This window comes from Cydia fagiglandana, chromosome 16, assembly GCF_963556715.1.
Source record: "Cydia fagiglandana chromosome 16, ilCydFagi1.1, whole genome shotgun sequence".
Lineage (NCBI taxonomy): Eukaryota > Metazoa > Arthropoda > Insecta > Lepidoptera > Tortricidae > Cydia > Cydia fagiglandana.
Window position 1 is genome coordinate 172,569 of NC_085947.1, and position 71,778 is coordinate 244,346.

Here is a 71,778-nt window from a genome sequence, read left to right on the forward strand (position 1 = left end):
CTTATAAGAAGCTAACGAGGATTTTCGCCAACCGCTTGCAAGTAAATCCTTTTGCTTATCGTTCCACGTTCCTAGCAATGCGGCCCACCCTGTATCAGCCAGACTTCTAAAGCTATCCGCTTGACATCGATTGGAGGTCTCAGAGTCTGCGTGTCTACTAACCGGTTCTCCAGGTCCCGAATTTCTATTGGAGGGGCCAGGGATCGGCTCTTCAGGTCGCTGCGCCAAAACACCTTCTCCCAATTCGGCACGATCAATAGGTACATACCCTCCGCGTCGTTCAGGTGACCGAGAACTCTCGGGATTAGACACGGCGGAGGAAATATCCACGCCAGTTGATACACCCATCTCCGACTGAACGCATCGACGAAGGACGCATCCGGATCCGTCTGGTCTAGAGTCGCATATGCCGGCACCACATGGGCTCTTCTCGACGCGAAAAGGTCTATTTGCGGTGTACCCCAAACCTTGAATATCTGGTGCGTCGCTGGCGACAGCAGGTGCCACTCCGACTGACCGCGAAACCTTGAGAGTCTGTCTGCTTCCGTGTTGTATCTGCCGGGAATGAACTGGATTGTCATGTGAACGTGATAGCGGTCCAGCGCATCCAGTACCCGATAAGTCATCTCCATCATCTGCTGTGACCTCGTACCGCCTTCGTTGCGCAGATATGACACAACCGTTCGATTGTCCGACATAATCATTAGAGACGATTGCGTCAGTAAGTGGCTCTGCGATGTTATTACCTTCTGTACTGCCATCATCTCTAGGAGATTTGAATGTTGACGAGCCTCCCACTGCGACCATTGGCCAGCTAACTGCTTGTTGTTGAGCAGAGCGCCCCAGCCCTGGCCCGACGCATCCGTAGTCAAAAAGAACTGGGGCGCTGGAGGGTGAAGAGGAGATGTGGCAGTTACGTTGTGGATCCACCAATCCAGCTCGTTGTATAGGGTTACTGGAAGCTTTACCTTCGTTCTTGGGGTCATGTGCAGCAGCTGGTTGCAAAACCTCATCAACAGCCTGCTGTTGAGTCGACCCCTTGGAACAACGAAGCTGGCGAAGTTCACTAGACCCAGCAAAGATTGGACCTGCTTTAATGAAGCGCACCTGTGATTTACCATCTGTTGGCACTTTTGCACAACATTTTGAATCTTTGCTTCTGGGAGTGACTTCAGGTTGCTCCAAGGGTCCCATCGAATACCCAGGAACTCCATGGACTGCTGGGGCATTAAGACGGACTTTCCGTAATTTATAGTCCAGCCTAGGCCCTCGAGAATCTGTAGGGTGAGTCTTACTTGATTCTGAAGCAATGATCGGCTCTGGCATGCAAGAAGAAAGTCGTCCAAATATACGATGACCCTGATACCACGAGATCTCAGCACTTCCGCAATCCAGTTGGTGACTAGAGCAAATGTCCTCGGAGATGATGCGAGACCGAACGGCAAGGAGGTCACCTGCCAAAGCCGGTGCTGAAACATTACCCTCAGGAATCTCCGGTGTGAGGCCTTGACTGGAATATGAAAGTATGCGTTGTGGAGATCGAGCTTTACGAGCCAATCTCGTGGTTGAAGAAAGTCTGGGACCTTGTACATATTGATGAGGTGAAATTTGGCCACATATATGTACTGGTTTAGCTGTCTTAGGTTGAAGACTGGGCGTACGCTCCCACCTTTTTTTGGAACCAGAAACATGTTCGAAACAAAACTTGGGGTCAATGAAGCCGGCTCTAGCACACCCTGTTCTATCATGCCTTTCATTTGAGCGATCATTTCCGGACTTTCCTTCGTGAATAATTTTGATGAAAGTCTGGAGGGGTGAACTAGAGGCGGTTTTTTGACAAAGGGTATCCGGTACCCAGACAGAATTTTGACTATGTAGTCTGGAGCCCCCATGGCTTTCCATTGGTTTATATAAAGCTCCAGTTGACCCGCTTGAAAGCCGAGATAGTCAGTCGTAGCGCCTGCGAGATCGCTTACCTTGCCTGTTCCTGTAATATTTGTCGCTTCGCTGATTGGATCGAAATGGCCCAGCCTTTCGCTTTCTGTCCTGAGGAGCCTGAGCGGGAGCAGCAGAGGGCCCAGGATACACGCGGAAACCAGAATAGTCCGCAGCCTTCTTGCTCTGCTCCGGCTGTGAGACTCCTTGCGCAGGAGCTCGTTTGCTAGCAACTCCTTGCGCAGGAGTGCGTGGACAGAAAAATACCTTGTCGATTCCGCCATTCTTCGTTATACAGTCAGAAAACCGCTTGTCATCGAAGAGGTGCTCTTGTGTTGGAGGGATCTTTCGAAGAGATTCCTTCATGTAGCGGTCCTTGACGAAGTGCAGTACTCCATCTCTCCGTTGCTGGATAATGTCTGCGCGACGGCCACAGACCATCTGCAAGAGGTCCAAGTGAATGCGAGAATAGTCACCCTCCGAGAACACCTCGTTGATTTTGTCTGCTACCGCCTCCACCGTGCAATCGCCTTGCGAGCTTATCCAAGACACGAAGGTCTCAAAGCCAGCTTTCAATTTCTCATTTTGTATGATGAGAGCAAGGCCTGTTCACTTCCTAAGAAAGTTATGTCCCCAAATAATTGCGCATGTGTGCGCCTTAAGCTTCTATGTGTGCGTTGGCCTCCGGGAAAAAGCTGCGAGTAATAAAAATAAAAACATTTTTCTACAGCAACATTGCTCCCAACTCTGATTTAAATTATCACGAATTTTATACAATATTAATCATAAAACGGGACTTAAAACGCTTAAAACTTAATTACATGCGATTAAGTTTTATAATGAATATTTGCTTCCAACTGTCTTTATCAATGTTCATAAAATATATGGAGGGTAGGTACGTCTACCCACCATAATAAAAAATATATTTGTCAATGACTCTGTCCAACTGCTGTGGTTAAAGTTCATATCGAAAATTTTATTTATTAACTCTTTAAATAATACATACAACGTGTACCGCTACGTACCACTTAAGACTGTAAGTCTGTACCTACATGGATTACAGCAATGCACATAGAAAATGTGCTAAATGCGGAGCAACGGCTGTTGAAGCAGCCAGAGTGAAATTTACAACTTTAGTGGGTTCAGAAGGAACCGAGTCATAACGCATCTGGAAAGCGTATTAATTAACCGTGAAGAAATGTATGAATACAAGTTGGAAATCTGTGTAAAATGCCGTGTGTAAAGTGTAGTGTATCTGTGTGTAAAGTGTAATAGATAGGCATGCCTAATGTTATTTGTATAAAAGGTACTGAAAACTTTGTGAATCCGCTTTATTAATGTCTATTTTTTTATTAAGTTGCCAGTTGCCAGTTTTCAGTGTATATTTTTATATGTAAAACATTTTTTAATAAATAATACATATAATGTTATAAACATAAACATGCCTTTTATTTAAATCAATTGATAATACCACAAACAAGGGGTAATATTTGCATCTTGCATATATTTCGTGATATGAAGATAACAAATATGTTTATCAACAGAATTACTACCTACCAATACCCGCCAGGCTAAACCGGTTGTCAACTTTAGTTCCATTGGTACACAAAGACGGCGCCACTAGTATAAACGTATAAACGGTTGGGGACATTTTTTTGTATGGAGTTACCGTTCTTCTCCTAGTGAGTATTATATTCTTTGGATGAGAGCATGAGACACAGCAGCTAGAGTCTTTTCCGTAACGGCGAGGGCACGGTTACGATCAAAAGACTTTATCATGTCATTACTTTCCAAATCAGTAAAGCCAGGCGATGACACGTACGTATTCTGAGCATCTATGTACCGTACCTGCGACCAGTCGTTTGAATTGAAATGCTGCAACTTGTCCAAAATATCAGCATGCTCCTTTGAGGTTATCGCGCCCGCTGACTTGAGGGTAGTCTCAAGTTTGAAACTAATATCCTTTGCAGGCCCCGGGACAGGCACCGGAGGAGCCTCTGGAGTCTCCAGATCTTCAGGCGAGACAATTGATAGCACGTCCGAATCACTGGAGTATTCCCGCGGGCGAGTAGAGAAATTGTCACGTAAAGACCTTACCTCGTTGGCCAATTTGGACACTACATCCTCTAACCTGGTCATCCGCTCATGCTCAGTTAAAGCCGTTGCACCCGGATCATGTTGAACATTATTAGTATCTGAACTCGCCATAATGGAACTGAAATTATTTAGAAAATTACTTAGAAAATTTTCTAAACTAATAGGTGTTTCCTCTGCCAGAAACAAATCGCCAATGTCCAATGACCTGAGCATTGGCGCGCAGCCTGCCAGCTGGATTCGAAAAAGCATGGAAAAAACCCGTTATAAAAGCCGGTATTGCGCCTGACGTCATCGGAACTGTGGTGTTGCCAGTATGAAACGAATGTCGCCATCTCAATTTGAAGGCTTGGAACAAGGTACAGTCAACTTAATAGAAATAGTTTTCAACGTTAAGTATTATACATGTACCTACGTATGAATCATCTTCATCTCTTCATCATATCAATGCACTGTTCCTGCACTGCATATCTGTTATTTTCAGTAAAAGGAACCATGGAACAAACATTTTCGGTTGAATTCAGATTAAATAAGTGCGTTATTATATTTGTAATATAATAACGCACTGTGACTATACGTATAATTGTATATATGTATTGAAAGCCGATGTGTAAATTCAATATATTTTTTTCATTCCAGACCTACTGACTGAGTAATGACATTATCATCTATATTATAAATGAATGTATTAAATTTTATTAAGTTAATTAAGTATGTATCTGTAAATAAAACATCGTTAACAAAAGGTTAGTTTTTATTCACTTTTACATTCAAAAACAAAGTAAACAGCTGCTCAGTTTGTATACAAACGCCCCAGGACGTATAACATCCGTAGATAAATGACATTCAAAAACTGGTTCAATTGTTTACCGTAGGTAGTCTTGCATGATAACTCTGTTTCTTTAGTCAATTAGAGGCATTACAACATTTACAACTATATGGTCAAATCACAACATATTAACTTCACTTCAACCTTATGATGCATCACAAAAATGTCCTATCAATATAAATGCCTTTGATAAATAGACAGTTTATCTAAACCCGCCCGGTCCCGGTCCATGTCCGAACCCCGGTCCTCCCGGTCCCGGGCCGTGACCGAAGCCCGGGCCGCCGGGGCCGCGATGGTGCCCGAAGCCCGGGCCGTGGTGGTGCGGTGGGCCGTGGTGATGCGGCGGTGGCGGAGGGCAGCACCAGTAACAGGACCAACAGAGACCCATCCTGAAAAGAGAAGACGGTGCAATATTTCGTCGAGCGAGCGTAATGTAGGAATGACCTTGATTTGCTGCTCGTCGCTTGGGCCCAGTCTGCCACCTTATCTATACCCTAGTTCGCACTCGGCACTAATTACAGAGAACATTTTGTTATAATTAGTACCATTGAGAAGAAACAACAACTAAATTTTTCCGCGTTATTACTAGGGAATCGATATGAGAACTGAAGTGCAGTCGGCATTGAATATAACGTCTTTATTTCTCTATGGTCTTGGCAAAGTGTACGTATTTGTTATCACTTTGTGCGCTTTAATATGTACTAATATCCGATTACGACTGTACTGGATGTTTGAGGACTGTAATCCTAGCACAGGAGGAGCGCGACTGTATGTAGCCCGTGAGATAAGACTACCCGCCTTTTTCTAACTGTATGTATCTAATAGTTATTTGTTTTACAAGGGGGCAAAATTGTTGTTTAACCGCTCGTGCTAATATTGATACCCGAGCAAGCGAAATATTCCAAAATTGAACCACGAGCGTAGCGAGTGGTTCGAAAAATGGAATCTTGAGCGTTGCGAGGGTTTCAAAGCACGAGGGTTAAACAAAATTTGCCCCCGAAACACAAAATTTTTCACCACACCAACCCGAAGCAAATATTAAATGTAAAATATCAAACAAAATCAAACCAAATCAAATGAATGTTATTAAATATTTATCATCCAAAATCATCATTTAAAAATCAATTCTACCAGCAAACATCTCAAAATTTGCATTTGATTACTTTGCCTCACATGTGGATAAAATGCAACTTTGCTATTCGTTTTTGAAGTGCAAAGTAATTCTTTCCGAGCTGGTGTGGTGAAAATACAATTAATTAAACGGGCTGTGCTAGCCCGGCTAAATGCTCTAAATATTGTTAATAATTTCAAAAGAATAATTGCACTTACCTCTCAGTCTCGATTTTGCACTTTGATTTTTACTAATAGCACCTTTTTTTTTAGAATGTTAATTTCAAGCGAGCTGATGCGCGACACCCAGTAGGTAAGGTATGCACTCCTCGATATGATAAATTTGGCGCATGTTTATGTAGTTTCTCACTGATATTGATAACATATCGATATCGCTGATTAGGTAAGTAAGTAGACACCTCTGTATGACTTATTGGTCCGAAGTATGCGTAATACTTTCTTTTGTTAAGGTACATTAGTGCTTAGACTCATACGCCTATGAGTCATTGATACTAGTAACAGCCGGACATCTTTTCAAAATTAAGTCTAGGCGATATTGACATCACTTATCAAGGAAGGTAAATCCAGATGCGGCACAAAAACTAATGCGTAAGCTCGTTTAGTCTGTTCTATTCAGGCATACATACATTATAGGAAGCAACGGATGGAAGCAGGATTCCCTAACGAATGACTAGGGCCACAAGCACCATCCCACTAAACCGGGGTTAACCGTTAACCCAGCGTCAAATTGTACCAGCCTTTTTGTAACTCCAGGTATCCTCCAGCTACTCTACACGATGGGCCAACGCCGGCCACTCAAAGGGACGCATTTATGAGTTAGAGGGAGCAAGTGATATTGCTATCTCATTCTACCGCATGGCTGCGTCCCTTGGAGTGGCCGGCGTTGGCCCATCGTGTAGAGGAGCCATAACCGGTTAACCCCGGGTTAGCGAGTGGCCCATGCACGAGACTAGTTCAGGGGTCGGCAAACCGCGTAAGTGGATAAGTTTTCTCTTGAGACCATGAGTATTATATTCTTTGCTTGAGACTTCTAACGAGTATTATATTCTTTGCTTCTAATACCACTGAAAACATTTGCGGCTCTTGGCTTCTCTCTAGTGATTTCTACTGTAGTTGGCTCTTCTCAAAGTTTGCCGACCTCTAGACTAGTCAAGACCTCTAGACTAGAAAGTATCTAAAACGGAATCACGTTTGTTCACATAGTTGGAATCTTGAGCGTCGAGAGGGTTTCAATGCACAAGGCAAAAAAGTACACCAAAGTAACCACTATATTTTAAAATGCAAAACGCAGTCCTCCAATTACACCATGCCGTTATGTAAATATAATCCAAACGTATGTTACTACAGTAAAAGTAGAGCCGGCAAGACTGCGTTTTGTATTGTCAGAGAATGTACAGTGAAATAAAAGAATGTATTAAATGAAGTGATTTATTGTTTAATCCTCCTCCTCGTCGTTGGCGGCGCCGCCCGACTGGCCCTTGCGCAGGTTCTTCCTCTTGACGCGGCCCGGCCGGCCGCCGCCGAACGGAGACTTCAGCGAGAAGTCGATGTGCTTGCCAGAGTCCAGCCGCACGATGAACGACGGGATGTTCACCACCTGCTTGCGGACGCTGGGGACATTACATTATTTATTAGTGACACAGATGGGAATGGGTGTGACACCGGCCACAGATTGGAATGAGTGCATTCACAGAAATCATTCCTATCTGACCCCGCCTCATGTATGGCGGCGGTCACGTGGAGCGAAGACAAATTGGAATACACCTCAAAAGAGGTTGTTCCCGCTAAGTTGTTACCAGTGGTAAATACTGGGAATTTAACTACACAAATTGTTTCAAGTCTCGTTTAGATGACATCCATTATTTTTGGTGCCATGACAAAATTAAAACTATTCTAAAGTAGCATGTACTTTACCTGCATCATGTCTACAAGAGACAACATTTCAAGACATTGAAATCAACACAAGGTTGACCAAGTGGTCTTCATGATAACAGTGCAAGTGCGGTTCAAGCCAAGCCTTCACAGCTCGGGCTAGTCATTCACCTGTGTTATAATGCTTTTATGAGAAATTTATAACATTATGCTACAACAATATTCTACATTTGTCTATGTGTATTGAAGAATATAATATGAAAAAAAAGTTCCAACAAATGGTGAGCCTCCTCCCCTTTTGTGAAGTTGGTTAATAAAAAGTGTATTTTGCAAATTAAAATAATGTCAAGCTCTCATACTTTCTCTGAAATATGAAGTTGAACTCAAATAATTACATTAAAAGAATATTTATTGTTATTTTAGCCTGGATCAATAATTTTTGAAAAATGATGATTAATTTATGAAATTAATGATTTTTAAATTAATAATTGTAGAATTGTTGTTAATTACCGGATGTGTCTCTGTCTGATTAGGATGCGGGCATGATGGATGGACTTGGCGAGACCAGCCTTGAACACCTGGGTCTGCAGGCGGCGCTCCAAGAAGTCCTCGATCTTCAGACCGAGCACGTAATCCAGCTTCATCTGCTTCTCATCCAGCACTCCGATGCGGACCAGACGGCGGAGGAGGGCATTGCCTGCAAATTATACACTTATGTTAGTTTAAGAGCATGATGAGAGGCTACAGATTGAGATGCTGTCCAGTCAGATATTTTTAAAGTATCAACAAAGGTTTGTCTGACAAGAGGTGTCATTTTAATCATCATTATGAGTCAATTTTATTGCTCGAGTATAATATATACAAATATATAACAAAAAATATGTCTAGGTTAAAAAGCTTCTCTCAGTAGTCATGTGAAAATGCCAATTCAACAGAATTAAGACAACTTTATATCTGTGAGCTTAGGAAAGCATTACTAATAGACAGGCAAATTGAACCTTCAAACAGCCTCTTGGGGTCCTTCTCCTCGAGCGTGAGCAGCTCTCGGGCAGCCTTGCGGATGCGTGCCAGCGTGTACTTGACGCGCCACACCTCGCGCTTGTTCCTCAGACCGTACTCGCCGATGATCTTCAGCTCCTGGTCCAGCCGCGCCTTCTCGAAGGGACGCCGGGGCGTGACATAGGTCTTTGAAAAGACAGAGGGCACTCGGTTGTTCACCATGACGAGCTGGGGATGATTAAGTTGATATTGTTATACTAGGTTATAATTACATTAATGCCATCCCTAGCCTAGACCACATGGAAACAAAAATTACATTCTTAAAGAAAAACATGACCAAGAAAGCAGACAGTAATTAACTAAAACGTGCTTACACTTTACACTACACGCTTAAAACACATCCAAATATATTTAGGGGGGTTTGTAGCCACGAACCGTTGCAAACGCATATACTCCGACAACGGCGGTAGTCGAAGCTTAGTGGGTGTACGCTTGGGAATCAATGTTCGTGGCGTTGCTTTTGCCTTTATGTCCATACATGATCGTCAATAAAGAAAATAACGACATGTTCTACTCAAAGGCCCAGAAATAATTCTGAGGTTATGCCGCAGAAATCCATTTAAATCACAGAAACGATCAATAATTATAATAATTTGCGTGCACATGATGTAATACAAATAAGTTTGCAATTCTTTTCAGTACTGATTTCTAAAGTTAAATAAAAAAAAAATGTAATATTCACCTCGCTCCGTCAGCACGGCTCGTCGATCAAAACAGAAAGAATGCAATACAGCAATATGGCGGTAACGTCAATGTCAAATTTGTCAGGGTGGAAACGACGTGGGTTACAAGATTACAAAAACAATTTTCCCCAAATTAATTAGATACAGTAATTAATATTAAAATAGGATGAGTTTGTTTAGATGCTCCGGTGACTGGTCTAGTAACCAGATGAAATAATAAGAATAAATGTATAAGTGCACACACGTCTTTTTGTTCTAAACGCCTTCTTCAGGTTACATTTTTGTCTCATTTTTGTGGTTAAAAATTTGTCTTTTACCCCTATTCTTGGAATTAAAATGTTAATGGTAATACTAAATGTATAGACAAAGTTTTGTTTTAACACCCTGGAATTTAAATATTCACCGCCAATAAAGTTTTTTGTGTTCTACGTGCCGAGTACAGTACCAGACGAGCGAACCGGACTGTGATCCTGGTCCGGCCGTGAGTCGTGCACGTTCGATATTGTAGACGGCGGTTCGCCGTACATCATCATCATATCAGCCGAAAGACGTCCACTGCTGGCCACATAGAGAGAGGTATACGCGTGCCTCCGTGAGGGACAAAACATACGCAAATGCGACACTGTGATTGGTCGAATTCATTTGTTGCCCACCATTCTCCATACTAATAAAAAGGTGGGGAACAAACAAAAAGTGAGACTGTGACAAGGACAAGCAATAATACCGCTTTCTCTGCTACTCCTACTGAAAGATACATAAGACATTCGTTCGTATGGATGATTTTGTTTGATACTTTGCTATAAGATTCTGTCAATATATTTTGTTCAACTTTTTATCATAAAGGGTATGATTTTACCAGGGGGCCTTACCGCCAACATCAAAAAATGTTAACTGCCTCTCTCTCTATCGCTCTTGCCCATTCGAGTGAAAGGGAAGCAGTTATCGTTTTTTAGTTGGCGATAGGCCCTCAGGTTTTATATACGTATATGTGGGAAATATTTGCATCGTGTGTACGATAGAAACCGTACCAATAAAACAACTAGGCCGATTTTGATTAACGAGATATCCATTAATTCGTATTTGTGCTCTGGGTGGCATATACAATATAACAGCAATAAAAACAATATAACAAAAAACAGCTACTTTAACTTGTTTTAGGTAGACACAATAAATAATAAAAATTATATTATATAATAAGTATAACTATTTATTTACACAAGTAACATACATTAAAATATTTAAAAAAGGCTTTAATACTTTTTATATTTCATAAATCCTTTATATTTCTTAGGGTTCAATCCATACGCTTTCAGCCGCTCATCAGATAAATTGCTGTAAGGATTATCTGAAGCTTTGGATTGGTTTTGCTTATTCTTCTTGGATACATTGAAACCTTTCTTCTTCTGATTTTTCTCCAAATTGTTTACATTGACCGCTGATTTATTTTTCTTTTTCTTCTTTTTCTTTGGTACTGGGTTACTACTTGCAGTATCTTCTAATTTACGTTTTAAATTTTGATTTTGTTTATTATGTTCTGCATCTGGTTTGTTTTTATTTTTCTTTTTAGTTTTCCCAGAATGATTTTCACTTGCATTGCTCCTGACTATGGAACTGTCAAGTTTCTGGTTGTTTTGCTTGCATTCTGATGTGAGTGAAACACTAGCAATATTCTTTTCAGAATTATTTTGCTCTGTTCTATGCTTCTTCTTGTTTTTCTTAGAACTATTCATACTTTGTTCAGTTACAATACTAATATTAGATTCATCCTGATTAGGTTCACAGTCTTGTAAATCATTGATTAAACTGCTTTTATTTTTCTTTTTCTTAATTTTGGGAACTACATTATCATTTGCTATGTCACTAGAATTATTCTCCGTTTCCACATTTTCCTCCACATGTTTGTGTTTTTTCTTTTTGCTGCTTTCAGTGGGTAAAGTGCCAGGATCACCATTAATAAGATCATCGTGTTCTATTTCTTCTTGACTGTCATTGTTTGTATTTTTTCCTTCTTTATTTTTGTTCTTTTTCTTCTTTTTCTTAGTTGCTTCAAGAGGAACAACTATTTCTGGTTCCCTGAAATATAAAGTGTTTAATTTTATATGAGATTATACAAATTGATAAAGACTTTTTTCTATCTACTTGAAGAGCATTGTTTATGTACAACATAGAAATTCCTTTGGAAAATGTCCTCGTATTTTTATTTTTTAACATGGAAAAGTCGACTAAACCCTATTCCTTGATGCTCTTAAATTCCTACACACTGTAACCCTGTCTGTTGTCCTGTGTGATTTAGATGAAACGCGTGTAGATAGTTTCAAGGTCTGAGGAAGGACATAGGATAGTTTTAATCTATTGTCATCAATTCATCATTATCTGATTGGAGGCAGATCAGGCAGACAATGTCACGGGCAGAAACTAGTAGATAATGAAACATATATTACTCAGGCAAATCCTTGAACAAGCTTGGCAGAACTTTCTTCTTGAGGCGTTCATCAGCCGCCTTCTGCCGGTATACTTTGACCTCTCCCTTCTCCACATGCACCGGTTGATGCCTCACAATCTTCTTCAGCGGCACCCACTGCGTGAGCTCCTTGTCATCTGCTAGCAAGATCTGGAAATAAGAAAGTTTAAATATTAATAAATAGGTAATAACAATAATTATGTATTTTAATTTCTATCCCATTCATTCATTATAATATTATTTGAATTCATATTATTCATATTTGTCTTACTAAGGTTAATATGATGGTATACATTGGGAATAAACTAATTACATAATTTATTATCATTATAATTACTATAATTATGGTGGAATATACAAACCTCCTCAATAGTCAGCCCATAGTCATTGGGCACCACCTCTCTGTACTTGAACCTGGTGGGCAAGTCTCCCCCAATGACATCCTCGCAGTCCATCTTGTAGTACTCCTCCATGTATTGGGAGTAAGTCTTGTCTGCCACTGTCGGCACAAACTTTGGCTTTTCAGTTGTCAACAACTCTGCCAACTTGGATTTTTTCTTACGGTTCCTCCGTTTCTTGGTCATGTTTTGCTGTAGTTCTTCTAATAAGTTTAAACGGGCTTGCTTTGGGTTGTAATCTGCATCCATGTTAAATTCATCATCTTCACAATGGGGCTCATTTTCAGCTGTCTCCTCTTCTTCAAACTTCTCCCAATTTTCTATCTCTAACTCTTCATCCAGGTCTGGGAACACAGGCTTCTCATTGTCCACTTCACCATAGTATTCCTCATCAAAGATCTCCTTCATTCTTCTGTCATGCTCATTAGGATCAAATTCACTTTCCATATCTTCTTCTCGAAAAGCTAAATCCTGGTTCCCAGTTACCTCTTTAATTTTGGCAATTTTTTCTTGAATCTCTTTCAGCTTGAGAGCTTTCATTCTTGCAATTTCATCCATCTTCTTCTTTTTTTCTTCTTCCTTCCTCTCTCTGACTTCAGCCCTCTTTCTGGCGCGGCGGTCATCTTTGGGCCTGATGTAGTTCATGGTACGAGGAAATCTCTTCAAGTATTCTTCATCTGGTTCTTCAAAGCGGAAGTTATAAGCTCTCTCAAACTTGCCCTGTTCCTCCACAATGGCCTCATCAGCTTCCAGGTCGGCGTCGTCACGAATCTTGTCTCCTGCCTCGCCGGCATCCCCATCTTCTAAGTACTTTTTATTCAGGATGTAGTCTCTAAGGAATGCTTCCCCCTCATTCAATTTTGGGTCAGACCACAATGCCTTCAGAGGAGCTAGATCTCTTTCTACTGGATTATTGATATGCTCAGCCTTACCTGTGAGGAAATCTTTTATTTTTTCTGTCTTAATATCCGTTTTAACAGGGTTCTCAGTTGATTTGACTTCAGCCGCCTTCTCCACTTTAAATATATTTCCATCATCGTCATCATCGTCGTCGCTGTCGGCAAAACTTAAAGTTTTCACCTCTGGCTTCTTTTCTTCCTCTTTCTTTTCATTCTCGAAAAATTTGAAGTTAGGATCATAGATCCGTGGATCCTTTGTTTTCAATAACGCTAGTGTTTTCAGGAATTGTGTTTCCGTTTCTTCAGATACTTCAGGCGGTTCGTCACTATCGTCCTCGCTGTCGGAAGACAGTGAAGCGTCAGAATTCAACGCCTTGGCGCCGTACTTCTGCTCCAATTTGTGAAGTTCCTCTTTTTGACGCCACGAGTCATATTTCTTGGCGTATTCATTCTCAGTCTTAAGTGTAACTTCCTCTTCGGAGTCTTCATCAAATAATGCTTTTTTCGGCATATTTTCCAATATATTTTAATTTCGTTTACAACATTTTATAACCAATAAAATAAACTCATGCAATCCTGCATGCGAAACATTAATTAAATGTCATGTTGACGTCCACAATTTTTAAGCTGTTTCAGCTTTATTTAAAAACGCTCTATTCAGTATGATATTTGCTGTGGCAACATAATTATAACCTATCCTAATCTGTCGCTGTCGATGTCGATTGTCGAGCAGCCGGTTTGGTCTTTGGTGTTGTTTTCATTATCAATTCTACATCAATTACCACATTTTAATAAGAAAGCTAAGTTTAAAAGTGTTAAATGTGTGCTTCATACTTCATAAAGTGAATTAAGCTATTTATAATCATGACGACAAATCCGAGAAAAGGCACCGACCCGGGGCCCTTGGAAGAAAGTGATCAGCTTACAATTCGACCATTGTAAATATTATGTTTATTCACCTATTTCTCATTTCATTGTTGTTTATAGTAGTTGTTTGGCTTTAATTAAAGCGATATTTGCCTTTGTTCAAATATTTATACCGTCAAAAGTTCCTAAATCTCTAATAATCGTAGCAATTTTATTAATTTTAGGAACATTTCTTAAATGTTTCATATGATTATGAAAGAAAGAAGTTAACTTTGAGAGCAACTCTATAAAAATGTGAACGATTTCAGGGGAGCCGGCCAGGAAGTCGGAAGATCATGTATTATGCTGGAATTCAAAGGAAAGAAAATTATGGTAAGATTAAGGATACTTTTACTACTCCATGACAAGTTTTTGATATGCTTTCTTTATCTTATCAAACCGGATTATAATTACAGTTGCATTTATTTTTAAACATGGTTAAAGTCATAATTGGGTTGCTATACCCAGTTGATAAAATTTATTTATTTATCGTATGGCATTATACACTGTGTTTTTAAATATTAACATGCATATCATAGCTTAAATAAAATAAAAATATATTTAGGCTTATAGCCTGGGATTTGCTTGGCACCTATTCCCATGAATTATTAGCACTTTTAAGACAAAAATTTACTACTCGCTTACCTTTCAAACCAAATGGAAACCATATGCTTTACAACTCGACTACCAATCAAACAATACAGAGGAAGGTCAATGTGAAGAAGACTGCCTATAAGGAAAGACTGTACTTGTTTCATTTCACATTTCATTTTATTTATTTTCCATTCAATCAGTACTAACCAAACCTTACATGCTAATTGGCATTAATACTTAATGTCTAACAATCTAACATGCATTAATCACTAAAAACAAAATGTAGACATACAAATTGTAACTTCACTTATTTAAATGAGATTTCATTAATCAACTGGAATAAATGTCATACCTATACAAAGCACACATTTCATCTGTTACATAGATAGGCACTGAGTGTGCAAAAATATTATTGGGAGCCTATAATGTCCCACTGCTGGGCAAAGGCCTCCACCCGCATAAAACAAAATGAATAAATTTAATTAAATGTCAACTGTAGAATTTTTAATATTGGTGTATGTCAATTCACTCAAAATTAAATTTAAATTAATCTGTTATTCTTGTGTGTTTGTACGCATACTTATACTTATAGAAGATAGAAGATCAGTAGAGCAGAAAAAGTGAAGCTCATCAGAAGATTGTCTGAGCGACATATGTGTATAAATATGGGAGTTGTTGCCCTATGATGGTGTCCCCTGCAATACATTTTAAGTATACGCTGGTCTTTCCCATATTGACATTAATGAACCTTTTTGTATGTGTTGTTTCGTAGTTGGACTGTGGTATCCACCCGGGGCTGTCGGGCATGGACGCCCTGCCGTTTGTGGACCTGATAGAGGCAGATGAAGTTGACCTTCTTCTGATTTCACAGTAAGTTTTTAATTTTCATTAATTTAAGAGGACATCATTAAAGAAGGTTCCAACAACACAGACAAATGATTAGTATTGAACCTTCGGATGAGGGGAAGGCCTATGTCTAATGATTGTCCCCAGCTTGAAACTGATTATGATTCCAGAATTTAGTACTTAGAAACAATAATTTATTTTATGAATATTTTCAGTTTCCACCTGGACCACAGTGGAGCCCTGCCCTGGTTCCTCACTAAGACGTCGTTCAAAGGCCGAGTGTTCATGACGCACGCCACCAAGGCCATCTACCGCTGGCTGGTCTCGGACTACATCAAAGTCAGGTGGGTGTAGGGTTGCCATACGTCCGGATTTGTCCAGACATGTCAGGATTTTTGACCCTTTGTCCGGATTGCGGCCGGACTTGGCAAGTGTCCGGATTTATAGGAATGACCTTATAAAAAAAATGTTCACGTGATATACTGCGTAACGAATGCGATACGGGGTCGGGCGGAGGGAAAGGGAAAGGTAGATCCACGATACAGTACACCGCAGAGAGCAGCGCGCCGCCGGGGCGTCGTTCAAGCTACGCCAAATCTCTGTTACAAGAAATGTCCGGACTTTCAGGGTGATGTCAGAATTTTATCAGGACATTTAATTTCTTCCATATGGCAACCCTAGGTGGGTGGTGTTTATCAATTCTTGCACTAGTATGGCACAATCGTTTAATTCATATTTTTCCTTGTGTTTAAATATACTTAATATTATCAGTCACAAATTTATGGAAAAATCAAATAATATATATTTTTTATTTTCTATCTATTGAATCTTTTAAACTACTGAATTGATTTTATTAATTAGAAGTATTTTTTTTATTATGGCTAGAGTTAGATCGAGCTATATTGGCAGCGATTTTGTCAGCCCAGACTGAACAAACGTCATAATTTCGTAGAAGTTTGACGTTTAAAATAACACTTGCACAGCCTGGGCTATCAAAATTCCTGACAACTTAGCTTGGTCTAACTCTTTGCGATTTACATATTTTTTACCCTAGCCTGTGCCTATTCTAGAGACAGTAAGACTGTTAAACAGCTGCCAGACTTACATGAATTGGAATAAACATTAACGAAATGTGTAATATTGCAGCAACATATCAACAGAGCAGATGCTGTACACCGAGTCGGACCTGGAGGGCTCCATGGACCGCATCGAGACGGTGAACTTCCACGAGGAGAAGGACGTGCGGGGCGTGCGCTTCTGGGCGTACAACGCCGGCCACGTGCTGGGCGCCGCCATGTTCATGATCGAGATCGCGGGCGTCAAGGTACACTCACACAAGAGCAGGGGCTGTACACCGAGTCGGACCTGGAGGGCTCCATGGACCGCATCGAGACGGTGAACTTCCACGAGGAGAAGGACTTGCGGGGCGTGCGCTTCTGGGCGTACAACGCCGGCCACGTGCTGGGCGCCGCCATGTTCATGATCGAGATCGCGGGCGTCAAGGTACACTCACACAAGAGCAGGGGCTGTACACCGAGTCGGACCTGGAGGGCTCCATGGACCGCATCGAGACGGTGAACTTCCACGAGGAGAAGGACTTGCGGGGCGTGCGCTTCTGGGCGTACAACGCCGGCCACGTGCTGGGCGCCGCCATGTTCATGATCGAGATCGCGGGCGTCAAGGTACACTCACACAAGAGCAGGGGCTGTACATCGAGTCGGACCTGGAGGGCTCCATGGACCGCATCGAGACGGTGAACTTCCACGAGAGAGATGTGTAGGGCGTGCGCATCTAGGCCGTCCAATGTTGGCCACCTGTTGGGGGGGCCGCTATTTTTATCATTGAGTTCGCAGGCGTCAAGGTTAGAATTAGAACCCTTTATTCCCAATGTATTTCACAAGATACTATTTATATTGCCCTTCGACGCTAATGACAGCCAGAAAGATCTCTGTTCGACTGTTTTTGTTCAATCAAATTGAGTTTCAAGCGGTACCTAGGATGTCCAGACGGGTCTTCGATAACTTGAACCGTTAAGTAGGCACGTCCGTCAGAGTTTATGATCGTCATCCATATGGACTCATTACTGGCAAAAATGAGTATCTAACAAGATACGATAATTAAGTGTAAGATTACAAAAATAATATTATGAGATAATTACATCTTTTTGTTCGTATTTGTAGATAATTATTTTTTCTCTTTTTGCGCGAGTGAGGTTTGTACTCATGGATAACACAAACCGCAGTTATATTAATGATGTGTAAAGCTGTTCTGTTGATTCGTAGGTGTTGTACACGGGAGACTTCTCGCGGCAGGAGGACAGGCATCTGATGGCAGCCGAGATTCCCACCGTGCATCCAGATGTACTCATCACTGTGAGTTCAACTGTTTATTTGATAAGCAATGTGCATTTTATAGAACCTAATGATCTATTTTAATATCCCAAATAGTGCCAAATAATACTGACCAGCGAAATGCTATACATGGAAGTATTCTGTCCGCTCAATTATGACCCAACGCAAACTACCCCGCGATAGGCGGTACTTACAAACTGCTCGATTGGCAATCTCAGTACGACCGAGATGACAGTCAGTGACAAATGGCTAAATTGATTTATAAAAACAACGTTTTTTTGTAATTAAAAATATATCCATGTGTCGTGAAGTGGTGCAGAAGTTATTTTAGTTCATACCAAGGACAGTGGAATCACTTTTCACTTGTAGTAAACAGATAACTTCAGTAGAATTTGGAAAAAACATGACGATTTGTTTTCAATACTACCGTGCTAAGCTAAAACGTAACAACTGCATACGACTTTCATAACAACATACGACTTTTTAAATTGCGAGGATAATAGGGATGGTGTTATGCTAAATGAAGTAGACTATTTTATTAACTTGTGTTTGGTTTAGGTATTTTCTATATAATTATAAATGTAGTAATAAATTCCTTCTTACAGATCTTGTATTTTTCTTTTTTATTTCATGAGATCGAGCTATAAAAAAACTACCTAGTTATTTCAAATTAATAATCAAATTTGGTATTGTCATTTTACATTACTTTCCATTCAGATTCCCACAAGATGCTATTCGCAGAGAACTATGGAAAAAAGCTGTCCAATTAGAGAGACATGAAATTGAGTGGATGCCTGGCAAGATATCTAGAATATGTTCTATTCATGAGATATAACCCGTGAGATAATCATACCCGGTCTCCTATATGTAGATACATTTTTCCTATCATGCTTTCACTGAATTAATTTAACAAATACACACATTATCTGAAAATGTTGATCATTTGAAGCCAACCTCTACTGTCTCTCTGTAGAAAAGAGCGGCAAACATATTAACTCACATTATAGACGGGTCTAACGCGAATTATATTCAATTACCTTGATTTTACCGACGTAAATCAGTTTCGTTTCGTATAATGTGAGTTAATATGTGTTCAAAACGCGAAAGTTTAAAATATTATAAGAGCGGCAAATTTAGAAAATGTAAGCGCGCGAACGGCTGTGGTCCTATACAAAATTTTAATTTTGCACCTTTTTCTACTGACAAACTTGCTTGACCGGCTATATACATATAAAATATTCTGAACTGAAAGTGGGGATTTATTGTGACTCCGCCTGTTCAAATATTTTCGACCCGATTCGTGTACCCATGTAAATTTTGCAAACTGTATAGCCAGTCCGATTTCTAAGATCAAGTTCGCCATACATTTACTATGGCGTACTTGATCTTAGAAAAACGGACAGACTATACCTGAACGTGACTTCGCACTGCCATGCATATTGATAATAAAATATACAAAATACTTATTATAGCGGAATACATTTATACAACAATGATATATTTACTTATGTTGAGTTAGTCTGTCTTGTCATAACAACATTTTAACTAGTTATCTTTTAATCTGCATTAAATTATTATACGTGAATTATTTGACTGGTTCTTCACTGTATGGCATAAACCTATCCCTGTCCAAGTCATATTCTAATCAAATATGAACCACGAACTCTCAGCGGCCAGTACGTACAGCAAGAAGGTTATTAGCGGATTAATGTCGCTGATTGGTAGTTATTGACATTATATGCATTTCATCTACACTTAGCTATGTGCCATTAGTGTAATAAAGATGACTATTATTTCGTTTACCAGCTTTGATTACAGGCTCTGTAAACGCGTCGTCTTATTTGAATGTAGGCATAATTGTGTGTGTGTGCTAATTTGGCCCGAGAATTTCAACGGTAATGTTCCTAAAGGCGGTATCCTTAGTTATATATGATCGCAGATACTGACATGACAGTTTGAATGTTCAACTTAATCCAATCCAATGGCAATTTTAGTACAAAAGCACTCAGATTGGGTAGTAAATTCGGTCTGTATATGGCATTTCTTTCAGTTAATTATTTAGAAATCACTGGTAAAATGAGTGTGTTGTGTGTATAGGAGTCCACGTACGGCACCCACATCCACGAGAAGCGCGAGGAGCGCGAGAGCCGCTTCACCGGGCTCGTGCAGGACATCGTGACCCGCGGCGGCCGCTGCCTAGTGCCCGTGTTCGCACTAGGGCGGGCGCAGGAGTTACTGCTCATTCTAGGTCAGTTTTGATTAAACGATTCAATAATAAAACTTAAATCGTGAAATCGTGCCATCTAATATTCATAAGAAAATGGTGAAAAAGTGGGCACAAACTTGTGTCTAAGGTTGGTATTTCACCTGTCCAATTTCCCTCTCTCTCTCTCACTAAGCAAAATATGAGATGCACATACAAATACAGAGTGGACAAAGATATTGGACAGATGGAATACCACCATATTTCCGTAGGTTTTATTAAAACATGCCTTATTTGTTGCAGACGAGTACTGGTCCCTCCACCCCGAGCTCCAAGACGTACCGATCTACTACGCTTCATCTCTGGCCAAGAAATGTATGGCTGTCTACCAAACATACGTAAATGCCATGAACGACCGCATTCGGAGGCAGATCGCGGTCAACAACCCCTTCGTGTTCAGGCATATCTCCAACCTTAAGGTAAGTCTACAGTCTACACAAAAGCGCTGTCGATTGTAATAGATATCTACCGTTATGCCTATAATATATCTTTGAATCATTTTGTTTTATTCTCATTTGGTGGTCCGTTACGATTTGGTGCCATGACCAGGATTTAAAACAATATTAATATATAAAACTATAATTAATATACAGAATATATTATCTATATCTTAGAATATATTGCAGAATTCGTTACGCATATAATTTTACTAAAATTTATCTTCGCCAATGGCGTTCTCCTCTCCAATAGCAAACACATCCAACTCCGGCTTCACCTTATCGTACAAATGCGGAAAGGCACCTTCTGCCCCGTACTGTTTCCTCACTCTCTCATACAGCGTCAAATCGAACATCTCCTCAAACTCCTCCCGCCTCATAAATATATCCGCATACAAGAACGAAAAACCCCCAACTTCTCTAGTAAACTTCTCCATTTTCCTCATCGCATGTACAGGGTTGTATTTCTTCTTGTCTTTCACCTTCCCGGGCACCCCGTATACTCCCAAATCATTATACATCGCGTAGTTGGTACCAGGTACCATATATTTAGGGTTAGGTCTCTTTAATTGTCCAGAAGACGGCCCGTGATCTATAACTTTACATGGATACACTAGTAATGGATACTTGTCGAAAAGCTCAGTCGCTATTTCTACTTGTTTTTCCAATTCTTTAATAGGGAGTACAATATCTTGGAACACTTGCTTAGTAAAAGTATATTCACGTACTCCGGGGGTCGTGGTAAATTTCAAAAACGCTGGTTTAGGCGGTAATAGCCAACCGAATAGTGTTCTGAACAGAAAATTATTACCGAATGAAAGCATGTCTTCCACCACCCAGAATATCGCTCTATTATGCCTTAGCAAGTAATCTCTCAACGGAATCAGTTCTTCCGATTCACCTTTCTTCAAAAAGCTTTCAACGTGCTTGTAAAACCAGGGTTTATACCATTTCGAGCACTCATTGACAGGTATCTTGGGGTCGTAGTCCGCGTAGTCTCCCGTCATGATTACAGCCTCGTTTTCGCTAAAGATCGTGCCTTCGATATAGTCTGGGAATTCCTTTGGTTTTTCTTCATATGCTCCTGATAATTCCCTCATCATATTACAGTAGTTTTCTTGTCCTTTAACTGGGATGTACTTAATCTTTATATACGGTTTGATTTTGACGATTCTCAGCGTCAAAGCGACTAGAAAGCCAAGACTTCCATGCGACCACGGTAGGGTTTGATAGAGTTCTTTGTGTTCGTGTGGCGTGGCCGTTACCACGGAGCCGTCGGCGACCACAACTTCGTAGCTGGTGATGGTCTCGTGGTACAGGCCCGCTTTGTGCGAGTGCGTTGACATGCCGGTACCGAACGCCAGACCTAAGGACAGATAAAGTTAAAATTGTGAGATACGTAACGTAAGGCAGCAGTGATTGGAGGCAAAGAGCTAAAAGATCCACATCATTAATGTGCCGATGGAAGACGCCTATGTTTAGTAGTAGGCTGATGATGAATAGTTGACCACTGTTATCGACTCACCTCCAAGCGTGGCATCATCTAGTTCGATGGTGACCGCCAACGAGTACCCTCTGGGGATGAGGAACTTGGTGATGTCTCCGATGGTGACCATCGGCTCCACGCGGACCGTCATGTTGGCTTCATCCAGCTCCAAGATGTCATACAGGGGGATAGGGACCTGTTTAAGAAAAAAATTGACCATACAGTTGACTATACATAAAGTAAAAAAAAATGTATGAAAAAGTGGCAAAAGAAATGTAATAGGTATTTCATGTAGATCCGAGTAAATAAAAGAGATAGTGTGTGTGTGTGTGTGTGTGTGTGTGTGTGTGTGTGTGTGTGTGTGTGTGTGTGTGTGTGTGTGTGTGTGTGTGTGTGTGTGTGTGTGTGTGTGTGTGTGTGTGTGTGTGTGTGTGTGTGTGTGTGTGTGTGTAGTGGTGTGTGTGTGTAGTGTGTGTGTGTGTGTGTGTTATGCACTGATTGTTCACATTAAATAATAGTACTTATTCAAAAGAACTGAAAACTTTTGCCCACCTCGCTTCGCGTCGGTTATGTATGGTTATGTATGTATGTACCTATGTGGCAATTTGCTTTTACACGGGTGGTAAATCAACAAAAGTTTTCAACTGTCATTAATCTTCTTCTTCGGAGTTTGATTTAAGTAACTACTAACATAATGGTCCCTAAATTAAACGAGAAATTATATAGGTACGTGTCCAACTCATGTGTAACTCTGTGAAATCGTGAATTTTCTCCAATGTCACTCACCCGATGGTGCAGATGTTTTTGGAAGAATGTGGTGGAGAGCGACTGCCAGTTAGGCCGCGCGGTGCACAGCAGGCGGCGGTTGTCTTGCTCCAGCATATTCCATGCCTGCACCTGAAGCAGACAAAAAGGTGAGCTGGCATTAGTAGACTGTAGAATGAGAGCTTAATTACTTTGTGGTTTTGTAATTCGTCTATTGTGAGAATAATAAACAATATAGCGAATGAGTGTCTTTTACAACGATAACATAACATGGCTGCTAAAGATCTTGAATCTCTGAAAAATATTGACTAATGGTCAGTGCAAATAGCAACATTCTTAACTGTCCATCGGTGGACCTTATGCCTTTTGTAATAAGGTTTACCGATGGACAGTTAACAGTGTGGGCGATGGCACTAACCTGTCGCTGTATCTCGCGGACCCTTTCATCATGGTTGGTGGTGGTGAAGCGACGTGCAGCCGCTTGCAGTTTCAAGAACAGACTGAACAGGAAGCTGGCTGGCAGGCAGAAGACAAGGACAACCAGTTCTCGGTGCTCTTCTAGCCAGCCGATGATGCGGGCTTTCCACGATGAGGGCAGCATGGCTGCCGAGGAGATAGGGATTAGATTGGAACACAGGAATGAAGCTCAATGACCACCCCCAACTGGTTATTTCTCTGCGTGCCTAGCGCACGCACGGCGCGGAACGGTCCTCATCACTGTTAGTGCTTGAAAATCATACCTATTCTCTCAGAAACATGAAGCGAGATGACCAGCACTCTATATTTAGAATTAAGCTAAAGCGTTACATATTGTCTAAGGCGTTTTACACTTGAAAAGTTCTGTTGCTAGAAATTTGTCTTCATCTCACTGTGACAATAAGGGATCATCCATTAATTACGTCACACGAATTTCTAGGTTTTTTGACCCCTCCCCCCCTCCTTGTCACACTTGGTCACATCTTGCAACTCCCTGGTCACATTTTAATAAAAAAATATTTTTGGTAAAAGAAATATTAGTAATTTTATAACACAAAACCAATTAGGAACGAATTATTTAAATGTACAGCGAATAAAAAAATACATATAAATTAATTTTCAGTTACTGATGAATAGTGATGAAGTTAAAATGACGTCACAATGTTTGTGACTCCCCCCTCCCCCATGTCACAACATGTCACATTTTCTTGACCCCCTCCCCCCCTAAACGTGTGACGTAATTAATGGATGACCCCTAATCGACTTTCAGATATAAAGATGATGACTTAAAAAAAAAGGATTTCGTGGTTATATTGTACTCCGACTGACACTTCAAATGCGCGTTAAAATAAACTTCCTACAAATATGTATATTACTAAATTACAAACCGTAAATAAACATAACAGTGCATGATATCAACATGTCTACGAGTATAAATTGTCCCCTATATTTAGACCACTCAAATTCGCTTCATATTTGAGACTGACTAACAAACAATAAATAGAAGAGATTATTTTGATAACTTTACCAATCATGAACACCTGTGTTGTGATCCTTAATGATTATCTCAGCTGATAGCTAAGAATCCGTGTCTAGATTGGACGACATGGGACAAATATAGGTTTTTTGCCACATACGAACGGACAACAGAGTTAAAATAAAGTACCTAAATAACCAAATTCAGTTTGAGTACCTACTTATATATCTCATAATTCTGTCCTTTAGAAATATAAGTTCAAGAACACTGCACAATTTCGAGAGTGCACTGCTGCAAAATTACTATTTTTAGCAACAATGATATATCACGATTAACTTTTGATAATAACGAACAGATTTATAAAGATAACAAAAATTTATATCAATATATAATAACAAATAACGATATACTTATTCACTGAAAAGCCGGTAATAATAAAATTGGTATCGAGAAACAAGTATAGTCCGATAATTTTAACATTCTGTAGAACTGTCAGTTCTTCCAATACGGTCGCAACACTCGTAACTGTGCATCAGGGGACCTTATTACAAAAGGCATAAGGTCCACCGATGAACAGTTAACAGTGGGGGCGATGGTACCGGTTTTGTTCGTAAACACTACAAACACTCACTCAAAACGTATGTTTTTAATCAAAATATACATAAACAAATTACCAGTCCATTAAACAAATCATACTGTTTTAACGAAAAATAACATTTAAATTACTTTCCACAATTTGTCTTTTAGATAACTTTATATTTAATTTTAAAACATGTTCTGAATGATATCTTAACCTAAAATAGCGTGCGCCTACCTTATAACCTTGAGCAAGATCAATTCATTGAATAATATTCGACGGACTGGCGTATTTGCGCTCGAGTTAAGTAATTTGACTCTCTATTCACCGTTGATAAGGACTATCGCACGTCACAGAAGTTTGCGATAGTGTGTTGCCAGGCGATGCTTTAAAATATTTGGGAGATAAACACTAGTAAAAAAAGATTTTAAATGATTTGGGTAATTGTCTAAATTGTACATTTTTACATTGAATGAATCATAAGATATTGGAATGTACTAAATTGTTTTGAACATATTGTTGTTTGCAGGGTATCGACCATTTCGAGGACATCGGTCCGTGCGTGATACTGGCGTCGCCCGGCATGATGCAGTCGGGGCTGTCGCGGGAACTGTTCGAGTCCTGGTGCACCGACCCCAAGAATGGAGTCATCATTGCCGGTACCTAACTTTCTTTGAGAAATATCTAGAAATACCTATATCTCGGCCGGATTTACCAGCCTTGTGTTACTAGAGGGTCTCGCGTCGCTCGGCCGTTTTTTATACTTCACTCGGCATAGTTCCCTGATTCCGCACACTGTCTCTATTACCACGCATGTTTTAAAAGATTTGGCGCGTGTTTTATTATGTAATTTATAAGCAAATATGTATTAGTAATATTTGTCCATTCCTACAGGTTACTGCGTCGAAGGCACACTGGCCAAGACAATCCTTTCCGAGCCTGAAGAAGTAACATCCATGTCAGGCCAGAAGCTGCCACTACGGATGTCGGTCGATTACATCTCCTTTTCCGCCCACACCGACTATCAGCAGACCTCAGAATTTATCAACATACTGAAACCACCGCATGTCGTAAGTAACTCAACCAAACCACCAAACCAAATATCTAAACCATCTTCGAGCTGGAGGGAGTAATCTCCAGGGGCGGGGCATCTACTGCTGCTACTCATGTCATGGCCATCGACTACATCGATTATTTTCGCACATATTGTCTATTAGGTAGGCCGAATATTACGATGTGTCCTCACATTCTATATTTATTTTATCAGTATTATTTTTTGTTCTTTATTTTATTCGGTTGTGAGTTACAATTTGGTGCCGTGACCAGGATTGAATATGACCAATGATGGAATTTTTAATACATTCCTTTTGTTTAATAAACCATAAACGGATTTGACTTGTTCAGGTGTTAGTCCATGGCGAGCAAAACGAGATGTCCCGTCTAAAGGCTGCTCTACAGCGCGAGCACCGCGGCGCGCTCCATGTGCACACACCGCGCAACACACAACAACTATCGCTCACGTTCAGAGGGGACAAGACTGCTAAGGTGAGTGAACAGGCACCTTCTGGGCGAGCTCGCTCCATCGTAGGCCACGTCTACGCCTCGGCTAGTCTGTGATCATGAGTAAGCCCATTCATAATAAAAAAAAGGTACCAAAAATACACTACACAATTGCACCAAAAATAGCGGAGGCCTTTAAAGGAATTAAGGTGATATAGGAACAGCTTATGCGTTCATTTCGTATTACCAGTCCCAGATTACCTAAAGGTGAATTTCACACTGACATTGACACTACGATCTGCCGCGGTGATCAGAGCGGTAGATTAAACGATGTGTAATGAAATGAAATATTTATTTGTAAAGAAATAGGTATACATAAATGATATTATTCTATAGACAGTGTCTCCATTTTCAGCCTATTACAGACATACAAATTAAATAACCTTACAACTATATTTACAGAACTTATTATATCTAGTATATTTACATTATTGCTTTATTACGAAATGGCAAAGTGTTCCGAATTGTACATTTACATTGTACATTTTTTCTAAACACCATTTTGATTTAAATTGCGGTAAGTCCAATTCTTTCAATTCGTTAGGGAGATAGTTATAAATTGTTGTGCACATAAATACTATATTTTTATTAACAAGGGCAGAGGTTGTTCCCGGATAAGGTGGTGTAGTTATAATACGCAACGCCACCACTTGCCGGTGACCGTGTGATGAACAGGAGTAAAAGTAGGAAAGCGGACACCGGGCGCCGAAGCAAAAGCATCGGATGCAACCGAGGCTAAGATAAAAGAGCTCTCTCTCTCCACACTTTATAATTGGTGTCTACAGGTGATGGGGTCCCTGGCGGTGGAGCCCCCCGAAGAAGGGAAACAACTTCAAGGCATATTGGTCAAACGGAACTTCAACTACCACATATTGGCGCCGCAGGACCTCAATAGTTAGTACACCGCTGTTTTGATTTAAAAGTTCTTCTGTTGAAAACTAATGCTATAATGTAATGTTTCTCACGCACATTTCTTAGCTCTTATACCAATACCTATACGTATTTCTTTCAATTTAGCGGCCTAAGAACCCTCTTCTTTACGCAATAACTTGTATAGTGATTAAGAGATAATATGTAAACGCCAGCTGTCGCTCCATTTGATTAAATGTTTTATTGACTAAAAATTGGTAGGTTGATGAGTTAGAGGATATTGCTATTTATTTTTCTTTATTTTTAAATGTTTTTTAGATTGGCCTATTATGTTAGGCTAATAATAAATGTATTCCCAACAAATGTGTGATTATCTCGTTTTTATTTATTGATGTTCAGAATACACGGAGCTGACGCAATCCGAAGTGTCCCAACGACAATCCATCCACTACGCCGGCTCGCTGGCGCTTCTGCGGCATGTGGTCGTGCAGGTAGGCAGCTATTCATACATATTCTTCATTGCTAAACATGCTGTTACATGGCATATGGCATGTGCCCTGTCAGGGCGTAGCAAATTAAATACCTAAATTAAACAATATACAACACGTATTATTGTTGAAGGTGGCCGGCAACGTGGAGTTCGTGACGGAGACCAAGTGGCGGCTGTACCAGTGCGTCGAGCTCACGGTCGACAACGGCATGATCACACTAGAGGTATCACACTCACATCCAGCCAGCTCCTTTATTATTGTTGAAGGTGGCCGGCAACGTGGAGTTCGTGACGGAGACCAAGTGGCGGCTGTACCAGTGCGTCGAGCTCACGGTCGACAACGGCATGATCACGCTAGAGGTATCACACTCACATCCAGCCAGCTCCTTTATTATTGTTGAAGGTGGCCGGCAACGTGGAGTTCGTGACGGAGACCAAGTGGCGGCTGTACCAGTGCGTCGAGCTCACGGTCGACAACGGCATGATCACGCTAGAGGTATCACACTCACATCCAGCCAGCTCCTTTATTATTGTTGAAGGTGGCCGGCAACGTGGAGTTCGTGGCGGGTAGGACCTTGGGCCTTTGGGGGCTATACCTATCTATATTTGCCAGGTCGATGACGGGCAAGCGCGCCGACATTGACCTATCTTTATTTTGTCGAAGTATTTTTTGGTGATAACCGATTAGACCATCTGACGTTACGCAATTTTGGCTTCGAAGTTTAATCTTCAAGGTGACTTTTTCAACAGGACATTTTGACAACAACAAGAGTGGTCATAAGTTATAACATAGCAGTGTTTAGTTGGTCGGTAATAATGATCCGTGTCCGTTCTGTGTCAGTGGCAAGCGTCGCCGGTGTCGGACATGTACGCGGACGCGCTGGTGGCGGCCATCTTGTCGGCGTCCTCCCTCCCCACCCCGCGCGCCCTGCCGCTCGCGCCCAAGCTGGACCGCATGCACTTCAAGGTGAGCCTTGCGCCCCTACACGTAAGGTTCCAATTGCAGTAGCCACTGTCGGACATGTACGCGGACGCGCTGGTGGCGGCCATCTTATGGGACGCAGAAAAGACTTTCTGCCTACTTCAAGAGCTTTAGCTGAGCGCCCAAGTTGGACCGCATGCAATTTAAGGTGTCCCAAAATGTTTATATTGGCTTTATGCTCAATAGTGAATAAGTTTTTATTTTAACGATTGACGTCAACAAATTACATTTTTTTTAAGTACCTACTGCTTGATTTAAATTCTATTCTTTCTTGACAGATTACGACTAAGGATATGTTGGTCGAATTTGGATTTGCGTCTCATATTTTGCTTAAAACGTAAAATGTACATTGGACAAAGAAATTGGATAGGTGGAATACCACCCTTAGTTAATAATAGTATCGGCTGTCATAATATGAATTGCATCCTTGTATTGTTTGCAGGAGTGCGTGATCGAGATGCTGCAGGAGATGTTCGGCGAGAACTCGGTGCCCAAGATGTTCAAGGGCGACAAGCTGCACGTGGACGTGGCCGGCAAGCGCGCCGACATCGACCTGGCGCACATGGTCAGTTCACACACATTTACCATATTACGAGGGGCAAACTGAAAGTGTTTAGAGTAGAAAAAGCTGAAGTAATTAGGACGTTACTCTTTATTTTAATGCGTGTTTTATCTCTTTCTGACCACGCGTACAAATTTTCATTAGGATAGGATTACCCTGAAGCGCACACAGCTCATTCTTCCAATGCCTTTTTTGTATGGCGATTTTAGGTCCTCGGGGAGGTTTTGTATGAAATTCATGAGGTACCCATCGGGATTCAAGCTTTTTTGACACAAAATAATTTAAGCAAGATTTTTTTAACAGTGTCATATGAATACTGAGGGATATCAAAAACTACTGATATACAATTTTTTGCCAGTATTTTTTATTAACCGCACAACTGTGCGATGTACACTTTTGACGTCACTCTTGAATGACATGCTTCTCTATGATCATCCGTTGAATAACTACAAAAGCGATTAAATGTGTAATTTAAAAAATAAACAGACGTACAAGAACTAGGCTTCATTATGAAACTATAACTGAAGCCTACTGTAACTCTGTTGTTGGCTGAGCCCACAATGAAAATCGTTATAAATAGTAATACGAAAAAATTCTTAGGTCGAAATTGGAATAACGCTCGACGTACAATTTCCAAATTGCCATCAATCCTGAAACACAGATAACGACCAAATTGCATATAGCTCAAAAAAAGTATAGAGTTATATTTTCATAAATAATATGCCTCTTTTTGTTATATGATCTCTAAGTAGCCTTTTCTAAGAACTTTCAGAGTTGCCTACGTAAGGACTGTATCGTTTATTATAAATACAACTTTACTTAGCCGTTTTTTCTGGTATTATATTTTTATTAAAAAAATACACATATAGTTTAATTGGTGCTTTAATAATAAGTAACATTTCGTCCTGGGAGATCACGTAAAGCATATGGTTTGGACAATATTTACCCAATCCTCCCGAGTAACTACAACGATTTTGGACAAATACTACAAGAAAATTTACGGTTTGCGAACAAGATGAGATATTACACAAAAAAAACGTACTATGTAAACAGCAATTACATATGATTCGTAAAGCGAAACATCTGGGCATAGTCTAATCATTTCTTTTAGTTGGAAAAAAAGTTTTGGATCTGTGCTTGGTGGCCTTTTAGAGAATATGGCATGTTACTTACGACAACCGCGACTTTGGTATACAATATAACCATCATGGAGCGTTTCTATCGACCTGTTCTAGCCATGGTTCAACGCCATGAATGTCCGTTAGGCTTTGGATTTCGGGAGATTCTTTTAGCTGTTTCCCTTATTTCGCTGGCGTCAGAAATTGACGGGAATCCAAAATGTTGCATAAAAAGTCGTTTTCATGTAAAGATAAAAAATCACCACATTTATTCTGTGGATGTTCAATTGAGCAATCATGAAAAGGACACTTAGATGGCATATTTTGGCAGCATATTAACCTTTTGTTTCTTTAAATCGTACCAAGGAAACGGTGAAATAGTCTCAAATTAAGCTCGATAGGCTTGTCCAAATTACATTTGCTAGACGGTATTAAAATCAGCATAAAGTCCCTAAAATAAAATAAAATAAATGTAAAACCTTCTTATATCAGATATGGCTTAAAAATACGCCCAGATTATACCTTAAGAACATAGTAATACAAAATAATACACACGTCAACAGTTAGACCAGGTTTAATCTGTATTTATAATAAACGATACAGTCCTTACTACTACTACTTCGCCGGTTCAGCGAGCCGAAGTGGATCTTGGCCTTCGACGCTAGATTGCGTCATTCGTTCCTTTCCTGTGCGATCTGACGCCATTCAGCCGCTTGCATGCCACATAGGTCTTCGCATACATTTATGTATTTCGATTTTGAATTAAAATTTTAATAATTTAGTTTATGTTTAAAAGTAGATATCGCTTTGTATAAGCGTTAATTTTGTAAACGTCATTTGCACCATTCCAATAACTCGTGGTTAACCCATTAAACCTGGAGCTACCATGGTCACCGGTACAATTTGACACTGATTTAACGCTTTAACCGCTTAACCCCGGGTCAGGGGAATGGTGCAAGTGGCCCTCAGTCGTCTACATTCGCGCCCAAGTGCAATCGCCGGGAACTTTAGGAGCGCCCGTAATGATCCGTTTTTAAAAGTCGATAGGTCGTGAAGAGATATACAACGCGTCATATCAACTTTATCGAAACGTACTTTAATAAATGTATTTCGATAAATGTGGACGTTTTTTACCGTCGACGAGTTAAATATGACCGGACGAGGACCCACGCGAAGTGTCGAAATTTTTTGGTACATGCGGGTGTCATTCGGAAAGATGTCGATTCGAGAACATCCACTGTGAAGAATGAAGCGAATGGTCGTTTTTATAAATGTACGCTTTTTTGTGTGTGGCAGGAGGTGGTGTGTTCCGAGGACGAGAACATCGAGCGCTGCGTGCAGGCGGCCATCAGCAAGCTGTACTCCGCGCTGGCGCCCGTGCGGCCGCCGCCGCCGCCGCCGCCCGTGTAGCGGCGCGGGGGGGAGGGGGGAGGGGGGGAGGGAGGGGCGCGCTCCCCCCCCCCCCCCGCGCCGCGCGCCGGGGGAGGGGGCGCGCCGTGCAGCGGGGGAGAGGAGGAGCCCGGCCCCGCACCGGAGCTAATTGGTAGTCATTTCATTGTCTAATAAAACTACTAGCCGCGTAGCCGACGTGACGATCGCTTACGCTCCGTGACGATCGAAACGCACCCGGCTCTGTCGCGAAAAGCGACGATCGCCCTACACCCCGGAACGTTTACGATTAACGCGTCGGCTAGGCGCTCAAATGTTGACAAAAATTAATTGTCGTAAGGTAATTCGCCGGTAACCGGCCGCCCTAAACTACAAATGAATTCTATTCACCTATAAACATAATTCATTTTAATATAAAGTTTCGATAACTAGCCATCTTATACTGAAATAAATTTTATTCGTAAACAAATTGAATTCATTTTTAGTTTAGAGCAATCGGTTACTAAAACCGGTCAGCTGCTGGCCGATTGTCTCGCATAAAAAATAAGTAAGATAATTCGATAAACTGAACTAAAATAAAATTGAGTGAACGAATGATTATTGTACATATTTTGTATTGTTGGTTATAAGAATAAAAAACAAATGATAGAAATGCTTACTATTTTATTAAATTAGTAACCTTAACATAATATTTACAAAACTTACTATTTACGAACGCACAGCGTCAAAATTAAATTTCAGATTTCTCCATTTAAGTATTTAACGTATAGAAAGAAACCTTTCTTGACTTATAAAAAATTACATTACATTCAAACTTAAACTATAGAACATTCCTGTACAGTCAAGGGTATATATTTTTTAATATCTACAAGGTTACCACAATATCCACCGCCAAAGCGGTCATCGGCAACGCGTAACTGCCCACGGCTAGGCCGTGTCCCTGCGCACGAAGGTCGACGGTCAGCGGGCCGGCCGGGAGCTACTCCCGCTTGGAGTAGCGCTTCCAGTAGCGGCGCACGTCGTCGTGGCCGGCTCGCGTGACGACGACGGTGCGCGTGCAGCGGGCCGGCCGGGAGCTACTCCCGCTTGGAGTAGCGCTTCCAGTAGCGGCGCACGTCGTCGTGGCCGGCTCGCGTGACGACGACGGTGCGCGTGCAGCGGGCCGGCCGGGAGCTACTCCCGCTTGGAGTAGCGCTTCCAGTAGCGGCGCACGTCGTCGTGGCCGGCTCGCGTGACGACGACGGTGCGCGTGCAGCGGGCCGGCCGGGAGCTACTCCCGCTTGGAGTAGCGCTTCCAGTAGCGGCGCACGTCGTCGTGGCCGGCTCGCGTGACGACGACGGTGCGCGTGCAGCGGGCCGGCCGGGAGCTACTCCCGCTTGGAGTAGCGCTTCCAGTAGCGGCGCACGTCGTCGTGGCCGGCTCGCGTGACGACGACGGTGCGCGTGCAGCGGGCCGGCCGGGAGCTACTCCCGCTTGGAGTAGCGCTTCCAGTAGCGGCGCACGTCGTCGTGGCCGGCTCGCGTGACGACGACGGTGCGCGTGCAGCGGGCCGGCCGGGAGCTACTCCCGCTTGGAGTAGCGCTTCCAGTAGCGGCGCACGTCGTCGTGGCCGGCTCGCGTGACGACGACGGTGCGCGTGCAGCGGGCCGGCCGGGAGCTACTCCCGCTTGGAGTAGCGCTTCCAGTAGCGGCGCACGTCGTCGTGGCCGGCTCGCGTGACGACGACGGTGCGCGTGCAGCGGGCCGGCCGGGAGCTACTCCCGCTTGGAGTAGCGCTTCCAGTAGCGGCGCACGTCGTCGTGGCCGGCTCGCGTGACGACGACGGTGCGCGTGCAGCGGGCCGGCCGGGAGCTACTCCCGCTTGGAGTAGCGCTTCCAGTAGCGGCGCACGTCGTCGTGGCCGGCTCGCGTGACGACGACGGTGCGCGTGCAGCGGGCCGGCCGGGAGCTACTCCCGCTTGGAGTAGCGCTTCCAGTAGCGGCGCACGTCGTCGTGGCCGGCTCGCGTGACGACGACGGTGCGCGTGCAGCGGGCCGGCCGGGAGCTACTCCCGCTTGGAGTAGCGCTTCCAGTAGCGGCGCACGTCGTCGTGGCCGGCTCGCGTGACGACGACGGTGCGCGTGCAGCGGGCCGGCCGGGAGCTACTCCCGCTTGGAGTAGCGCTTCCAGTAGCGGCGCACGTCGTCGTGGCCGGCTCGCGTGACGACGACGGTGCGCGTGCAGCGGGCCGGCCGGGAGCTACTCCCGCTTGGAGTAGCGCTTCCAGTAGCGGCGCACGTCGTCGTGGCCGGCTCGCGTGACGACGACGGTGCGCGTGCAGCGGGCCGGCCGGGAGCTACTCCCGCTTGGAGTAGCGCTTCCAGTAGCGGCGCACGTCGTCGTGGCCGGCTCGCGTGACGACGACGGTGCGCGTGCAGCGGGCCGGCCGGGAGCTACTCCCGCTTGGAGTAGCGCTTCCAGTAGCGGCGCACGTCGTCGTGGCCGGCTCGCGTGACGACGACGGTGCGCGTGCAGCGGGCCGGCCGGGAGCTACTCCCGCTTGGAGTAGCGCTTCCAGTAGCGGCGCACGTCGTCGTGGCCGGCTCGCGTGACGACGACGGTGCGCGTGCAGCGGGCCGGCCGGGAGCTACTCCCGCTTGGAGTAGCGCTTCCAGTAGCGGCGCACGTCGTCGTGGCCGGCTCGCGTGACGACGACGGTGCGCGTGCAGCGGGCCGGCCGGGAGCTACTCCCGCTTGGAGTAGCGCTTCCAGTAGCGGCGCACGTCGTCGTGGCCGGCTCGCGTGACGACGACGGTGCGCGTGCAGCGGGCCGGCCGGGAGCTACTCCCGCTTGGAGTAGCGCTTCCAGTAGCGGCGCACGTCGTCGTGGCCGGCTCGCGTGACGACGACGGTGCGCGTGCAGCGGGCCGGCCGGGAGCTACTCCCGCTTGGAGTAGCGCTTCCAGTAGCGGCGCACGTCGTCGTGGCCGGCTCGCGTGACGACGACGGTGCGCGTGCAGCGGGCCGGCCGGGAGCTACTCCCGCTTGGAGTAGCGCTTCCAGTAGCGGCGCACGTCGTCGTGGCCGGCTCGCGTGACGACGACGGTGCGCGTGCAGCGGGCCGGCCGGGAGCTACTCCCGCTTGGAGTAGCGCTTCCAGTAGCGGCGCACGTCGTCGTGGCCGGCTCGCGTGACGACGACGGTGCGCGTGCAGCGGGCCGGCCGGGAGCTACTCCCGCTTGGAGTAGCGCTTCCAGTAGCGGCGCACGTCGTCGTGGCCGGCTCGCGTGACGACGACGGTGCGCGTGCAGCGGGCCGGCCGGGAGCTACTCCCGCTTGGAGTAGCGCTTCCAGTAGCGGCGCACGTCGTCGTGGCCGGCTCGCGTGACGACGACGGTGCGCGTGCAGCGGGCCGGCCGGGAGCTACTCCCGCTTGGAGTAGCGCTTCCAGTAGCGGCGCACGTCGTCGTGGCCGGCTCGCGTGACGACGACGGTGCGCGTGCAGCGGGCCGGCCGGGAGCTACTCCCGCTTGGAGTAGCGCTTCCAGTAGCGGCGCACGTCGTCGTGGCCGGCTCGCGTGACGACGACGGTGCGCGTGCAGCGGGCCGGCCGGGAGCTACTCCCGCTTGGAGTAGCGCTTCCAGTAGCGGCGCACGTCGTCGTGGCCGGCTCGCGTGACGACGACGGTGCGCGTGCAGCGGGCCGGCCGGGAGCTACTCCCGCTTGGAGTAGCGCTTCCAGTAGCGGCGCACGTCGTCGTGGCCGGCTCGCGTGACGACGACGGTGCGCGTGCAGCGGGCCGGCCGGGAGCTACTCCCGCTTGGAGTAGCGCTTCCAGTAGCGGCGCACGTCGTCGTGGCCGGCTCGCGTGACGACGACGGTGCGCGTGCAGCGGGCCGGCCGGGAGCTACTCCCGCTTGGAGTAGCGCTTCCAGTAGCGGCGCACGTCGTCGTGGCCGGCTCGCGTGACGACGACGGTGCGCGTGCAGCGGGCCGGCCGGGAGCTACTCCCGCTTGGAGTAGCGCTTCCAGTAGCGGCGCACGTCGTCGTGGCCGGCTCGCGTGACGACGACGGTGCGCGTGCAGCGGGCCGGCCGGGAGCTACTCCCGCTTGGAGTAGCGCTTCCAGTAGCGGCGCACGTCGTCGTGGCCGGCTCGCGTGACGACGACGGTGCGCGTGCAGCGGGCCGGCCGGGAGCTACTCCCGCTTGGAGTAGCGCTTCCAGTAGCGGCGCACGTCGTCGTGGCCGGCTCGCGTGACGACGACGGTGCGCGTGCAGCGGGCCGGCCGGGAGCTACTCCCGCTTGGAGTAGCGCTTCCAGTAGCGGCGCACGTCGTCGTGGCCGGCTCGCGTGACGACGACGGTGCGCGTGCAGCGGGCCGGCCGGGAGCTACTCCCGCTTGGAGTAGCGCTTCCAGTAGCGGCGCACGTCGTCGTGGCCGGCTCGCGTGACGACGACGGTGCGCGTGCAGCGGGCCGGCCGGGAGCTACTCCCGCTTGGAGTAGCGCTTCCAGTAGCGGCGCACGTCGTCGTGGCCGGCTCGCGTGACGACGACGGTGCGCGTGCAGCGGGCCGGCCGGGAGCTACTCCCGCTTGGAGTAGCGCTTCCAGTAGCGGCGCACGTCGTCGTGGCCGGCTCGCGTGACGACGACGGTGCGCGTGCAGCGGGCCGGCCGGGAGCTACTCCCGCTTGGAGTAGCGCTTCCAGTAGCGGCGCACGTCGTCGTGGCCGGCTCGCGTGACGACGACGGTGCGCGTGCAGCGGGCCGGCCGGGAGCTACTCCCGCTTGGAGTAGCGCTTCCAGTAGCGGCGCACGTCGTCGTGGCCGGCTCGCGTGACGACGACGGTGCGCGTGCAGCGGGCCGGCCGGGAGCTACTCCCGCTTGGAGTAGCGCTTCCAGTAGCGGCGCACGTCGTCGTGGCCGGCTCGCGTGACGACGACGGTGCGCGTGCAGCGGGCCGGCCGGGAGCTACTCCCGCTTGGAGTAGCGCTTCCAGTAGCGGCGCACGTCGTCGTGGCCGGCTCGCGTGACGACGACGGTGCGCGTGCAGCGGGCCGGCCGGGAGCTACTCCCGCTTGGAGTAGCGCTTCCAGTAGCGGCGCACGTCGTCGTGGCCGGCTCGCGTGACGACGACGGTGCGCGTGCAGCGGGCCGGCCGGGAGCTACTCCCGCTTGGAGTAGCGCTTCCAGTAGCGGCGCACGTCGTCGTGGCCGGCTCGCGTGACGACGACGGTGCGCGTGCAGCGGGCCGGCCGGGAGCTACTCCCGCTTGGAGTAGCGCTTCCAGTAGCGGCGCACGTCGTCGTGGCCGGCTCGCGTGACGACGACGGTGCGCGTGCAGCGGGCCGGCCGGGAGCTACTCCCGCTTGGAGTAGCGCTTCCAGTAGCGGCGCACGTCGTCGTGGCCGGCTCGCGTGACGACGACGGTGCGCGTGCAGCGGGCCGGCCGGGAGCTACTCCCGCTTGGAGTAGCGCTTCCAGTAGCGGCGCACGTCGTCGTGGCCGGCTCGCGTGACGACGACGGTGCGCGTGCAGCGGGCCGGCCGGGAGCTACTCCCGCTTGGAGTAGCGCTTCCAGTAGCGGCGCACGTCGTCGTGGCCGGCTCGCGTGACGACGACGGTGCGCGTGCAGCGGGCCGGCCGGGAGCTACTCCCGCTTGGAGTAGCGCTTCCAGTAGCGGCGCACGTCGTCGTGGCCGGCTCGCGTGACGACGACGGTGCGCGTGCGCTCGGACTGCCAGATCAGCACCGCCGCGCCGCGCGCGTAGTCGCGCAGCGCCGCGAAGTCCGCCTGCGATGTACCACGTGCTTATTAACTTTGTCTAAACTCTAGCCGCTCGCTTGATATATTCATTAAACTCTACTTTTTAAGTAACATAAATTATTGAAAAATCTATTTACCAAAAGTAAATAGGTCGTTAGCATTAAAATGGGAAAAAAAAGGATGAAAGCGATAGCGAGTTTGTTGATACTCATCAAACGGAATATGTTTTAACCTTTTGAACGCCAAACGGCGCATTCTTTTGCCGTGCCACTGACGCCACGGGGGTAAAATTCACAGTTTTATGAAAAAATAATGCCAACCTAAAAGTGGGGTGCTTTTCAGTAGATTCGACGATCCACGTCAAATTACGTCTTTGGCGTCATTGTCACGATTTTGCGTTGACATCAATTGCCGTCTGTGGCGTTCAAAAATATAAAGACATTTTAAATTGACAGTATAGTAGGAATGAAGAGTGACCTGCGACAGGAACTGGTTGTAGACGACGCCCTCGGTGTAGGTGGCGCGGTTGCGCTCGCTCTCCCACAGCTTGATCTGATCCACCACCGTCGGGGGTAGCACCGACTCCGACCGGATGCCGCCAGAGTCCGCTTTTAACATCTGAACATTCAAAATGAGAGATTCTTTCAAAAATGACGTTTTTTGTGTCGTAAAACTATGACTGAATTTTTTTTTTAACTATTTTCGTAACGTTTTTTGATTTTGTTGATGTCGAACTATTTGTTTTGTTGATACAAAAAGTGCAAGATAAAAGTTTTATGAACGTACAAACTAAATTTTGGATATTTCGTGATCATGTTGGTAATTGAGCAGTAATGCTGAGTTGCCAACATGCAGCTGCCGTCGCGGGACAAAGTTCCATTCAAGGAGGAGTGGAATCATTCAGTATAATGTATCGTATGGGATACCTGCGGGTGCGCGTGCTGCTCCAGGTACTTGATGATCTGCGCGGCCGTGATGCCGCCGCGCAGCGCCTGCCGCACCGAGTCCCGCGTCAGCACGCCCACCACCAAGTTAGGGAACCTGAACATACGTACATACATCAACATCACATTCAATGTATTCTTACATTAATTGCCGCCACCTAAGAATTGCTGATGGGCATTCTGTTCAGGAGACTTGAGATAAATGGAAACATATTTTTTTATGCACAAACAACTAACAATCTCTCATCCTAAAAAACACCCTCTAAGTCTAAATTTAAACGTAAAAGGCGACAAATACCTATAGACGAGCTCCGCGAACAGTCCCAGCAAGGCCGCTTGTATGCTAGTCCGTGTCATCTGTGTGTACGCATACACCCTGTAGTTGGTGGTCTCCACGACTATGTATTACGGTATCTCCTTGCACACTCGTTGTTTAATTAATGCCAAGTAGGTTGCGTAGAAGGGGCTGAGTTTACGCTGCTCCTGCCTAGTTAGGCTAAACTGCATACCTATAGATGAGCTCTGCAAACAGCCCGAGCAGCGCCGCCTGCAAGCTGGTCTGTGTGTACGCGTACACCCTGTAGTTGGTCTCGACGACGATGTATCCGCGAGTGTCGGCGGGTTGGGATATCTCGGCGTCCCCTCTCACACTCGCTATGTTTAACGCCAGGCGGGTCGGGTAGAAGCGGCCGGCTTTACGCTGAAAAAGAAAAATAACATTTAAAGGAGTATAAGCACTGAAAGTGACACTTTGTAGGTAAACTAAACATACAGAAAGTATCACATTTTCACATGTGTGTGGAAAAGTACTTTTCTAATTTACTCTCTCTTTTTAAGTCTAGTACTAAAATGACACCCTATCATTTTATTTTATTTATTTATTTAAGAAACAAACAGTCTTTCATAGTTATATATAACACTAGAACTTTTCTTAAAACTAGACTTACAGTTTCCTTAATAAGAATATTTGAACATCATGTTTATTAAGTAGTTTCTACACAGTAAAACAGAGCTATTTCTGCGTGCAAAAACAAAACATAAAAAAGAAAAAAGATGAAAATAAAAATAAGAGTATCATCTGGCTGTTGTACAAAATTTTATTATAGGTACATTGGAACAACAATTTGGGGCAATCGATCTGTTTGTTAGTATCGAGGATATAAAAGTCGGTCAAAAACAAGTATTAAAACAACGTGAATGTTTTGTTGTTTAAGGTTTACATTACTCATAATTTTAATTCAGAATTGGGCATACCTTCCTCTGGTAGACGAGGCCGAACTCGCGCAGATGCTGCAGAAATACCAGCATATTGTTGCTCATGCCCTCCGTACTGTAGTCCTGTAGCCAAACAGACGCTCAATATAAAAGCGGATGATCGTATGATCATATGCATATCTGGCGTATGCCAGCCAACAAGATTTTCTAATATCTGACTACTGTTCAAATACTTCAAAGCGTGTTCCTCATAATTTTCTTTTGTAGAGAGTAAAGATTTTTTCAGTAGGTGTAGGTATGTACATAATATTATATGGTATTGGGCATAAATATGTATTAAACATAAACAAGGACTAAATTGAAAGAAATGTTGGCCTTTTACTGTGTGTAAACAGGGTACGATACGTACGGCGCGCTTTAAATGTCGAGTTTCGGATTCGGATTATCCGTTTCATATCGTTTTATTACACTCTTCAAACCAATAACTGATGTAACAGGCCGAAATTACACATTAAATAGTAGAAGTTCAACAATAGTCACTTTATTGATAAATAAATGAATGAATGAATGATATTGCTGGTAGAGAATGCCTTTGGGCATTAAGTCCGCCATTTGTACATTTTTCCTGTGTTTGTGCAATAAAGTTTAAATAAATAAATAAATAATAAATAATGATATTTTCCAGGGAACTTTTTGTGTTTAGCCTACCTTTCCCAGGGTGCTGAAGCTGAGCTGGTAAAGAAACGCGAGGCATTCTGCCGCCGATAGACTCCTCTTCTCCGCCGTGTGGAGGTAGTGCTGCAGGAACAGCCACACCTGCTTGGCGGTGCTCAGCAGGAGGAACTGGAAGCCGGCGCGGGTGATCACCGCCGAACCGTCCTCGGCGTCCCTACAAATAAATAAATAAAGTTTGATTGAAACAATACCGCTGTAAAGCGCGCGGTTGTTTTATGCGATAAACGCAACAATAAGGCTGAAGATGCCTAGTTGGTTTACTCTACAAATGGTTTGCCAAATCCAATTATACCAATATTTGATTAATAGAGAAGGACAAATGAAAATGACCTCTATTACATATTATGGTATAATAAGGAATGATTATAAAAACTTTGTATACCACATGTTTCTACGCTTATTTATGCAAATGAATAGTCTGATTGATTGATTGAATGAACATAAAGAAAATTAATACCGTTTTTTTTGCATGGCATTTTAAGTTTAAAAATTGCGTCGTCTACCAGTTGTCGTGAATAAAAATACTATCGTCGTATATAAAAAATGATATTGTTGTGTATAAGAAATAATAAGGTTTTTAAGATGTCTAAATGATTAATGGAAGTGATGCCTCGGATAAGATCCGCAGTAAAACATTGGACTATTGGAGTACAAGGGTCCTCTTGTTACTCTAACCTGGTTAATGGGAACTTGATAGGATATTGAAAAGATAAAACCAAATATATGACATGCAATTTAATACAATTCGCTAACTACTACAATGCACTCCGCTTTAGGGCGGGCGCTGCTCAGAATACAATCGGTTTCTCTAAACTGTCGGCGGTTATGGGGTGACACTATAGTAAACCTTAATCCACGATCGCGAGAGGGACGAGACGCGGGGTTTTGGCCAAAACCTGGGATAAAAGTCTAGTGCACTCACGGGTACCGAACGTAGCTATCATCCACAGGCCCGCTGGCATTTAACGCAGCAGGCGGATCGCTGACGGTGGGCGACGGGCGTTCCTCAAGCTCCGGCTTTGGCAAGCCCGGGCGAGAACAACCCGCGGCGCTCAGGAGTTCCACAAGAAGAACCCGCGCGATGAGACCTTGGGGTCGTCGGACCGCGGCAAGGCTGTCCGACACACGGCTCGCGGGTCAAGGCCGTGCCCTACGGCTTGATGGTGGCGCCAACGTGATGCGCCTCGGAGCCGATAGGCCACGCAAGTGAAGGGGAGGCCTGTGTGAAGCACCTCGGGATCGCCAGGCGGCACGCAGTCCACAGGCCCTGGAAACTGCGCCCTGCGGTGAAAACCAGCGTCCCCACGACGCTCAGCACATCAGGGAGCGCGCAACGGCGCCCGGAGCAACACGACCGTCGGCCATGCTTGCGCTCGCCGGCGGCACGGAAAGCACTCGGTGGGCTACGCCCTTTTCGCGCACAACACACACACACACGGCGCACTTTACATATATCCCAATCTTCCACCGGCCAGGGCAGGCGGCGGAAGGGGGCGAGGCGGTTTATTTCGATATTCAATTAGGAACTGTATAAATGCTAGCGTGCCCCAGTACCAACTCTCCATCCATTGTCGATTCTAGAAAAAAATCCACAGCCCTCCGTTTCGATCCATATCGACGCATCAAACGTCAAACCAACTTAAACCTTTTCCAAATCATATGACTCTCGAAAAAATATTAATGCTCATTAATACTTGTAATATTTTAAGTGGTTAATAATAATTACTAATAATTATATTTCTATCGTACGTTTCCTACCTTGTTTCATTCAGAATACCTTCTTTCCGATGCGGTAACTAAACGCATAGTCTACTCTCTGACAGTTCTCCTGTCAAAATTTCAACCTTTTCACACCTTCATATTCACTATTTATGTTTCATAAAAATTCCGAAAATGATTCTAAAATACTAATTAAATTAGGAAGTGACCTATTTGAGCAGTTGGGGTAGACCAGGGGGATCATTTTGATATGCATGAAGCCAGGTTTGGTTCACCAATCTCCGCGCAATCTGGGTGACAAGTTCCGTTCAAGTGGCATACTCTTTAGACTTGTTTCTTCGAAACCAGTTAACCAGGAGGCAGGATATGCCAACCAACCTACAGCTGAGAAGGTACATTATAGTTTTACCTAAGTGTCATACTCTGGTGTATGTTATTTTGTTGGAAATGCGACAGTCATGTTGTACCGGTTATCTTGTATGGAAAAGCATGTATTTATCCTAGGCAAATATGTAGCATCGCTACAATATCCCCTCTCTCGGCAAAGAGGTTAAGCGCCGCTTAACCGAGGCAGCCGGGGTAACCGGAGAAAAAAAAAATCTTTTCCCAAAAAATCATCTGGTCCAGTAGGACGTTAACTATACATGCGGACATATACATGCGCTCCATACCCACTATCGTTTGACACTAAACCTATATTTATTTATTTAGTATGCTACTTAATATTTATCTTTAATTTACCTATATTATGTTCTAGAACTATAACGTAGACGTATACCTCTTAACACTATGCTGTGGTCAGATCATGACTATCACATGTTTCACATTAGAAATCACAGCGTGTGGCCACCACACTGTGGTTTCTGCTACTCAACTAAAAAATATAACCTAGATTTCCTTTGAAATAGTCTTAAGTTGTATAATGTAGTCGCTATAGTTAATAATGAGCTAACTCTTATTTTGAGGCTAATTGATATCTTTTAATGCTAACAAAAATATTAGTTATCTTTGATTAGGCTAATTTATTCTAATTAATTAGTATATTACATGTATTTCTATTCCTAATGTAATGCTACCTATTGATATACTAATGGTTATGTTTTACTATAGCATGCTCTGCTATGCCTATATTCCTACAAATACAAAGCCACTAGTACCCTACTATAATGTGGTTACTAGTTGGTAGTTTTTATTTATTACTTATACTAGCAATAGTGGAAGTTACTTGTAACCCGCACTTAAATCAAACTCCAATATGCAGCCAATGGGCTTGCATTAATTGAAAAAGAAAAAACTTGGTTTTCTTTTCCATGTCCTACTTAGTGTATTATATCCACCATAATTGAGTCACCCTGGGCCCTTAGGGTATGTAGTTACTTATAAAATTTGATTTCCTAGGAAATGCTTGGAACAAATGTTGACCAGTTGGGTCAAAGAAGCATGTATGCTTGAAAAAAAAGAATGGGCTAAATCTTAGTATGCCCTAATAATATAAAATAAATTGTTACGTGTGACATACACCTTGTGGGACTTTAATTATGTCCTTGACATGATATTTTCCAATTTTACCCGTGTCTATCTCCTGAAGATCATATACGACATCCGAATGCTTCTTAATGACTTTGCATTTCAGGAAGCGCGGTGCCAATTTTGCGGAGAAGAAGTGTGCTGCATTTGACTGTACAAAATTACGCCTCCATACGATATCGCCTACGCTTAACCGCAGTTCCTTACGGCGCAGGTTATATCGTACCGCGTTTTGTTTGTACGCTTTGGTCAAAGCATCAGTGACGCGCTGGAAGATATCTGCCATCTCGTTGAGAGCAGTTGCTCTGTCGGACCGGTTGGAAATTTGGAGGTCGTCTAACGAATTTGGAATACCGCCCCTAATGGAATGCAGCATGCCATCCGTCATCATCTCTCGCCCCTTTGCCAACAAGAATGGTGTATGCCCCGTTACAATATTAATAGTGCTATTCAAAGATAGCTGGATTTGCGGTAGGTACTTGGACCAGTTCCTTTGGTCTTGTCCTACTAAAATAGCTAGGCAAGTCTCAATAGTTTGATTAAAGCGTTCTACTGTATTAGATTGAGGTGCGTAATATGCGTTATAAAATATCCTTGGTATTGAGTGTGTGGCACAAAAATCTTTAAATTGTTTACTTTGGAATATTGTTGCGTTGTCGCAGATTAAAACACATGGGATTCCCTCTTTATTTAAAATTTCTGATTCTATAAATGTAGTTACTGTTTTAGTTGTTGCAGTTCTAAGTGGGTGAATCCAACAATATTTTGTAAATACATCAACTATAGATAGTATGTAGACGTGACCAGAATATGATTGTACTAAAGGACCTATTAGGTCGATAGATAGAGTGTGTATAGGTTTATTAACCTTTTTCTGGTTTGTCATGTGCCCATGTGGAGGCTGATTTGAGTGTTTGTATGCTTTACACTTCTCACACGTGGCCACATAATTTTTCACGTCTGCATACATGCCTTTCCAAAAATAGTTTTCTTTAATTTTTGATAAAGTTTTAAATGTGCCAGGATGTACTGTTAGTTTTTCATGATTTTCTTTAATGCATTCTGGTATTAATTCTCTAGGCAAAACTATTTTCCAATTATTTTCGGTCTGTAAATTTGATATTGGTTTTGAATATCTAAATAGTACTTTATTTTTTATTTGATAGTTTTTATGAAATACTGGGTTTGTTTCTACATTTTTAAATAATTTATTATACCAATTATCTTTAGAACTGCAACCTCCTTCGAATATTACTGCCTCAATACGTGACAAAACGTCTGGTACTACGTGCATGGAGCCTTTTTTATGTCTAATTTCAAAGTCAAAACAAGATAACTGCATTGCCCATCGCGCCAAACGACCTGAAGGGTTGTTTAGCGTTTTGAGCCATTTTAGCGACATATGGTCGGTGACCACCACAAAGCGGCTACCTTCTATGTACGGTCTAAAATGATTTATTGAGTCCACTAATGCTAGGAGTTCACGTTCGGTTGTGCTGTAATTTCGTTCGGTTTTCGTAAGCAACCTAGAATAAAAAGCTACAGGGTGTTCTATACCGCTCAATTCCTGAATAAGTACGCTCCCGATGCCGACGCTTGATGCATCTGAATGGATCTGGAATGGTTTGGAAAAATCAGGGCAGGCGAGCACCGGAGCCTGGGTGAGGGCTTCTTTAAGCGCTAGGAATGACCTCTCTGCTTCCACTGTCCAGTCTACGGTGTCTCTACCCTTCTTCTTGCCAATTAAAGCTGTCATCGGGGCTATGATAGTTGAAAAATTTGCCACGAATCGTCGGTAATAAGAACAGAGCCCTATAAATGCGCGTAGTTGCTTAGCGGTTGTTGGGCGCGGGAAATTTTTAATGCTATCTAGCTTTTGTGGATCTGTTAGTAGACCTTGTGAACCGACTATGTATCCAAGGTACCTAAGCTCTGATTTACAAAATTCGCACTTACTAAAATTTATAGTTAGACCTGCCTTGCTTAAAGCTTGAAAAACGTCATTTAAAATAACGATATGCTCTTCAAACGAATTGGTGGCTATGAGAAGGTCGTCACAATATGCAAATATCTTCTCGCCGTATTTATGGTGAAAAAGAGAGTCTACCAAACGTTGTAATTCACAGCCCGCGTTCGAGATGCCGAACGGGACGCGTTTAAATTCAAATAGTCCGCGGTTTGGTACCACAAATGCACATTTTTGACATGACGTGCCGGAGCCGTCGACGTTGTCGGAGTCACATAAAGAAATTTGCCAGTAAGCCGCCGACAAGTCGATTGAGCTTAAATAACGTGTGCCACGTAAATTATCTAAAATTGAATTAATGTATGGTACAGGATATGAGTCCTTGACTGTGACGTCGTTAAGTTTTCTGGCGTCTAAACAAAATCTCCAGGAACCGTCTTTTTTTGGGGTCATAACAACGGGGTTAGACCATGGTGATTTAGATGGTGCTATCACGCCCAGCTGAAGCATCCGGTCTACTTCGTCATTTAAAGCCTTCAGTTTAACCGGTGAAAGCGGATAATATCGTTGTTTTATTGGTGGCCCCGTTGTTGTGATCTTGTGCTCTACTAGAGATGTTTTACCCAGACCTCGCTCCTCTGTACTGATTGACTTAAATTCATTTATTACTTTGTCCAGTTGAATTGATTCAAGAGGGGAGAGATCATGTTTTGGCACTATGGCACATAATGTTTTTAGTGACTCCGGCCTAAGTGATGTTTTCCTTTTTAGAAGGTGAATATCTTTTAATTTAAAAATATCTATTAATTCTAGTGTTAATATAGAATCCATGCCAAAAATGAAGTCATCAGATACTTCTGGGATTACCATAAACATGATATTATAAAGCATCCCTCTGAAATTGATTGGTAATAGGATTTTACCTATGACCTCAACGACAGAACGGTTTGCACAAGTCGCAGTTGTAGTGTAATTTATTAAATTAAATCCTAAATTTAAGAAATGTTTATGGTAATTGTTCCCTATTATACTTAAATTTGCTCCTGAGTCCATTAGACCTGTATATATTCGTTCTCGTACCTCAAAATCAATGTAAATTCGGTTATCTCCTTCAACCGCCTTTACACCAGGAGTCACCGCACCTAAATATAGTGTGTTTGATATTGTTTTGATGGCTCCTGGTCTATCTAGTTTTTTTGGACATTGTCTGCTTCCGGCGCTGGTCTGCCCTTGGCAAGATTACATTTGTGGCAAGTGCTTGTAAGCACATTTTTCTGACCGCACTGAAAGCAAACAATGCCTGGAATAGTGCGGCATTGTTGGTATGAATGTCCCTGTTCGGGCGCCATTGTCGTGAATAAAAATACTATCGTCGTATATAAAAAATGATATTGTTGTGTATAAGAAATAATAAGGTTTTTAAGATGTCTAAATGATTAATGGAAGTGATGCCTCGGATAAGATCCGCAGTAAAACATTGGACTATTGGAGTACAAGGGTCCTCTTGTTACTCTAACCTGGTTAATGGGAACTTGATAGGATATTGAAAAGATAAAACCAAATATATGACATGCAATTTAATACAATTCGCTAACTACTACAATGCACTCCGCTTTAGGGCGGGCGCTGCTCAGAATACAATCGGTTTCTCTAAACTGTCGGCGGTTATGGGGTGACACTATAGTAAACCTTAATCCACGATCGCGAGAGGGACGAGACGCGGGGTTTTGGCCAAAACCTGGGATAAAAGTCTAGTGCACTCACGGGTACCGAACGTAGCTATCATCCACAGGCCCGCTGGCATTTAACGCAGCAGGCGGATCGCTGACGGTGGGCGACGGGCGTTCCTCAAGCTCCGGCTTTGGCAAGCCCGGGCGAGAACAACCCGCGGCGCTCAGGAGTTCCACAAGAAGAACCCGCGCGATGAGACCTTGGGGTCGTCGGACCGCGGCAAGGCTGTCCGACACACGGCTCGCGGGTCAAGGCCGTGCCCTACGGCTTGATGGTGGCGCCAACGTGATGCGCCTCGGAGCCGATAGGCCACGCAAGTGAAGGGGAGGCCTGTGTGAAGCACCTCGGGATCGCCAGGCGGCACGCAGTCCACAGGCCCTGGAAACTGCGCCCTGCGGTGAAAACCAGCGTCCCCACGACGCTCAGCACATCAGGGAGCGCGCAACGGCGCCCGGAGCAACACGACCGTCGGCCATGCTTGCGCTCGCCGGCGGCACGGAAAGCACTCGGTGGGCTACGCCCTTTTCGCGCACAACACACACACACACGGCGCACTTTACATATATCCCAATCTTCCACCGGCCAGGGCAGGCGGCGGAAGGGGGCGAGGCGGTTTATTTCGATATTCAATTAGGAACTGTATAAATGCTAGCGTGCCCCAGTACCAACTCTCCATCCATTGTCGATTCTAGAAAAAAATCCACAGCCCTCCGTTTCGATCCATATCGACGCATCAAACGTCAAACCAACTTAAACCTTTTCCAAATCATATGACTCTCGAAAAAATATTAATGCTCATTAATACTTGTAATATTTTAAGTGGTTAATAATAATTACTAATAATTATATTTCTATCGTACGTTTCCTACCTTGTTTCATTCAGAATACCTTCTTTCCGATGCGGTAACTAAACGCATAGTCTACTCTCTGACAGTTCTCCTGTCAAAATTTCAACCTTTTCACACCTTCATATTCACTATTTATGTTTCATAAAAATTCCGAAAATGATTCTAAAATACTAATTAAATTAGGAAGTGACCTATTTGAGCAGTTGGGGTAGACCAGGGGGATCATTTTGATATGCATGAAGCCAGGTTTGGTTCACCAATCTCCGCGCAATCTGGGTGACAAGTTCCGTTCAAGTGGCATACTCTTTAGACTTGTTTCTTCGAAACCAGTTAACCAGGAGGCAGGATATGCCAACCAACCTACAGCTGAGAAGGTACATTATAGTTTTACCTAAGTGTCATACTCTGGTGTATGTTATTTTGTTGGAAATGCGACAGTCATGTTGTACCGGTTATCTTGTATGGAAAAGCATGTATTTATCCTAGGCAAATATGTAGCATCGCTACACAGTTCGCCATGTTATGGTAATAGATATGGAACAACTGACCTGGTCATGAGGCCAGCATGGAGTAGGATCCTCACAGCATCAGCGGAGATGCCCTCGGTCTGCGCGGAGCCCACCATGTAGTGTAGCACGCACTCCCACCGCTCCAGCGCGTACGCGTCCAGGAACGCCACGTCGCGAGCCTTGCCGTCTGGCTCGAGGGACATTGACATGCTCCATGGCCGCCCACTAGTCATGTAAACGAAACTAATTAAGAACTGCTTCAATATAAATACAGTTCGGATATGCCATTCATAGTTTTCAGGAAATATCTGCCAAAATGGACATGTACTGGTCCAATAATCAGCACTTCTAATTACAAAGTGTTTTGGTCTGAACATTCCTTGGCAGGTATTTTGAAGAACTTAGGATAACAATATAGAACTTATGAAGTTGACCAACATGTAATGCTCCAGGTGATCGGTGAAATTTTTAGTGTGAAGTCTCTTTGTGATGACTAATGACAAAACAATGTGTTAATATAAAAAAAGAGTAATTAATCAATGGTAAGGGGTCATCCATTAATTACATCACACGTTTAGGGGGAGGGAGGGGGTCAAGAAAATGTGACATATTGTGACGTGGGGGAGGGGGGAGACACAAACTTTGTGACGTCACTTTAACTTCATCAGGAACCGAAAATTTATTTAAATTATTTTATTCGCTGTACATTTAAATAACAAGTTTTTAAAACGATAATCGTTTTTATTCGTTTAATTTTCTTTCCTAAGCAGTTTTGGGTTATAAAATTACTAATATTTATATCGTCAAAAATATTTAGATAAAATATTAATAATACTTAGGTACTTACTTAATTCGATTTGGCGATTTCGTAGAAAAAATGTGACGTCACACTAGGGGGGGAGGGGTTTGCCAAATGTGACAAGGAGGGGGGGAGGGGTCAAATTACCTAGAAATTCGTGTGACGTAATTAATGGATGACCCCTAATGGTATTATTGATGAAATAATGTTAAGCTGGTATGTGCCAAAACATTTGTCTTGTCTTACCCGCCTAGCAGCGCAACTTTAAGGTTCTTCTTAAAGGACTGTGCCAGCATCCAGCCAGGTAAGCCTCCAGGGATGGGTGCGTCCTGCCACACCGACAGCTCTGACAGGGCTTCAGCTGCCTTTATCTGCTCTCTGTAAGAATATTTTGATACTATACTCTGTATCTTTAGGTATTTAAATAAAAGTAAACAAAATCTACCATCAAATGGCTCCTTAAGTCAGATGAGGGTAGATGAAAACATTACATGATCAAATAATGAAGGTTAAAGTCAGGTCGTTCAGTGACAGATCCAGGCGGTTTTGTATTTGGTTGGTTAACTAATAAATGTTATAACTACCCGAAAATTTACAAATTATTTGTTTACTTTTACTTAAATACCTAAAGATAAACCAACTACACCTAAAGGTACAGACTCTATTTTGTACAGGTCTTGCAAAATGCACCAGCATGACATTGACAACTGATGAATTTCTTAAAAGTACTTTGTCTAGACAACTTAGGTACTTGTAATTAGTACCCATTGAAAGCACATTCTATACATCTTTAGTATCTTTACGAAATAAGAAATGGTTAAAAATTACTTGGCATGCGCTTGTGAGACCCAGGACGCCACGACAGCCTGCGGCACGGGCTGCTCCACAAACAGCAACCTGATCACGAAGTGCCGCGCCAGCTCCGGCAGCTCTCTGCAACACAACAACTCTACTGACTGAGGTATCATAAGATTCATAAGAAAGTACTCAACAAAGCTTTCCTAACTTAGCTTTGCTTTAGAATGTCTTTTCTTTTACTTAAGGGTACTTACAATCTTGTCAGAGTACGTGTTCAAACGTCGCAGTAAACTATAATTTTGTATTTGTTGCCAAAAAATAAACATCGAAACGTATATAACCTAAAAGTAACAGTATCATAACTGAGCAGTATGTATTTACAAATTACCTGTACACGGCTAGGCATATTGTAGGATAGTTGTATAAAGTTTCTAGAAACTGCGCTGACCGGCTTTTTAGATACTCATGAAGATCTTTACACTGCAATGTCGGTGCAGGGTTCAGGTTCAAAGAACTCTTTGATTTAGAAGACTCTGACATTGTGGAACTGTTGACGATTAATGAAACACATATATTTATTTCTAAAAAGGGTATCACTGAAGAAGATGTGAAGATACAGCAGAATTAATTATTTAAAAATAACTAAAATTAACACTATTGTCAGTAGCTAACTACAAACTTTGTTTGACGTGTGCGTTCTGGTATAGTCAGCTCGGTATGATTTTAGACTGGGATACTGCTTATTTTTGGTTTGAAAGTTTCAAATTTAACTTTATATGTAGTTGTAACCAAATTTACATACTGTGTTTTTTAAATGTATTATCATGAAATCAAAAATTAAATTAATTTAATATCTTTGTTTTCGGAAAATGACAAATGCTTATAAATGCTATCATACCAAAATAATGTTTTTGAACGGTTCGAATATGACATTTTGACATACGTGAACATTTGACATTTCTTTTTTTAAAAGCTTGTTTCACGCTTTCTTAAAAACGCGGCTTTTGTTTACTTGACATCTCGATAATAAATTGTCTATGGTCCAAGAGGTTTTATGGCTCCTCTACACGATGGGCCAGCGCCGGCCACTCCAAGGGACGCAGCCATGCGGTAGAATGAGATAGCAATATAACTTGCTCCCTCTCCCTCTAACGCATAAATGCGTGCGCGTGTAGAGGAGCCATTATACTTGGTCAAGCAAATCTTGTCAGTAGAAAAAGCAGCGAAATTCAAAGTTTGTATGGGACGATAACCCTTCACGCCTACATTTTTTAAATTTTTTGCCTTTTTCTACTGAGAAGATTTGCTTGACCATCTATATTTCAACTCACGGGCCTACAACTTTCTGCAAGAGTGAAAGATCTACCTGCCATGCAGAGTGAGTGAGCAGCTTCTTCCTTTATGCAGTACATAATATACGTACTACGTACAGCAAGCTGTAAGAGTGCAAGCAAGCAAAAGAGCAAGCTCTATCCTAGCCTAGACCTACACTGCATGCAAATGGTGCGATGTGTGGATAGTGGTGTCAAAAAAAACGATGGGACTCGATTCCCACCGGCTTGCCCAATTTAATTTGAGACACTTGATCAGAGCTTCAGGAGGTTTATTTATAGGTAAGTCATGTATGTATTAATTAAACCGACCAAATAATCCATATTTTGGGGAGATAATTAGATATCAATGGATATAAAACTCACCATCATCATTTTAGCCTTTTATTGCCCACAGTTGCTAAACTAGTTTATCTTCCAGTATGTGGTGCCTCCTTTAATCGGTTCTGGGGGCATATTCGGGAAAATTATAATATGATAATCGTGCATCGGCAAACGCCAAACAAAAAGAAAAAACCGGCCAAGTGCGAGTCGGACTCGCGCACGAATGGTTCCGTACCATTACGCAAAAAACGGCATAAAAATCACGTTTATTGTATGGGAACCACACTCAAATATTTATTTTATTTTGCTTTTAGTATTTGTTGTTATAGTGGCAACAGAAATACATCATCTGTGAAAATTTAAATTCAACTGTCTAGCTTACACGGTTCATGAGTTACAGTCTGGTAACAGACAGACGGACGGACAGACGGACAGCGGAGTCTTAGTAATGGCGTCCCGTTTCTACCCTTTGGGCACGGAACCCTAAAAATGTTTATTAGTTTAAGGGTACGGGACAGATTCTACGAAAGGTCACTGACTATTTCCATAAAAAATTATAATTAACAAAAAACACGACGTCAGAACTCACCCCTTAAGGGGGTGAAAAGGGGGGTGTAAATTTGTATGGGCAATCAATAACCGCTGAACCGATTTAGTTGAAATTTGGTATGGAGATATGTAGTTTGAATCCCGGGGAAGGACATAGGGTAGTTTTTATCCCAAAAATCTCCCTCTAAGGGTAATAAGGGAGGTGGATGTTTGTATGGGGAATCGTTAAAAAGCAGATTGAGTAAAAATAAACTACCCAAATTACTAACTCCACGCAGACGAAGTCGCGGGCAAAAGCTAGTGAACCTATAAACTCTATACAAGGTATAAAAAATATAGCAATCTGACTTAGGTAAGTACTTACCTTAGTTTCTAGATTTGTTCTGCAGAACCCTTCGCACGTGGATCAAATTCAATATTTTTTAATGCAACGCATGAAATTAATATTGATAAATATAAATGCCCACTTACAGAAGTTTAACATGCCATTATGAATTACAAAGTAGATAGGTACTTAGAGTTGCTTACAGATACAGATTGTGTGTATTAATTAAAATTTCTCAAGTTTCACAGTAGCTGTACCGTAATAGATAATCTAATTAAAGGTTCAACCTTCTGAGTTGATTTCGTAATGTGGCGCAAGTGTTTCAAGAGCCCAGTGCAACCCGAATACACACTTTACCCACCTACCCATTGGTCAAGTATCAGCTACTTAGGTAACTGTTTCATAATTCATGAAGATATAATCGGAGTAATTCATATATCACAACCAATAGGGCGTTTTGAAAGCTGTAAAGTTGCTTATTACTCGAGATACAGAACGAAGCTAGGCTGAATGTCTGAGATAAAGAAGCTAAATACTTGTTCATAATCCCATACGAAAGAAAAAAAAAGGTTCACCCACACAAACGACCATATGACGCATACTTGTGTATTTCCCCGTGTCCGCACGCGGCGCGCACACACGCGCGCGCGAGTTCACCGCCATTCATTCTCGTCGGCAGATGGCGGATGCAGTAGACGCCCTCCGCTCCGACCGTCAGTCGCGCATAGACAACCGGCCGAGCACAGTGTTTTCGCTCAGCACCATTTTGTGTGTATCGTTTCGAACGGGACATTGTGTGTATGTGCTCCGTGAATAATCGAATAGCACGAACTATCAAAGTGTCGAGTCGAATACAGTGTTTCTCTCGCGATATGCCCCCGCGGGGTTCGATGAGATATCTCGGGCGCCCGTAGAAACCGCGCCTCCGTCATGAGCGAGTGATCGTCGAGCGAGCGACGTAAAAAAAGTTAACACAGGAAACATGTCTCGGCGGACCGCCGACGCGGATGCGAGCGAAGGGTTCGAAATTCGAAAGCGGTCATGTCATCGCCTCTCGGATTTCGTATAAGTCACCGTCCAATGTCAAAATCGTGCACGTACCGCGAGCGCCGATACGGGAGCCGCGTACCCTCCGGAGCGTGCGGAAAATGCAATCGTTGATAGTTTGGTGGGCGGTGGTGTCGGCGGCCTGGGCGCTGGCGGGCGCGTGCTCGAGCTCCATCTCCAAGCGGCCGGCGCGGCCCGCGCGGCCCGTCGCCGCCGCGCCGGCCCGCCCGCCGCCGCAGCCGCGGCTCAACGTCACCTTCCCCACCTTCAAGTGCGAGCCCGACTACTCCGAGTACTACTGCCTCAACGGCGGCGTGTGCTTCACCGTGGTCATCTCGGACAGCCCCATCTACAACTGCGAGTGCCGCAGCGGGTTCGTGGGGCAGCGCTGCGAGTTCAAGGACCTGGACGACTCGTACGTGCTGACGAGCCGGCAGCTGATGATGGAGACGGCGTCCATCGCGGGCGGCGCCACGGTGGCGGTGTTCCTCGCCATTCTAGTCTGCTTCGGCGCTTGGGTGCGGCTGCGGAGGCGCGCGCCCGCGCCCAAGGCGCCCGAGAGCGGGCTGCCGGCGCGCGTGCAGCTCGTGGCGCTGGCGCCGCCCGGCCGGCCCGCCGCCGTGGCCGTGCACCCGCCGCGGCCGCCCGACCAGCGCTGATGGACGCTACTCTAGTGCAAGTGTTAACTTATGTGGATCGAACGAGAATATAAGAAAATTTATGTGATAATTATTTTACGAAGCTTATAATTTATTCGGAAGGAATCTCTTTTGTATATACCGGATCCGTCGATGGTCGCGTCGATAAATTCAGTGTTCCGAGTGTTGTGGATGGTACCTGTGTCGTCTGGTGCGGGGAGCCGGCGGGCCCGGAGCCCGCCACGCTCCCCGGCCTCCTGGATGTTGCGGATCCCTGTTCATTGTATTTATTAGTCCTCCGTTGTATCTGAATAGATTGTGATGAAGTGGAAGGTGTGAGGCGGGGAAGGCCCCGGACGCACATTCCATCTCGAGGATAGTGTATGTTACTGGTGTCAGTATTATTTTGTAATGAGTGTTAAGCCGGCAGCTTTACTTTATTTTATAATTTATACCTGTTATCCCTCTGGGATAGTGCTGTATTATATTCGTTTAAAGGCTGAGATGTGGCCCGAAAGGTAGGCTTCTTGTAAATATAGCCCGCATAGGTATTTATTAGATATTTATGATCGTTTATTTATTGACTGCTTTATTTAGTTATCTCCGAGATGAGCCACTGTAAGCCTAACTCGACATAACGGTTGCATTTTCATTTCACCTGCTACGCATGGCCTCGCAAATCACTTATTCCCAATTGTAATCTCATTATGAATCTCCTGTCTTGGTATTTTGTGAAAAATAAAATAACATTGGATGGTGTATAAAATTGTCGGTCTGCAGTCTAACCAGCCATATTGTTAAGTTTCTGTATATTGTAGTTGTAGCTGCTGTCAAAAAACAACAAAATAGCTGTTGTAGAGAGGACATGACTGGATGAAGGCACATGTTGAACAAGTTAACAGTTGTTCTTCTATATTTAACTTTTATGGGTATTTTAAGTAAAAAAAATTGGAAAGCAAGAAATGCAACATTATACCTTCATTCGCTTGTATCTTCTAAACTAAATATGAATCCAATGTAAGATGGAGTGGAAGTGTAGGACAGCCGCAGCAGGCAAGGCACGGCATGTAAGGAAGGTTGTCTGTTTATTTTGAACTCTTGTTTAACCCCAGCTGTGCGAGAGGCTGTTTAGACTGCATGGGACTCAAAAAAATAGCAAATTAGTTAACGGGCTGTGCGGCGCGGGCGGAGCGCCCGAGCCCGGGGCCCGCGGGGCCAGGAGCCCCCGGGGCCCGCGGCGGAGCCCCCAGGGGCCCCGGCGACCCGCCCGCGTCCCACGCGGCATTCATCATGAGATTGTTTATATATTATGAACATTCCAAAGTATTTGTAAAATATTACGTACATCGCTAATAATTTCGAAGTATCTGTTAAGACGCTACATTGTTAATTATACAGTTTTCTATTGATCATTTGTTAAAAGAAAATTATACGAAACTAAATCCTTACGGCTGGCTTTTATTAATCTCTACTACCCTAGGTAGACTCTGTACATACCTAAATAGGCTAATGACTACTAAGTACTTATAGTAATTGTATTAAGGAAGCTATTGAAAATTATTTAAATAGGAACTGCATTTTAAATTTTCACTATTTTCAGTAGGTGTAGGTAACACATTGTGCTTACTCAGACAGATCCCATTTTAATATTACATATATGAAATTATGACGTATAAAATACCTAACACTTGCACTGCGTGTGCTGTGTGCTATCAAAATCGTAGAAGGCTTCTTGGGCTAAGTAACTAATTTGAACCGCGTCAGTTAAAAGGTCGCCCTATTCATGTACTCGTACAGTCACCTAAACTATTAGCTTAGCACACATACATTCATATATACCTACATATTTGTATGCAGGTGCAAGCTTGTAGTTTTGCTGACTGTACATACTCGGTGATTGAAACTGCTTCAATTACTGCGGCAAAGTGCCGAAAGAAACGCTTCTAACAAAAATAAGCTAATTATTATATTCTTGACCCACATATGGATAAAGAATATACAGTAGGTCGTTTGCTACAGTTTTTACTAAAACAGTCACGACATGCTCGAGGTGTTGTGTTGTGTATCGATTCGATAGTACATAGGTAGGGTACATAATGTACCTTATCAACCTAATGAAAATGGGTCGCTTTGGGACGGCATTTCCCATGTAAAGTGACTCCTGAAGTTTCCGTTGTGTATTAGTGGGTAAAGAAAGAACATGAGAATGAAATTTACGTATAAATTCTAATTATCTAGTTTATGTTCGTTTTTCAGATTTAAAACATAAAAATTGGTTCTTTTGTCACTGAAATTCGTCGTCTAATAGGATACTATTTTTAGGGTTCCGTACCCAAGGGTAAAACGGGACCCTATTACTAAGACTTCGCTGTCCGTCCGTCCGTCCGTCCGTCTGTCACCAGGCTGTATCTCACGAACCGTAATAGCTAGACAGTTGAAATTTTCACAGATGATGTATTTCGGTTGCCGCTATAACAACAAATACTAAAAATAGAATAAAATAAAGATTTGAATGGGGCTCCCATACAACAAACGTGATTTTTGACCAAAGTTAAGCAACGTCGGGAGTGGTCAGTACTTGGATGGGTGACCGTTTTTTTTTTCTTTTTTTTGTTTTTTTTTTTGCATTATGGCACGGAACCCTTCGTGCGCGAGTCCGACTCGCACTTGCCCGGTTTTTTGACTTACGTCGTCTAAAATCGACCCGACATACTTATTGTTGGTCTAAAATTGTAAGCATACGCTTCTGCATGCCCCCTGTGTGTTGGTGAACCAACTTACAGTCCGGTGCAGAGATAGGTAGGTTGATTCCCACCCCCACTTACCTCTATTTAATTTCGCAGACCACTGCGAACATCTTTCTCAAGCAAATAAAAAAAAACCGGGCAATTGCGAGTCGGACTCGCGCACGAAGGGTTCCGTACCATAAAGCAAAAAAAAAAAAACGGAAAATAAATGCAAAAAGAAAACGGTCACCCATCCAAGTACTGACCACGCCCGACGTTGCTTAACTTTGGTCAAAAATCGCGTTTGTTGTATGGGAGCCCCATTTAAATCTTTATTTTATTCTGTTTTTAGTATTTGTTGTTATAGCGGCAACAGAAATACATCATCTGTGAAAATTTCAACTGTCTAGCTATCACGGTTCGTGAGATACAGCCTGGTGACAGACAGACGGACAGACGGACGGACAGCGAAGTCTTATTTATATAGTAATAGGGTCCCGTTTTACCCTTTGGGTACGGAACCCTAAAAAACAAGCTCTCCAGATAGTCACCCGTACCTAATACCTATGCTATGTTCCCAGGAGTTCGGTATATTCCCATTTGTCCCCACCGCACGTGACCAATCTTTTAAAAAACATGTCGGTACAGGGCACTCGTTAAAGTATGCAACTATATATATACTTAATGTGTAGTAGTGCAGTCATTCGGCACCCTTTTGAAGGGGTGCGAGAGGCCTCTTCCGCCTTCCGGCTGCGGAGGCTGTCTCCGGTCGCGCCCCACCTTGTGGGGCGGTCAATCGCTCGTCATTTTGGGGACGGCTGTGTGTCCATTGACTTACATGTGGTACATTACATACGTAATAGTAGTAACCCAATAACCGGCAAGCAGGCAGCGTTGTCTGCCGAGCCGAGTGCCGCCCACGCGGCGACTCATAATATTTTTCTCCTAATTGTGCAACACTCGTGGTCATTACACTGCGGTCAATAGGTAGCGTAGGTATCCACTGGTGCTGCGAAATTGTTCATGCCGTGACAGGCAACAGGTATCTGTATGTATTCCCATTTGTCCCCGCCGGGCACCGATGGAATGTGCATTCATATGAATCACACATCACACCCATCTGTCCCTGCCTGTTGTATAGCGGCGGGCACCAGGGGCGGGGACAAATGGGAATACATCAGTATCTGCGCAGTCGAGGTGTTGAAAATTAACTGTACAAGCACCTGAAATAATACGTTACACAGCGTACCTAACGCTTAAAAACATATAATACTTAGATTTTCTTTACCGACTCTACGTTGCCATGGTCTACGACTCTACTCGTCAATTAGGTACTTTTATATTTATTCTTCCTTTTCCTCGTTTTCTCGTGACTGAAAGGTTGCAACCAACATGAGCTCGCTCGCAACATGAGTTTCGCATGAGTCGAAAAAAGTTTTAGAAGAATTCGTATTATTTTGCTTCCTAAGTTCTTCTACAGAAATATTTCACATTTTCCAATTTAACAGGTTTAAACTCAAACAAGACCGAAGTGATCCCAAGTGTTCCGTGAACAAAGTTTTGTACGCAACACTAAAAATTATGCCGGCTATTAAAATTTCTGGAATGTTGACCCAGTTATATTTAAAATTATTTATATTAAAACATTTAGACAGAAAGTCAGTGTTAAAGACAAAGTTCCAATCACAGGCAGATTATAATCAGTGAGCGTTAGATGCTGCGCCTGCGCTGCGCGTCCATTGAGCAGTGGTGTAATTTTTATGAATAGCCCCGGACCGGTTGCCGCGGGTTCATTGAGTCTGTTGACGTTCCCGAAAACCTGTGTGCTGGGGTTGCCAGGGAATGCAAGTCAATCGGGAAGGCCGGCAAAAAGAAAATAGAAAAACATGCTTTTCTTTTGTTCGATTTATAAAGGAAACAAATTCTAATGGTATTGAGTCACTCTAAATGTTGCATAAATGTGAGTTAAAGCAGGAATATAAATAAGGTTTATTCATACATATTTGAGCATTTTGCGCTAATTCCCAATTATCGAGGAAATTTTGGCACTTATAAGCCTAACGCCCAAAAAGTGCCAGTTGTAGCTATTTCTATTTTCTGAATGAAAATGTAACTAAATGAAAATGAATGAATGAATTCTTTTGTGAATGTAATGTAAATGTTTGTGTATGTTTTCTGAATGAATATATTACGAAATAGAAAAAATATTTGGGAAGCTAGTTTATAACACAGAGAATATAATCATTACGTTTTAGTTTATAAGGCCAACTTTGAGTCGTGTAATTTTATGAATAGACGGGAGTGGAGTAGGCACGCCGGTTGCCGCGGGTTCATTGAGTCTTGTTGACGTTCCTGAATACCTGTGTGCCGGGTTTGCAAGGCGGCGGCGGGTCGGCTGATGCTAGGGAATGACGGTAAACGCGCAAGATGGCGGTGGTATCGTTCCAGCTTCCGTATGTTCAAGTAAGTACTCGGTTTAACATAAAAAAATAAATGAAAAATGACAATACATATATATCTGAAAAAAAAACAATATTTTATACTGTCGGTGCAGTTCCCTCCAGTCTTTTCTTCCCTTGTCTAATCCCCAAGGAGTCTACCGGCCAAAAAGTAACAGCTGCCAGCTATTTACTTTAGGTTCATATTTGCCTTACATTAGGTAAGTACTTACTAGACTCTTTGAGCCGGATCATCTTAAGCCCCCTCCACACTCGTGCGCGAATCGCGGCGCGAAGCCGCGAACGCAAGTGTGGCGTCGATGTTCGCAAACAGCGAAATCGACTCCACACTCGCGTTCGCGGCTTCGCCCGCGATTCACGCGCATAGTCTGGAGCGGGCTTTAGAGCTGGATCTAGTATCTTGCGTACGATAATGTTGCTTGTATTCGAGTTTAAATTATCTTACATGTAGGATAGTTATCGTTCGCCTGGCAACACTGAGCCGTGTTGAGAATAGGACCGGTGCACCGAAATAGATCGCTTCCAAGTATATTCATCGGTGATGTTTGGGTTTAGTTTTAAGGATTCGGGAGATCGGAAGGATTTTTTAAAGGAGAGTCGAAAAAATATATAGGGATTTTTAATGGAGAAATCTTTTGATTTTAATTGTAAAGTAACTTTGGCATGCGGGGACCTTTTAGTACTTACTTATTTTGTGTGGGTTTATTGTGTTAACTCTATGAGGTTTAGACAAAGTAGTTTCGTATCTAATCTACACAGTTAATAGAATTAGGTTTAAGTACCTTACTAACTAAATAATTTAAGCGGGGGTGGCCGACTGGATCTGACGTCCGACTTGTACCAATGAGTTTTTCAGAACTCATGTACGGACGGAATATCATTTGATATTTACCACTAACTTTACGGTAAAGGATAACATCGTAAGGAAACCTGCATACATCCGCTAAGAAATTGAAAAAGGTGTATGTGCAGTGGGACAGCGTGGGGACTAGGTATACCTAGCCCAAACCCTCTCTCTCATGCTTGAGAGGAGGCCTGTGAACAGCAGTGTCTTGGGTGCTACTGGGGTAAATATTGGTGATTTTGAATGAATGGGTAGCTGGCTTTCGCTATAGGTACAGGCGACCAGCTAAACTATCCTAGGTGCACTGCTTTTCCCACGGGACGGTGGGCAGGCTAAAAACGGCCAGTGTCCAGCCCGCGAGCGAGCCCGTGATTACGGCCTAGGCCGGCAATTAGCGCGGCTTGCAGTCCGATCAGCGACACGCTTCACTGGCTAGGGGCGGTACCTAATAGAAACAAACAACATTGTTGTTTAGGTACTTCCATGTTGGCCAACTCCATGCCGTATACTACATACCTACTTATGGAATTTTAACTAAGTCAATAGTGCATTGAGAGAAAATTTTATTTGGGTTGACTCGGTGCCGTCTAGAACCACAGCTGACTAACGAGAGGAGTAAGCGGCCATCAAGTATTTAGGTAGGTACAGGTACTTCTAATACCTAGCGTTATCCCGGCACTTGCCAGGGTCCGCTTTCCAACTTGCTTTTCTCCACATTGCGCGATCCTGGGCATCCTCTGGTGTGAGCCCGTTTACGCTCATCTGCTTTCACAAGCCATTTTCTGCCGTGGGTTCGGGGGCCTTCAATTAGGTAGGTACTTGTACTTATACATATGTAGGTAGGTATATTAAGTAAGCATTTTCTTACTTTATTTACACGTACGTTTTTTGAGCTAGATAATAATTTCGCTGGCGACACTTTAATGCCCTGACATACAACTGTGGCACAGTACGAATAGGTTTTTGATTCATTTCCTTATTCATGATTCGCTTGAATTGTTGTTTTTCGATTTCTCAGAGCTTCAGAGCGGAAACGAGGACACAGACAGACAGGTGATGCATAATGCCTACTATACATACCTATATGTACTTACTACTTACCTATATAACAATTTCTGAATAACGTAATTTTTTACCGCGAATTCAAATCTTCAAATACAGTAGGGCCGGTGTAAGATGTGAAGTTTATATAGGTAAAGGGCAACTCGCTTGTGGCACCGCACGAGTCGCGGTTAGGCTGCGGTGAAGATATCTAAAGGTAAGTTAGAACAAAATTTTGACAGTTCCGAACAACTGACAGGCCGATACCGTCCGGGGCGGACTGTGAATCAGTGGGCCCCTTAACAAATTAACAATGCATGCACTGCACCGCCATCTGGATAACAGGGTCAAATAGTATACCATCAGCATCAAATAGTATACCGAAATAATAAAAAATAAATACTAGTACCGAATACCCGTGTACCCCGTACCCCCTGTACTTATGTAGGTTATATATAACCGTGTATAATTTTTTTTCGTTTTTTTCTTGTGTTTTTTTCCCTGTTTAGTTCTACATCTAAGCCTGAAGGCATAATTAAGTAAATTTACCGTTGCTTTACTACCGGTAGACTCGATAAATAGTGTTAATGTTAAGTATCTCAGTCTAAAGTGAAACATGCATGACGTTTGTAAACAAACATTACACGTTATTGACCCACATTTTTTTGTCCGATCGGCTCGAAATTTAGCACGCATGTGCAATTTCGACTACTACACTACACTCAGTGACGTATGCGCTAACATTAGATTGAACTTAAGTACTTTATACCTACTTCTAACAAAACAACTAAATATTTGCCCTATTTAAAAGTTAACACCTGCAGTTAAACTAAAATTGTCTTATCCCGAAGGTCGGAAAGAGAAGACCGACATAATCAGTTTTAGGAATTCCAAAGAGTCACAAAGGTTAATTGGACTGGTTTAAATATATTACAATGAGTACTCAAAGTGTTAATTGTTTAGGTATCTTGATGAGTGGCCACCCTTGGTTTAGGATAAGTAACTAAATACAGGTAAAATTTCACAGAAAATGGAATACGGATAATGAAGGTATTTTTGTATTAAAATTTTGGACATGTCATCAATGTACAACTTTTAGGTGTTAACTTTTTTTAACAACTCATGAAAAAAAATCTGCTGTTCCATAATATAAAACATTCACATATGTTTTATTTAAGACAGCAGATTTTTTGCGTTTTCGGGGTTGGCCCCATACTACTTACATACAAGGTACAAGTTACGCGAATATACGCGATATACTTAATCCGATTCAATAGCTTTATTTCATGAGTACCTAACTATCGCGGTAACCGAATACAATATTAGGTACAAGTTGTTCAGTATGACCTAATACATATTCACTCCTCAAAGAATGGTCAGACATAACAAAATCACTCTGTATACATATTAATAGAACAATTAGCGAACTGAAAAGGCAATGATTAGTTGATTACATTCGACACCGAAGTCACGCCAACCGTTGACCGGTCATATAATTGAATTAGATCGGTTCAAGTGATCCAATCACTTCATCAGGCAAGCTGCCAGCGCCGGCGCCGAGCGAAATACACTGTTTGTTGATTCATTTGGATGCTGATTCTGAACTACCTACATCTGATTCTGATTTATGATTTGATATTCGCATGTATAACGGGGAGTGCACCGAGGATTGTTTAGATCAGCGGTCGGCAACCTTTTAGCAGCCAAGGGCCACATAGTAGTTAACTATTTTGACGCGGGCCGCACTTTGTTAATATTTATGACTTTATCAGACATTGTCGTTTGTTAATATTACATATAAAATAGCCAGGGAGGCTCGCGGGTTGCGGACCGCTGGTTTAGATTAATCCCCGCCGCATCTTTCAGCCATCGTTTTAGGCGACAACATTTCAATCTTCACCACTTAGATGGGTGGTTGGCCGTCCACAACTGAGCGTTTCTCCAGAACTGTGGAATAAGCTGTCGCTTGCGGTGTTTCCGGACCTTCAAACCTTCAATATAAAAGCGTACGAGCTGCCATCTTAACCACTGGCAACGCATTTTCAACCGCTGTTGTTGTACGTATCCATGGGCAACAGTAATTGCTTATCATCAGGCGATTCGTCTGCTCGTTTGCCTCCTATATTATAAAAAAAATTACGCGCAGCAATAAGTGCGAGCGAAGTGCCTTGTGAGACGATTCCTGACCGGTCGTGTCAAAATAAAATGGACACCCTATCAAATTGCTGAAACCGAATCGGCCTGTTTGATATCTTAATTGCTCAGTTATTGACGGCATATTTGGTAAACATTGTAACTTTGTAGGATTTTATTGTGTGCAGAACGAGGACATAAAACTCATAAAACCTTTAATGTTCAGACAATCTGGAAATGCTAATTAAATACAAAGTTGCTTAGGTCGGTATATTTTAACAATCTTGTGAGGTCCTTGTTCTGCATGTATGTTATCTTGAATTATCTCTAAAAATTTCTACGGCTGAGATAGTGCCGTCTTTCATTTTTGGGCCCCAAATTCTCTTATATCGGGAGGCCTCATATAGGTAGACAACTGAATCGTTATGGGAGATAAATTAGGCTAAAAGAAGAGACATCAACACCGACCTAATCCATTTCTTGCTTGACTAAGTTCATCCTAATGATAAGCATCTATTTCTCGTTCTCTGAAACCGAGACGTTGGCAATGATCTCAAGTCAAGGGCTGCCGATGAATGACACACGGCAGACGTTGGCACCTGTACAAGTGGGTCACCGAATCTAGTGACGACGGTGACCAGATGACCGATTTCGGCAAATCTGGTTTATTTTTAGAACTAGTCGGCCATTTTTCCGGTTTTATCAGAACAGACGCATCGGCGCTATGTTGAATATGTTAAAACGTTGCGTCATCTATGTAATATGTGCGGATATCATAGGCCTTCATAATATCAACAGTATCTAATAAAACTAGGTACCTGTCAGAGGTTGCGTGTCAAAAGTAGGTATTCAAGGGAAGCCGGAGCTAAATTGGCTTTCCTAATATGCTTAGTGACTGAATGGAATTCTATGGCCTTTTCCTTATCACTTTATGCTGTAATTTTTTCATATCATATCAGATCAGTGCCTGTTTTTGTATATTTTAGTGGTTACTCGACGTTGATTGGTCATAATTTCATGATAAACCATGACACGAGGCCTAATTCAGCTTAGTCAGGTTGAATCCGACGCTAATTTTAAATTTTCACGCTCCAATGATAATACCTCTCTTCTTGGAATACCTAGTCATGTTATTTGATCATATTGTATCTACCATCGATGATCTACTTTTATCGATGTCTAATAATGTTCCTATACTTAAGTATCAGTTTAACGCTTGGGCTGTCAGGTTATTTCACTATTACGCTACTTATTTCTAAACCTAACAGTGGCGGCGCGTCAAACGTATCCATAGGCAAGCCGGGGCTAATTTGGCTTACATATTTCCTTTACAACTCTGCTCAAACGTCCAAAAACAGGCAAGCCGGTGGGAATCAGCTTTTATGGACGCGCCGCCACTCACAAAAATCAATCACACAAATGCAATTGCAAAGAATAACAACATAGCGAAAGTCTGGATGGACGTGCCTGCGAAACTCTGTGAATGAACACATTAAGACAATCGCGAGGCACCATCGTAACCTGAGCTCCCCCGTACCTCTCACTCACATGATGTGAGGGAAGCGAGGATATGATAGGAAAATTAGAGCTATTTACGCTGGTCTTAAACTTTTAAAACTAGTTTAAGAAGAACTACCGCGCGCTCCTTCAACGCTAGTACTTGAGAGGACATGGCGTGGTATCGGGGGGTACGGTAAGCCGGGTCGAAGCCCACGCAGGGCCTAAATAGCCGGCGGGCAGTCCATTCCGCACAATTAACGTGCCTACGTGCAGCCCACTTGTCATTACCTGCGAAACACAAACATGGCATGCAGATCTACGTTTGTTAGGTATCTAAATTTGCTTTGGAAGGACTGTCGCGATGGTAATTTGGAAGTTTACTTGGAAATATTTTTCATGTAGGTACTCCAGAGACCAAGGAAATTTCCGTTTAAAATTAACGCTGCATCAGAAACAATCAGACAAGCAAACAATCGATGTCACGGCCAGACGCCGCGATTTTTCGTCGGAACGCATTATCATTAACATACGCGTCTAATAATTGTATTGTTGAGGATTATATTGTTATCAAATACATTAAATTAGTGATCAGTACTTAGTTAATCTAATCTGTTGGTTTTTGCTAGCCATCAGAAATCTTGAAGTAAAAAACTGAAATGGAATCACACACAGCAATTAGGTTTAGGTACGTCTGTCCTGTGGGCAACGGGGCACTCAATACCCAAAGTTAAGGGCAAGCTATAAGAGTACCCAAAGGTGATAAATTAGTGATTGCACAAACGGGTCTACCGCGATATAATTTCATTGTTTTCACCTTAAATTTTGACGTTTCAGCTGAGTTGCACCAGAGCTGTGGTATATCTTCGGACCAGTGTACGGATACTGTGAGTGTTGCGTTTCGTGCCGTCGACAATAAACATTAAATTTTAACGGGTAGCTGCAATTTCTTTGTCTATCCCGAACATTTTTAATAATTTCATAATTAAATATGTGTACAAAACGCGAGACTTTAAAGTGTGATTGGTCTTTGGCGAACACTGGTGACCGGTCCATCAATTTATCGTACCTTCAAATAAATATATACTGAACTTTATGGATTTACAAGCGAGGAAGATGACAAATGAAATGATAGTACTCTGCCAATGATCTGCTTGACCACTGCACAGAGGATCAAACTCATAAACAGTACTATTAGCACCCTCGTGGCCAAGCGAACGAATTTTACGCAAGCCGCGATGACCTGGATCGAATCATTTCATAGTTGCCGTGGGATCTTCGTAACGTTTTACTTTCTCGAATATTTACTTGTCATACGAGACGGCATTGTTTCGTGTTTTGTTTTGCACGGACGTTAACTTTTGATAGAAATCTCGGACTTTTAATTGCGTCTAAGTCTATGCTTATTTTTAAAGGCATCCTAGATCTTGCGTGTATGTCTAATATAAATACTAGATGATTCCGTGGTTATGACCATCAGCCATCATGACAATATTTGATCCAATCGATTGTGGCCATACAGAATAACTATTAACTAAAAAAGTAATCGGCTATATTCCGACTTATGTCATACTAGTTTCCTCATTAAGTAGTATGTCCATGTTACAAATAAATACAAATACAAATGCGTTTATTTCATTACTTTTTACATAAGTTCTTAGGTATAGTTCTTAGGTATAATAGTTTCCTCTTTACTTTCGCATGATTGCGTGCTAGCGAGGGAGACAAGTTGATTACCGTAGTATCGTTAACTATACGCCATGTGTCATATGTGTCTAATACCCGCATGTCAACTAGACATATAGGCGACCGTTTTGATGTACAAATAATTTGGACCAGAAATAAGTTTTGGCAAAAATTTCATTTTTGGTACAAGCTTTTATCGCCGACTGTACTTTTCTTACGACATACAACTAATACCTACTAAACATCATCAAACATCAACATTTATTCAGCAAATATGCCACAAGGGCACTTTTACACGTCAACATTGAATTTACATAAAAGCAAAAATAATAACATCAACAATTTTATAAAATAAAACTAACAATTCAATCTAACGTATTACAATTACTAAGAGATGTATATGGTCTCTTAATGTCGAATTACATACAAAATACAGATAAAAAAACACACAAAAAAAATCTATAATATTTAGAGGTGTAAATGTCTATACTCATCCAGACATTTCTACAAACCCCTAACACAATTAGGTTACGTTGTTTCATCACAGAGTTCCTATGGCCACCTCCTGTCTCCACCATCAGATCAGCTCGATGGTACTATAATATTGCATTGTCATCTGCATTTCAGTTCAATCGGAAACCGGGAAGTGGATCAAATTTAACTTGCAAGATTTGATTACAGACAGACAGACAGACAGACAGACAACGGTCAGGTGAAAGTAAAAAAAAGCTTGTAAACAACGGTCAGGTGAAACTAAATAAAAGCTTGTAAAATAGAGTCCGTCTAAGCTAACTCTGCATAGATTTGAATTGAACTAAGCGAAGTAGTGTCATTATATACGTCATTATGTTCTTAGAAGTTTGACATAGCCACACTTTGTCTTTGCAAATGTCTAGTTAGCTTGGTCCGACTCTTAACAATAGGGTAAGAAACTAAACGTCGCGTCGATTATCGAAAGACATCATCTCTAGCCTAAGCAATCATACGCATACTCATCTCCTTTTAAACTTAGAGGTAAATACTTGGCGGACTAACATATTACACAGTATTGTGGAAGAACGTCTGAGGGCCTCAAAAGTCGTCGCATCGGTACAGTCAGCAGCAGAAGTTGCTAAGCGGGCGAGGTATTCAAAATTACTTTAACACGCTCTTATTCTCTATTATTAAGTCCGGTTTAAGATCATTTTGAACACCTCACCCGCTTAGCAACTTCTGCTGTTGAGTTTACTCTTGCATATCCGAGTGATGAGGTGAACAGACGAACGAAGTAAATAAGTGTTAAGGGCCGTGATCATAGTGATGACGCGCCGGCCGGGCCGGGCCGGGGCCGCGCCGCCACCTGTGCGAAGCCCATCTTCCAGGCGAGCGCGCTTCCTGCGGCGCGGCGCGGCGCGTGCGCACCGAGCGGCATAGAGTAACGCACCGGTTTGTTTTTATATTACAGTTATAAAAATAATTACAATTCTTTTTGTATTCGAGCTATTCGAGAGAAGACACAGGAAAACATACATATGGTTAGATATTGAATTCAGGTCTCTACATTGGCACATTCTGCGCATTGCGTTTATGACTTTGACGTATAGGTGGTTAAAGGGTCTCCTCACCAACTCCACACATGGAGTACAGTATCAACACCGACTTATTTGATGTGTATCATAAATAAACCTTTTCATCTAAAATTTTTGAAAATATGTCATACGCCAAACCGCCTTATTCGATGTGTTTCATAAATAAACCTTTACATATAAAATTGTTGAAAATATGCCATACGCCAAACCGCCGCAAGTAGCTAGTGTAGTAAATTCGCAGCCTCTGCCATCTCTGGCCCCTAGTCTACGGTCCTGGAACCAGTTGCGGCAAAAACGGCGCTCGCGCACGTGTCACCTGTTCCACTCGTCACGAGTGACAACCACCTTACCCTTGCAGCCAGAATCTCCATCATGTCAGCCTTTTTATAAGGGAAAAGGATTCGGCGAACCGCATTATTAAGTTGGTCGCCCAGCCAAGATCCTCTTTCAGCCAGCATCTCCACCATTTCAGGATTTTTACAAGGGAAAAGCATTTGGATGGCCGCATTATTAAGTTGGTGATTTTTTTGATAAAAGTGGTTAATTTAAACTTTATTACGTTATGGTAAGGGTACTACTACTAAGGGTGGTTGAAGTGTGGATATCGATCGATTGGCATTTATGTGGTGGAGTTCGTGCTTACAATTTATACGTAAAATATGCCACTCTGGATTTTTTATTTAGTTTTTTTTCCTTATAAAATAATAAACTTCAATACCTTTTGGTCAGATACTGAAATGACAGTCGGAAAAATTGGGGCAATCGGACTGTAATTTTATTATTATGGATATAAAAATAAAGCTTCTAGTAATTTCATCCCCATACAATTTTTAAACTTAAAACTTAGGTTTTTATCAGACGAAGCGTAGGTATACGTATTTTACACAATTATAATGTAACTAATCAAGCAAATGACTAAGAATTAAGCTCATTTAAACTATCAATGGCTTCAGCAGCTACTGTTTGTATGGAGTTTCATGCAAGCATTCTTCAGGTCATAGGTCTGTATTGCAAAATACCAGTCCATTGTGGCAGGTTCACAGTTCGCACTGGACAATAGCGCGGTATTTATGCGACGAAAGAAAACAATCACATCATCTATGATTGTTAGTTACGATTGTTAGGTTGACCTGTCAAATGTCAATAAAAACAACCATAGACCCCTAGGTTTATGTTTTCGTTCAAGAAATTGTGGGCGAATCAACTTTTTAACCGACAGTTTCGAGAGTCTCTTGCGTTACTCAAAATGTCTCTGAAGTTACATACCAAGAAATCAGGCTTCTAGTTTCGGCACATATTAAATCTAATGTACAACCGGGTCTATCACGAATGTCCATGTCCCAGCAATAAGAGCTATGTATTAAAAAAATTGTATGTAAAAATATTTTCCATAATGTCAGTGTCCAGAGAGAAAATGGGGACTACGTTTGTATGGGGAAGCTGTCACCAACTATCCATTAAACACTGTTACATACACTTTTCCTGCAACGCAACGCTGCATTCCCCACAGTCCACACACCAGCATCAGATCTCCACACGTGCAGTATCAGCGCATGATCCCGCGATCTTCCCACGACGGCGGCTTCCCTACATTGTAACATTTGTAACAGAAAACGTGGGACTTGCGTCACACACAAGCTAGCTATGTTACGAATACCGTAAAATGGGGTGAGTAGGGTCAAAACTGAAATTCAAACCTCGATAACGTTTTATTTTTACATATGAAAACTGAATGGTGTATATAGTAAGTGTTTCGGACGTTTGTATTTAAGTTTGTATTTTATTTTGGGTAAATCATAAGGCTGCCCTTTCAAAGAATCAGCAATTTTGTGTAATAAGACTAATAAGTCTGTGACCAGGAAATGTATGTTTCATTATGAAAATCAGATTTCTATAATGAATGATGTCCGGCATCATATAATACATAATTAAACATAGTAACAACTAAAAAGTATGATTAAAATCAAAGAATTATTTACTTGATCAAGCTAGAATCGGACCAAGCTAACTCTGCACGGTATTTGTAATTGCACACTGTGGAGATATCGTTATTGACAAATTTCTATGAAAACTATGACATTTATAATGAGACTGTCTCATTTTGTCTGTTCCCGTCAGTGCAAAGTTAGCGTAGACGAACTCCGTCCCTTTTCCGTCTTGGATAACAATATAACTCGAACAATATACCTAAAGGCAAACTGGGCACTGGCCAGTAAAGTCCAGCAAAAAGATAAAATCAAAGCTACCATATCGACACACCGGCAGGGATGCCAACTTAGTGGTTTTACCACTAAATTTAGGGGGAAATAATCCAGCTAGGGGTTTTTTTAGGGGCTGAATATTTTTAGTGGTTTTTTTAGGGTTTTTTTGAAATGAAAAGTGCGGCAAATTTGAAAAAATGTAGGCGCGAAGGGATATCGTCCCATATAAAATTTGAATTTCGCGCCTTTCTCTACTGACAAGATTTTCTTGACCATCTATGTACATATAACGTTCATATGTATGATCATTAAAATGTCGAACCGGTTGAAAATCATAATAATGTTCTAAATTTGGAAAATCTATAATAATTTCTTTTATTTTTGATTTAGTGGGTTTTCCAAAATAATACTATAGTTTCAGGGGTTTTTAAGTTGAGCTTAGGGGTAAAAAAAATTTGGAGTTGGCAACCCTGCACACCGGCGCTTCTGCCTGCCTCTCGCATTCCTTGTCCATTTAATATTTATGCGATCACTTATCGATCCTCGATCGGGATCTCGCTCAATAAGGCCAGGTCAAGTTCAGCAGGCTCCCTGCAGTCGCATTCGGAATTCGATAGTCTTATAGTGATTGGACATTACTAGTACATCTCGCTCATAGGAACTTAGGTAAGTAGGTATATATGTATTTCATAATATAATATAAGTACTAAAATATTTACTGTCTCGTATAACGTAATTTATTTTGTGTATTAAATCTCGTTTTCGATCATTAAAGCCGGTTATTATTTTTCTAAGTATATTTTTGACCATTTGTCTCTGAAAAAGAAACTCCTTTACGTAGGTACCTACGTGCAAA

The 71,778-nt window shown here is 43.1% G+C and overlaps 5 protein-coding genes across 5 annotated transcripts; 2 read left to right on the forward strand and 3 right to left on the reverse strand.

Annotated features, from left to right (window-relative positions):
* Positions 1–7,403: 7,403 nt before the first annotated feature.
* Positions 7,404–9,681, reverse strand: LOC134671674 (small ribosomal subunit protein uS4). The gene is made up of 4 exons (XM_063529499.1): positions 9,603–9,681; positions 8,860–9,088; positions 8,372–8,558; positions 7,404–7,599 (listed from the first exon to the last, which is right to left on the reverse strand). The coding sequence occupies exons 2-4, from the start codon at positions 9,080–9,082 to the stop codon at positions 7,425–7,427; spliced, it is 585 nt and encodes a 194-aa protein (XP_063385569.1). The 5' UTR covers positions 9,083–9,088; positions 9,603–9,681; the 3' UTR covers positions 7,404–7,424.
* A 1,143-nt stretch (positions 9,682–10,824) lies between these two features.
* On the reverse strand, positions 10,825–13,937 carry LOC134671676 (protein KRI1 homolog). The gene is made up of 3 exons (XM_063529500.1): positions 12,427–13,937; positions 12,045–12,214; positions 10,825–11,676 (listed from the first exon to the last, which is right to left on the reverse strand). The coding sequence occupies exons 1-3, from the start codon at positions 13,870–13,872 to the stop codon at positions 10,854–10,856; spliced, it is 2,439 nt and encodes an 812-aa protein (XP_063385570.1). The 5' UTR covers positions 13,873–13,937; the 3' UTR covers positions 10,825–10,853.
* A 163-nt stretch (positions 13,938–14,100) lies between these two features.
* On the forward strand, positions 14,101–32,031 carry LOC134672177 (cleavage and polyadenylation specificity factor 73). The gene is made up of 17 exons (XM_063530076.1): positions 14,101–14,299; positions 14,537–14,600; positions 15,634–15,731; positions 15,923–16,051; positions 16,854–17,031; positions 17,990–18,079; positions 20,156–20,306; positions 20,565–20,740; positions 25,569–25,698; positions 25,934–26,109; positions 26,444–26,584; positions 27,385–27,493; positions 27,869–27,960; positions 28,091–28,183; positions 28,801–28,926; positions 29,384–29,506; positions 31,918–32,031. Exons 1-17 carry the CDS (start codon positions 14,226–14,228, stop codon positions 32,029–32,031), a joined length of 2,064 nt encoding a protein of 687 aa, XP_063386146.1. The 5' UTR covers positions 14,101–14,225.
* Positions 20,971–24,463, reverse strand: LOC134672051 (delta(24)-sterol reductase-like). Its single transcript, XM_063529950.1, has 5 exons — positions 24,374–24,463; positions 23,428–23,612; positions 23,031–23,141; positions 22,284–22,440; positions 20,971–22,124 (listed from the first exon to the last, which is right to left on the reverse strand). Exons 1-5 carry the CDS (start codon positions 24,405–24,407, stop codon positions 20,971–20,973), a joined length of 1,641 nt encoding a protein of 546 aa, XP_063386020.1. The 5' UTR covers positions 24,408–24,463.
* Positions 32,032–53,742: 21,711 nt separating the features above from the next.
* Positions 53,743–56,215, forward strand: LOC134671677 (protein spitz-like). The gene has a single exon (XM_063529501.1). The coding sequence runs from the start codon at positions 54,090–54,092 to the stop codon at positions 54,786–54,788; it is 699 nt and encodes a 232-aa protein (XP_063385571.1). The 5' UTR covers positions 53,743–54,089; the 3' UTR covers positions 54,789–56,215.
* The last annotated feature ends 15,563 nt before the right edge of the window (positions 56,216–71,778 follow it).

Bases quoted from the DNA above. Each gene is read 5' to 3' on its own strand.
- LOC134671674 (XM_063529499.1), bottom strand. From the start codon at position 9,082: ATGGTGAACAACCGAGTGCCCTCTGTCTTTTCAAAGACCTATGTCACG. The intron at 8,559-8,859 runs GTTCAATTTGCC...TATAATTTGCAG, and splicing joins CCCCAAGAGGCTGTTTGAAG to GCAATGCCCTCCTCCGCCGT. The intron at 7,600-8,371 runs GTAATTAACAAC...TAATGTCCCCAG, and splicing joins ATCAGACAGAGACACATCCG to CGTCCGCAAGCAGGTGGTGA.
- LOC134671676 (XM_063529500.1), bottom strand. From the start codon at position 13,872: ATGCCGAAAAAAGCATTATTTGATGAAGACTCCGAAGAGGAAGTTACA. The intron at 12,215-12,426 runs GTTTGTATATTC...TCTTATTTCCAG, and splicing joins ATGGGCTGACTATTGAGGAG to ATCTTGCTAGCAGATGACAA. The intron at 11,677-12,044 runs GTAATATATGTT...TTTATATTTCAG, and splicing joins TTGTTCAAGGATTTGCCTGA to GGAACCAGAAATAGTTGTTC.
- LOC134672177 (XM_063530076.1), top strand. From the start codon at position 14,226: ATGACGACAAATCCGAGAAAAGGCACCGACCCGGGGCCCTTGGAAGAA. The intron at 14,300-14,536 runs GTAAATATTATG...GAACGATTTCAG, and splicing joins CAGCTTACAATTCGACCATT to GGGAGCCGGCCAGGAAGTCG. The intron at 15,732-15,922 runs GTAAGTTTTTAA...GAATATTTTCAG, and splicing joins GACCTTCTTCTGATTTCACA to TTTCCACCTGGACCACAGTG.
- LOC134672051 (XM_063529950.1), bottom strand. From the start codon at position 24,407: ATGTTGATATCATGCACTGTTATGTTTATTTACG. The intron at 23,613-24,373 runs GTTTGTAATTTA...TCTCCTCGGCAG, and splicing joins CACTGTTATGTTTATTTACG to CCATGCTGCCCTCATCGTGG. The intron at 22,125-22,283 runs GTGAGTCGATAA...ATCTGTCCTTAG, and splicing joins AGATGATGCCACGCTTGGAG to GTCTGGCGTTCGGTACCGGC.
- LOC134671677 (XM_063529501.1), top strand. From the start codon at position 54,090: ATGCGAGCGAAGGGTTCGAAATTCGAAAGCGGTCATGTCATCGCCTCT.